The 60948-nt window shown below is 42.0% G+C and overlaps 5 protein-coding genes across 7 annotated transcripts; 4 read left to right on the top strand and 1 right to left on the bottom strand.

Moving 5' to 3' along the window:
- Positions 1 to 385: 385 nt before the first annotated feature.
- On the bottom strand, positions 386 to 3766 carry selenop (selenoprotein P). 3 transcript variants are annotated; one of them, XM_070904848.1, is made up of 5 exons: positions 3683 to 3766; positions 2924 to 3154; positions 2347 to 2559; positions 2149 to 2266; positions 386 to 2047 (listed from the first exon to the last, which is right to left on the bottom strand). In XM_070904848.1, exons 2-5 carry the CDS (start codon positions 3124 to 3126, stop codon positions 1370 to 1372), a joined length of 1212 nt encoding a protein of 403 aa, XP_070760949.1. In that variant the 5' UTR covers positions 3127 to 3154; positions 3683 to 3766; the 3' UTR covers positions 386 to 1369. The 3 variants fall into 3 exon arrangements, with proteins under 3 accessions (XP_070760949.1, XP_070760950.1, XP_070760951.1); XM_070904849.1 differs by having other exon boundaries at positions 2924 to 3157; positions 3683 to 3756; XM_070904850.1 differs by having other exon boundaries at positions 1394 to 2047.
- A 3416-nt stretch (positions 3767 to 7182) lies between these two features.
- On the top strand, positions 7183 to 11550 carry znf131 (zinc finger protein 131). The gene is made up of 8 exons (XM_070904636.1): positions 7183 to 7312; positions 7405 to 7506; positions 8215 to 8359; positions 8560 to 8668; positions 8877 to 9068; positions 9199 to 9574; positions 9672 to 9802; positions 10547 to 11550. The coding sequence occupies exons 1-8, from the start codon at positions 7183 to 7185 to the stop codon at positions 11072 to 11074; spliced, it is 1713 nt and encodes a 570-aa protein (XP_070760737.1). The 3' UTR covers positions 11075 to 11550.
- An 8667-nt stretch (positions 11551 to 20217) lies between these two features.
- On the top strand, positions 20218 to 24620 carry nim1ka (NIM1 serine/threonine protein kinase a). Its single transcript, XM_070904700.1, has 5 exons — positions 20218 to 20528; positions 20687 to 20799; positions 22087 to 22208; positions 22300 to 22446; positions 23862 to 24620. The coding sequence occupies exons 1-5, from the start codon at positions 20218 to 20220 to the stop codon at positions 24618 to 24620; spliced, it is 1452 nt and encodes a 483-aa protein (XP_070760801.1).
- Positions 24621 to 25942: 1322 nt separating this feature from the next.
- creb3l3l (cAMP responsive element binding protein 3-like 3 like) lies at positions 25943 to 32284 on the top strand. The gene is made up of 10 exons (XM_070904457.1): positions 25943 to 26048; positions 27256 to 27396; positions 27640 to 28033; positions 28256 to 28362; positions 28541 to 28633; positions 29052 to 29158; positions 30069 to 30137; positions 30240 to 30324; positions 30417 to 30510; positions 30655 to 32284. Exons 2-10 carry the CDS (start codon positions 27256 to 27258, stop codon positions 31062 to 31064), a joined length of 1500 nt encoding a protein of 499 aa, XP_070760558.1. The 5' UTR covers positions 25943 to 26048; the 3' UTR covers positions 31065 to 32284.
- Positions 32285 to 35049: 2765 nt separating this feature from the next.
- gadd45ga (growth arrest and DNA-damage-inducible, gamma a) lies at positions 35050 to 36683 on the top strand. The gene is made up of 4 exons (XM_070903877.1): positions 35050 to 35169; positions 35282 to 35383; positions 35495 to 35705; positions 35872 to 36683. Exons 1-4 carry the CDS (start codon positions 35117 to 35119, stop codon positions 35983 to 35985), a joined length of 480 nt encoding a protein of 159 aa, XP_070759978.1. The 5' UTR covers positions 35050 to 35116; the 3' UTR covers positions 35986 to 36683.
- The last annotated feature ends 24265 nt before the right edge of the window (positions 36684 to 60948 follow it).

Genomic DNA, 60948 nt, shown 5'->3' with positions numbered 1-60948 from the left:
AAACAGTTTAATAGCACCCTCCAAAATATTTTAGTGAAAACAGTTATATCTACTTAAGAGCATAAGGGACATAAATACTTAAAATCTGCGTATTATTGGACTTTAATGGCATGCTAGAGACTCTTATGAAGATCAGTAATGTAGCAGTATTGTGGGTAATATGATCCCTCTGCTTTGTAGAAGTCACATGCGTCCAACTTCTCAGGCACGTGCAGGATAGTAGCCAAATACCGCCAAGAGTCACTCCCCCTGGACACACAATCCATGGCAGACCCCACAATTCTTCTTACACAACAAATGTGACAGTCAGTGTGCTTAAATATGTACATTCACTGCCAACATGTATGTTTTAACTTTGACAAGAACACACACACAAACTCAAAGAGTAACTCAACCATCTTTATTCAACTCTCAGTTTCCATGTTTGACAATCTAACACAATACAGTTCTCTGTGCAAGCATCAGTTTTTCAGGGTGATTTTTATCTTCCCCCAGAAACCATCATTAAGTACAGAGTGTATTCCAACAGTCATTAATTGCTCCACTCTCATTTTCCCTCTGACCGTTTCTTAACAATAGAGCCTTGTTGTTGTTTTTTTTAAGCAAGCTTTGTATAAATGTGTGCAATTTGCAACCTACATCGCAATCCTAGAAAATGCAAAGACGACATAATGGAAGGAATGGCAAGTACTCAAAAAGAAAGTAATTCATGGTAGTTACTGCCTTTATATGTGCTCAAGAACAATGATCAATAGCATACAGGTTTGCTTTTAAAGGTTTTTTACCCAATAATGGGCCAGTGCTTTCAGGTTTCCCTTTAGGTAATTATCTAATTCATCGAATCTTATGTACTGTAATAGTATCTTCTATCTATTCTGTTTTTGTAGTATTTGCAGATTTCTGTTCCCTCAAATATCCTTTGATACTGAACTTGTAAAAAGTGTTTATCATGTTCCTGAAATACCCTCTCCGCTCTCTCCGGCCTGACTTCATACAGACGCCACTAGAACATAGTTTCTGCGCCTGGTTTCATAAAGGATGGAGAGAGCAAAATGGAGGAGGCAATTCACGAACATGACAATCACATACACTCCTGAGAGAGGATGAGAGCAATCCACTGACAGACAGGTGAAACAGGACGTGGACAACAAGATAAACATTTGGTTGGTGTGTTTATCTGCCTTCTTTTGTCTTTATCAGTGTGATGTTGGACTCCACCTATTCATTTATCCCACGTCTATGCTGCCAGGGGTTGCCCTGCCCTCTCCCGGGGTAATACTTGTTGGTAAAAAGAGCGCTTGGCCCTGGTGTTTCTGGCTGGTGTTAATATGAGGCTGATATCAGAGCCAGCTTACAGCTGCTCTCATCCTCAGCTCACACCTGCGGGTCAGGCTCATTGGGCTGGCTGAGGCTGCTGTCAGTCAGCAGGAGGCGGGCGTCACTGTCAGGTCTCCCTGACATTAGCTGCATCACTCAGTCCATGTCACTGTCAGGAGGCGGGAAGCGCCTCATCACAGTGTCAGAGACCGACCGGCTGCTCACTCCCTGCATCGCCAAACAGCCTGCGTCAGTGTCAGCATCAGCTGGCCTTAGGAGAGGCTTCATTGTCAGAGCCTGCTGTCCGCTGTCAGCTGTGCTTTGACTTTCACCTAGCTTTCTCTGGCACTCAAGGCCTCACAGGGGCTCCATGGGCCCCCTCTGTCATCTGGTGCATTTGCACTTCTTGCTGCATCTGGCCTAAATCTAGATGATGTTGCCTTTGAGATACTCCACCATCTTGCTCATGCCCCTGTTGTCTAACACCTTGCTGACCAGCATCATCATGATTTCCATGGTGATGACCATGGTTGTGATCACTGCCATGACCACGGGGGTGAAAACCATGATTATCCCCATGGTGGCCATGACCATGATGATGTCCATGATGGTGACCATGCCCATGATCATGATGGTGACCACGTCCAGTGTCTTCCTCTACAGGTGGGGTGCCGTCTGCGTCAGGCTGTACATCTGCTTTCACTTTGCACTCCTCTGGTGTCTCAGTGCTCTGTGGAAAACATGAAGAGAGGAGAAATTAGCCTATCTTTGATTAAATGTGTTACCAACACATTTATTAAATGTATTCTTGCAGTTATGTGCAGGCTATACCTCGTGTATGCAGTCCCCACATGTGCGTTTGCAGTAGGTATCTTTGATGGCACCCTCGACATGGCCTTGTCCGATGTGGGAGTATGGAAGTGAAATGTGGTGGGTGAGACGGCCACACCTGATGGCAAAGGGATATAAAAGCATGGTGAGGAGACGAAAACAACAAATATTTGCTACTATCCACTACAGGTAACAAACCTGTCATAAATGAGAAAGTCGTCTTTCTCTCCGCTCAGTGTCTGCCAGACATCAGGCTGTTGCTCCTCCTGCTTGTAGAGTGTGATGTTCTCTGAGAGTCTCTGTGCCAGCATGGCGTGCAGGCGCTGTGCTTGCTCCCCCTGGTGGTTAACGACCATGTAGACCACATTCTTCAGACCCTGACTCTCCAGCTTCTGGCGCAGGCCGTCCATTCTGCTCAGATGAGGGAAACCAGAGAACATGAGTTTAAAAATCAGTTGTTAATAGAGCTTCCCTGGATAGTCAGCTTAACAAACAGGTATGAACAGGATGCACTTCTTTGACAGTGAACTTTGTAACAGTTGCATAAGAAGGACCAGTTTGAGCCTCTCATACCTTGGCAAGCCTTGCAGAAACTGACACTGAAATATCTAATACCATTTCTGTAACACCAAGATAACATGACCTAAATTTCATGCTTTGATGCAGATTCAGGACGTCTGAGGTAATGCAATGCAGTGCAATGTGTTCTTTAATGTACAGAAGAGCATAACAAGAGGTGAAGGTGGACATTGGCTAACACGTGATAGGCACATACCTGGAAGCCTGCACCAAGCAGAACAATCAGCTGGCCTGAAAAAGGGCCACCACCGTCACCTGGCCCATCGCCCCCTTCATTGGCTCCACCTCCCCTATCATCCAGGCTGGCGGCAGCTGACAGTGAGGCCCACCCCCGTCACTCTCTGCCCCGCCCCCATGGAGCAGGCAGAGAGTGATGAGCAGGCTGAGGCACGCCCACATCCCTGCGGAGCCTCCTCACTGCCCCAGTCTGCTGAGCACAGAGAGGAAGGATAGGTGGTGGGGGGAGGGAGAATATGGGGAAGGGTGCAGCGAGAGGAGAAAGAGGGAGGAGAAAACGTCAGGGATTGGTCAAACTCAGCAGACAAAAGTGATAGGATTGTACAAAAGGTCAAAGAAGATTTATCATTTTTACAAGCTTTCACTCCCAAACTGTTACCTCTTCACTAAAGTGCTTGCTGGACTGGATATAGTCATGGAAGAGTACAGTGAACAAAGCAGTTTATTTGAAGTTCCCAAATCTGTGCTCATGTTGTTTATACACACAGTAAATTCAAAGAAACAGCATAGAATCGAACAGAAAGCATGCTCGAATGAGGCTGCTTAAATAGCTGCTTGAAGTGGGATTAATTGTATTGTGAAATGGTTCTGTCTCTTAGCATTGATCCTTTTTTTTAATCTTAGCTGTAAAAAGGAATACTTAAAAGTACATTTGACCTTCTGGGTGTTAACTGCATTTGAAGTAACTGGATAAAATGTAAAGAATTCTGTCACTTACCCTTTGTTAAAAAAAGTTTCCTTCTTTCTGCTCAGCTCTGCGTTGCTGCAGCTCCTTGAACAAAAACAAGTCTCTTCTTCCACTGCTCCCCCCTTTTATACTCTGCCTGTTGTTTTTCTATCTGGAGGGAGGACAAAGTTCAGTCCCAGCTGTATGCTGATGCCTACACTTTTCTCAAGTTAAAAAAGTCACAGTGCATGAAGTTCCCTTGTTGACAGGATACAAACACTTCATGGAAAATGTTTTATAGCAACTGGCAGTTTGACCAATTCCTTCAGGAGAATAGTGTGAGGAGAAAAAGTTGCCTCTTTATTATGGCTTGTTAAGATAGCCCTTGCATGTATTTGCCTTTTACATCAAATCGGATGCTTTTACATTGTGTAGAGTATATTATAGAAGTGAATTATGAGTCTCCAAGAACATTGTGCAATTCTGTTTTTACTTTCAGCGGAGAGAGGGGAAGTGAAAAAGGACAGAGGGTGGGACTCTGGTCCGTGTCCAGCATGTTTCTGCAAGGCCCACACAAACACAGCTAGACAGGACTCACTCAATATGCACAAGTGGCATAACTTAGTCTTAAGCATTCCTGAGAAGGTATCCTGCAGTTTAACACACAGAAAGTAAAAGTAGGAAAATATTAACTAATTAATTAATACAATTAATTCATTGTGTAGTACTGAACATGGATGATCAGAAGTGAGCAAATGATATTCTTATAGTTCTGGACAGGCCAAAAACAAATGTTGAGTACAATTAGTTAGCAACCCAAACAACAGATAAAAATGAACACTGCAGAGATTTAGGAGAGATGAAGAACCACAAAAGATAGTAGCTTCATGAAAAAATATAATTTAAAATTCGGCTGCTGAAGCTAATTTACAACTTCAGATGCTTCACCATTTTACTTTGGAGACACATTTTAATTATTGTATAACTTGTTATCCATTTGTAGGGAGCAAAGGGACAGTAAACTATTATTAGATGACATTAACAATTTCAGTTCATAAAAAGGTGTAAACAACCTCAAAGTCCAATCAGGCAGGTGTGTGGGGTGTCTGTCTGCAGATATAGGCCATGCAGAGCACTGTTATGAGATTACTAAGGTCAAAGGCCAGTTGTTACTAGGCCAGCAACTGTCTGCAACATTCTAATTTAACAAAGAATAAAATGCATTCAAGCACACAGATAGAAATGTGCTGTTTCTGCTGCTTGTCCTGATTTCAGGAGCTCTGTCAGGAACACTTGAGCCACACACTGTGTTAGTTAGTTGACTTGGTGGTATGCACCTTTCTGCCAGAATACATGAGCAGCATTACATACATGTCAACAAAGACGAAGCACTGCAAATAAAGTAGAAAGTAGAAACTAAGAATTGAAGATCTACAAGAGCACATAGAGAGGCTGTGGTGTAGCAGTTACATCAGACAACATGCAGGTATCAGTGTCTATAAACACCACCCGATCAGTGCAGTGAGATGTGACTGCGATGTGGCCGTCAGCTGATACAGCAGAGCATGACATTTGAGTGTCCTGCCAGGACTAGCTTATTCTATGACCCAGTGTTACTCATTTACAGCGTCTGACAATGTGGCATGTGCTCTTTATCAGGGCACACTGACCTCAATATAAGAACGCATATCAGTAACTTTCAAGAGATCTGAAGTGATAATATTCATCCACACTAAACTGAGCCAATAAACTATCACTAAAAGGTGATACAGGTGGCACAATATCTTATAAACCTTTGTCAGCATAAACCCTTTTAATGCATGCCGCCCACTTGGTCTGTGGTTATTAACTCATTTTATATTATTATTATTATTATTATATCACATCCACTACCACCCCTTCATACAATTCATACATGTTTTCCCATTCACACTATTTCTGCACTTGTGATTTGTAACAGATGCACAATTATGCATTTCTTTCTCCACTCTTTTGTAATTTGGAACATTGTAACCTGTGAATAAAGCTCTATCTTATCTTAATATCTTGTATTTTAATAGATCAATGGTATTGATCACTGTACTGGTAAAGATCTCAATATGTCCATTACCATATAGGCTACCAGTAACAGGGATACATAAACTGTTTTCTACAACTACATTGCATTATACATTACTTGAAATGAATGTAACGTTCAGCATTCTGGCACATTATGGACATTCTTGGGTTCATTTTCATAGGAGGAGGCATTGGCATTCTATTTTACTATCAAATAAATAGTTGCAGATGATAATGTCATGTAAACTAAATCTGAATACACCTTTATCCGTTTTGGTAAATGTTAGTTTGCCTGATCCATAGCAGTTGATGAGAATAACATGTAAACACTTGTCACGCACCGCTGTCACTAAGCAACGCTCCTCGGCGTCCTTGACTGCGCAAGGGTTTCTGGGAATCCGAGGCCCGAGGGTTGAACGACCGCCCTTTTCGGAGCAACGAGAGTAGAACAGCGATACATGCGTCGAGGGAAATATTATCGCAAAACAACTTTCTGAAGCAGCGTAGGCAAACTTTAGGTATGTATACCGATGGTTTGTAACGTGTATTTCGACCCACAGTTGTTATAATTAGAAAATCTGTCTGGGAAAAGTGTATTTTAATGCGCGGTTTGATGACGTAATGTTGATTGTCAAATGCGAAATGGCGAACGTGCTAAGAGGCCCGTTACCTGCAACACTCTGGGATTGTACCATGTTTATTTCCTTCATGTTCCAGTATCGAAATCGTTACATAGGTATATCTAGTCCCGGTAAGTTTGGCTTTGGTTACATATATTTGTCTGGTATGTAAAATGACTTATTTTGCTCGTCAGCGGAGGGCAAGATGTATGTTTGCTAGTTAAGCTAACATCGAGCTGGACTAGCAAAGTGTGTTAACGTTAGCCAAATGAACAACCATGTGTGGGATCATATGTTGTTATATGCCCGTGTGCCACGTCAGTATCCGTTCTTAAAACATAGCAGGGTGTCATTTATATGTCATATTTGAATAGTTTATGTCAGAGTTTCTGGCAAACGCAACGTTTAACCAGGTTTAGTAGTGGGTTCTCGTGAGCCTTCATCTTGACTTCCTCATTCTGTGCAATGTTCTTGCCCTGTAAATCCCCGTTCAGCTTTGAACCTTCAGATAATTTCACTTTGTTTCAACCAAAAACAATGTAATTACAGTCTTTCTTCATTGATCAGATGCAGGTATGTCTGCTATATTTAGTTAATTATTTAGTTTTTGTAGATCACCACTAATTGACTGCAGGAGTGAACTTATGTGTTGAAAAATAGTTAAACTATTCTCAAAACCGTATCTAATGTTTCTAACAATGCATCAGAACAATGGAGAATGTAACCAGGAGTACAGGTCAATCAAAGTGAAGTTGTGATGCTCACACTTGTGTGTGTTCGCTTCATGTGATGGCTTAGTTACTTTCCTCAAACAGAATTAAGATTTTTGTGTCCATCTTCCTCTGTTCCATGCAGAAAGGGATAAGGCCAATAATGGCGGCTGAGGTGGAGGTCGAGGTGAATGCAGGCAGTGAGTACCCAGCACATTACAAAGTCATGATGGACAAACTTAATGAGCAACGACAGCTGGATCAGTTCACAGACATCACCTTGATTGTGGATGGTAAGTAGGCATACATTATAGGTCCTATTTATGATGTCTTAGTGAAATTCCTAAGCAATGCCTCTCATTTCCATGTCTCTTATCTCTTACAGGACACCAGTTCAGGGCCCATAAAGCAGTGTTGGCAGCATGCAGTCAGTTTTTCCATAAGTTCTTCCAGGATTTTACCCAGGAGCCTCTGGTGGAGATAGAAGGTATTACTGTTCAATTTTTTTAGAACATATTAGTGTTCAATTTTGAAAAGAAAAGTTGTCAGACAGCTCTTCAGTTGGAGGAAGTAGTGGGAGACTGTAAACTTCTTATTTGCAAGAGAAATATGGTTTTGTGTTGTGTTTCAATGTGGACTTTAACAGTTGGTTGTCAGCATCCATTAGGGTAGTTCTTGGATCAATTTTCTAAGTACTGTAATGACTTTAAGTGTGTGCACATGGACTTTCCAAAGCCATTAATGATCATAACTGATCTTTTACTATAGTTTTTACCTCCTTATAAGTGATTTTAAGAAATTTGGATAAAACAATTGTTTTGTTTAGAGCATGTCTGATTGTCTGAACGCATGTGTTGCTTGCTCTTCTGGAATCTAATTGGAACAATGGCCAAAACTATGAAAATATGACCAATGTTGGGAAAAGTGTAAATGTTTTTTAATATATATTTGTAAAAGTAAAGTGTCATTAGAAACAGATTTTACATTATTCATCAGAAACATATTGTAAGTCCATTATTAAAAAATCATGACCAAATGTCTTCTGTGTACCAGTAATTGCTGCGCTAAATACTACATGTGATTTATGTTCCAAACATTTCCAGCTAAGAATTTGCAGTTACAGATTCCTGTGTTTGTTATTATGTTATGTTGAACAGCTTTTACTCACCACTGCTGCTCTGTTATACTCTGACAGGAGTGAGTAACACAGCCTTTCGCCAGCTGATGGAGTTCACTTACACAGCAACACTAGTTGTTGCTGGACAAGAGGAGGCCTATGATGTCTGGAAGGCTGCTGAATACCTCCAGATGCAGGAAGCTATCAAGGCACTTGACAATAAGTGAGACTTGCATACATTTGACCTGTCACATATCACTGCTCATAAAATGTCACTAGAATCCAGAATAGAACTCAGAATTAAAGTGATGTAATTTACTAATGTAGTGGTGAAGTGCTTTATTAGCTAGAAAGGATTATGTCTCTGGACCCCTTTAATAGAAACAGTGTGACCTCTAAACAAGAGCTCATCTTCTCTTGTAGAATAAACGAGAATCCCTCGCCGACGGCAAAGAGCAAAGGTAAAAAGAGGAAGATTGCTGAGACATCTAATGTAATCACAGAAACCCTACCTTCAGTGGAAGGGGAACAGGTCAGTATGTTCATGTCGCACTTGTAGAGATAGTTCCTTGCAAAACAGTGGACAATAAGATGAAATTTCAGTGACTGGCTCTATTTTTTTCTACCACTAAGATTCAGTCTTTGTGCTACAACTGCCTAATGTATGAAGTGAACACAAGTGACCCTTACTTTGTCCATGCATCCTATTGTTAGGACTGAATGTTTTCAATGTTCTCCAGGTGGAGATTGAGGTTATAGGGGAAGGGGACATTGAGGTGGAAGAGACTGGACTGGAGGAGGTGGTCGATGCAGCAAAGAATGCTCAGGCGGGGTCAGATGACTCTGCTTTGGCTCTTCTTGCTGACATAACCAGCAAGTATCAGCAAGGGGAACCTACGCTACAGGTCATAAAGAAGGGAGGAATAGAAGAGGTATATTTACTTTGTAGAAACCTTAATTTAAGCTGACTTTCATGTTCTTTTGGTTTCGTAATTTTATATACAGTAAGGGTTGTAGATGTGAAAGGATTAACCCTGCTTTGCCTGTGTTTGTGCTCGGCAGGAAGTGGTGTATCAGGAGGAAACGGTGATGGCCTCCAAGGTACTGGAGAATGTCGAGGTCGTAGAGGTCCAGATTTCCCAAGTGGACAACATGTTCCGCTGCAACAAGTGTGATCGTAGCTTCAAGTTGTATTATCACCTCAAACAGCACTTGAAAACACACCTGGGCTCGCTGGAAAAACCCCATGTCTGCAACCACTGCGGTAAAGCCTACACGCGGGAGGGCGCCTTGAAGCAGCACATCAGCACATTTCATTTTGATGCAGAAGAGCTGTCTCGAAACCAGAAACCCCAGAAGAAAGTCCATGTTTGTGAATACTGTAAAAAGCACTTTGACCACTTTGGCCACTTTAAGGAGCACTTGCGGAAGCACACTGGTGAGAACGAAAATAAAGCTGTATGTCTTATGTATCGTTGGCTTGTTGTTACACGTCTAACATTGAAATACATGCTTTGCTTTATGTCTCTTTGTAGGTGAAAAACCTTATGAGTGTCCAGATTGCCACGAGCGATTTGCAAGAAACAGCACACTGAAGTGCCATATGGCAGCCTGTCAGAATGGGGCCGGAGCCAAGAAAGGACGCAAGAAACTCTATGAATGCCAGGTACAGTTTGTCCAGAATCAAGGCCAATATGCCCTCCCGTACCAGTGCAGTATCAACAGTAGAATTTAGATTTTCATATTTCACATCATCACTTTTCATATTATATTTATATATTTATTTACTTAATGCAGAAAGTCATAATGCCCAGATATTCTGAAATATGCCTCCTTTTAGTGTGTAGACTAATGTTTTGAATTATGTGCTAATATTGAATGTACTGATGTCATACAGTTTCTTAGATTGTAGGTTTATTTTTGAGAAATGTAGTTTAACAGTTGTTAAATAGTATAAACTGTTGGTATCAAAGTGGTAACGGATGCTGTTTTCACTATATAATAACATCTGATTTAATGTCAGTTTTTTTCTGATAATTGTCCTATAGTAGGGATGCCTCAGTCAAGTGTTTGCTCCTAATTCAAGTCATTTAATATTGAATATCTACCTACACTATCCACCAGATAGGCTTCACAGATGAGTAATGTTTGCATTACAGCTTTCCATTAATGGTTACAATTAGAGCAGTAGAGCTGCAAGGGTTAGTTGATTAATCGATTATTCGATAGATGGAAAATGAATGGCCAAGTACTTACATAATTGATTAAACGCTTAAGGTAATAATAACAATAGATGGTTCCCGTTTTCTATCAGTTCACTTCCTGTGTTCCCAAAAGAAAGAAGGCTGATGGTCCTCTCTTTTCTTCTATGACTGTGACCTACTATTTTCTCCTCCACCTCCTCCATCAGGTCTGCAGCAGTGTATTCAACAGCTGGGACCAGTTTAAAGACCATCTTGTGAGCCACACAGGAGTCAAACCCAACCACTGCACCATGTGCGACATGTGGTTCACCCACCCAAAAGAACTAAAGGCCCACCTCAAACATGTCCATTCCATTGAGGACAACAAGTCAACGGAAGAAGTGGTCCTCACTGACTCTGCCGCCGCCGCCGCCCTCGCCATTGCAACACAGAGCATAGAGGGGGCCGAGACGGTCCTCCTGGATGATGGAATCCAGGTGGAACACGTCACAGTGGAGCCTGTGGACGTGATGGAGATGGAGGAGACTGCAACAGTTGTGGTGGAGGACGGAGGGGTGGCAGAGATGTGCGAGGAGGACGTGGAGAGATTAAAGCGTGCCGGGGTGCAAATCCAGGTGGTGCACGTGACCACGACTGAAGTTGACGGGCAGCAGGTGGTGAACTCTCAGGTGGAAGTAGAGATGGAGGGTGAAATGGTGAACGTTGAGGAGGCAGAACAAGCTGTGGTTGTATGAGAATTTGAGAAGGATTGTGTCTTAAATGACCTGCGGGACATTCTTTCAGTCCTGAGTGGTTGCATTATCCTGTAGCTGACATCTTAGTTTCCATAAAGAACACTGCATGTGGGATAAAGCATGTCACTTCTGTCTGCCATCACATCGAATGACTCGGTTCCCACAAACCTCACACTTTGAACTGAGTTATGGACTGAGTAAAGGAGATATATAGTTTCCTGCTAATGTTCCTGTATTTATTTTAAAGCTGCCATCATATCACATCAGTGACCCTTCCGTGCTTCGTCAATCCTTCATCAGTTGTCATGTGTTTTTTTTTGTTTGTTTGTTTTTTTTCATTTCCTGCGTCCTTATTTTACCTCAGATTTATATTGTGGTCTTTTAGTTTGGGTCACACGCCAAGACAATTTGACAATGAATGAAATGTTTCTGTTGCAGCTCATTAAAACAGCTGATGTTCCTCAGTGCTAATGCTACAGTTTTGTTCAAGTTCTTATTGACTTTTGGTGTTTTTTGTAGAAAAACTCAGATATGGAATAAAATTGGTTTCCAGTATGGGCTACAAGTCTTGCATCCATCTACTGAGATCTTGATCTTAAGAGTATAGACACCTTTGGGAGTGCTGTTGAGCCTATTATACCTTCAGAATTTGTTTTTCCTTTCTTAAAGCTGTTGTAATCAGTATTTTTATATTGGTAATGGATTAAATGACTGTGTATCGTAAAAGAAGTTGATAATAGTGATGAATCCACAGAAGATTATAACCCAACTCTACAATGCCCTTTAGCTCTACAGATTCTTCTTGTGTCTTCCAGCTGATTGTTTTGTTTTTTTACGGCTGCAACTTTACTGTTTTGATTCAGTCTCAATGCTCCTATCTGCATAATTTCCAGACACAGCAGTTAGCTGTGATCAACGATAAAGCTCTGATGAACCCAGTGTACGGTACCTACACAGCACCAAGCGATGAAGACTAAGTTCGCTACTAGCTGGTAAACCTAGTGGAGCCTTTAGCAGAAAAAGACACTGATATTTCCCTCAGGGGTTGGTGGAAACCAGATCAGAGCTGAAGGGAAAGTGAATAATGGACTTTTATTCACCAAGTGGCCAGAAACACAACTCCAAATAAATGCTAAAGTTGCCCAGTATCCACTGGATGTGTAAAACAACTGTTTGCCAGCAAGTTGACCCTTTTTATTTCATAAGATGACTGATTATATGTCAATGTTGTGTTATAAAAGTTTGTTTTTGACTGGGCTGTTGAACCAGTGAATGAGATGAATCTAGTAGTGATTGAAACATGAAAGTGATTGTTTTCACAGAATATTAAACACCTTAAATATTCCACCACCCATGGCAAACACAACAGGCAGTACTACCCTGAAGAAGCAGTCAAACTTCAGTTATATCAGCCAGCAGCTGTCTGGTCTGGCAGTATGTAGACCTACAGCACATGTGCACATAGTCCTAATCACGAGAAGTAGATGAAAGACCTGGAAAGGCTAGCAAGTGGATATTAAAACTGTTTTCACAACTGTATATTAAAAGAAAAAGTCACACACACGAGAATAGTGAAATTGAAGCATGTGCACCTCTTGGAATCCTGTTAAGGCCTCCTAGGGGTCCCCTGACCCCACCTTGAACCTCTGCTACGTTAACCGCGTGGCCTCAGACCATGGCGCGTGACATACACAGGTTAGATTACCTGGTGACCCGCCGCTTCCTACTCTGGACAGCTCCTGTGGTACTGAACTAAAGTAAAGCTGTAATTCTTGCTTCTCATTGGATAATAGACACACGTTGGACTCCTCAGTCCGCCGCCGATTGGTCGTTTCACCTGCCAGTCAGGCGGATTTACCTCACCACAGACTGAACCGGGGAGCAACTGCAGCAGAACCAGTGCGCTCAATGTCACCGGGCACCGGAGAAGATGATCTTACAGCGGGGCCGGTAAAGCTTGTCGCCAGGGGCCCATGAAGATATTCACCCAAGTAAGATTCACAAACTGGTCTTTTTCTGCCGATAGGCGTATGATGAGAAATGCGCTGGCTCATAGGGGATGGCCTGCCGGGAGGAGGTGTTAACTGTTGACTGTCATTGAACACCGATAGACAAGTCACCTCATTGATGCACTGCAAGATTTACTCACTCGAAAGCAGGTTTGTGTTTGGAAAGCTTGCAAACAATGTTTTTAAATGCTAACACATCACAGTAGACATATCCCGGCAGTATACCTTGAAAAATAATCTCTGAAGGTGGAAGAAAGAGCTCGTGTCATACGGACCGAGAATGAGGCTCATAATTTATCTTTCATAATCTTGTGGTCTCTTTTTTATTATATATTTTACTCTTGCTTTGCAATGATTGTAGTCGTTAAATTCAGTGCATCTCTTGTGAAAAGGATCACAATGCATCACTTGGCAGTTATGCACGCGCATGACGCACACACACGCGCTATTTAATGTATCAACTTCGGGGATGTGTCTCGCTGATTAACCTGCTGTATCTGTTTTGAGCACACAGTGTACATGAAATCGTGCAATGAATGGAAGAGTGAATCTGTAGCACCTGTTGCACTCTGATGGGGTCTTCATGCAGTATCCGTTATGACTGTTTAAGGATAGTTTGGCTGATAGTTTGATTACTGCCATCTTGCTCTGTAGTGAAGACTTGGCAGCAATTGCCTTTTGGGAGTACAGTAGTTTGATGAACACAGACTCAGCAAATATTTACACAGACAGATTACAAAAAGAAAAGCAATACTTTGTCACACTATTCTCAAACGTGCCTGTGGCTGTAAGGAAACACCCTGAAACTAGGACTGATTATTGTGGTTATACACGCTGACTGATGCATTTTATGCTTTCTGTGTTTGCTGATGGCAAAGAGAGAGTAGAGCTTTGAATGACTCAGCAGCCACATTTGGATGTCACAATTACCCTACATTACATGTCTTATCGACCTGAGCCATCAGAATGCCTCATATTGTGTCTTTAACTACACAATCTATGTGTCTATTAGCCTTTTTCAAGGAGTTACAAAAACTAAAGCTGAGCGATAAAGATCCTAATTGCAAAATTAAGCAGGTAATCTTGAAAATATTGCATAACGAAAGTAATCTATTCAAACCTATCATAATTCCTCTCAGTGTAGACCTGGATTAGAAGCTGAATATATTTCCATATTTTTGAAGCAAAAATAGCCCTTTTTGGTGGTCCTGTTTACTTCCGCCCAAATGAGATTTGTTCTTGATTTTTATTCTTTTGATGGTCAATCAGTCAGAGCACATGAAACATTGTGCTTTGTGTGTAGTTTCTTTGATGCAAACCTCTTTGAAGTGCTGACAGTGAATGAAATGCAAACTCAGATGGCTCTATAAAGCAGGAAGAAATAAAAAAAATGGACCAAATAGATTTTGAGTAGAACCACAAGATGCAGGACTTACAGTGTCTTCTACATTATGTTATTGAGCTCCCTGCATACAGTGTCATGGTAACTTTGTTAAGGCCTCAGAGACTCCCGCTCTCTCTTCAAGATGTACTGGGAGGTATACAGTAGAACATGTTCAGTATTGTCAGGCTAAGGGAATAGCAGTGTGTTCTGTACATTTGTTAGTAATAGGCTAGCATTGATGAATGAGAGGAAGTCATGCTACGTAAAAAGATAAGAGTAAAGCAGAATATATATAAAGTCAGTGTTGAAAATAGTAGCATAGTGTCTTACTCATTTGCAAAGCCAGGTATTGTGTCTAAATTATGTTAGTGCTTTAGTTTTAGTGCATCCATAGAGGCCTGTGCAGCTTTGATTTGGAAGTGTGTCAGAGGTAAGGGATTTAGAGGTCAGTCTGTTTTTTGGAAAATGTGAAATATTTGCCCCATAGATTCCAGAGAGGCCTGCCTCTCTGTTCCTAAGGCCCATAGTCTTCATTGTCGCAGCTCTTTCACTGTTGAGCTCTTTATTCTTGTCAGCCATGTGTCTCAATTAACACACTGGGGACCTTTGTGTGGAGAGAGCTCGCTGTCTGTGTGTATGTGCGCACTTGTGTGTACGTATTTACATGAGCGTGCTTGTGTGTCTGTCTGAGGGTGTGTGGATGTGTGTGTGCGTTGGCCCGTGCGTTGTCTTTGTGCCTGAATGCATAACGGCAGTGAAAAAGAGAGAATGGGATACAAGCACAGGCAGAAAGAGGGAATGGGCATAAAGTGAATGGGAGGCAGAGTAAGGAGCTTTTTAGAGGTAAAACACAGAGGAGGAACTCTTTGACAGATAGTCGTTTCATAGTTTGTGATGTGAGAAACAGCCCTTATGTTCTCTTAGCTTGTCTAACTACAGGCACAGGCAGGCGTTTAGGAAAGAGTGTCTTGATCCACAGCTGCTGGGGATGGGCTCCCGTGTTTTCCTTTGTCGGAGTGTGTGAAGAGGCTGCTGATGCTAGCAGTGTGATCAGCAGCAGAGCGCACCAGGCAAACCCTCCTCCTTCTCTTTAGGGATCCTCAGACAAATGACTGAGTGTCTGGTGAGTAAGGACCTGTACTTTGCAAAGCTGACAGTGTTTGCAGATGACTGGCTGGCTATTTGCAGATTTCTAAAGCTGTTTGTGGTAAGCAGTGTCCTGTGTTAATTGAGTGAGTTTCAGAATAGTACATCTGTCTGTAATTCTCACTTGAAACAGCAGAGTCGGTCGACTGGATCCATCCATCCGTCCGTCCATCCATCCATCCATTTTCTGCCGCTTATCTGGGGCCAGGTAGCCGTGACAGCAGGGCTAAGCAACGTAGTCCAGCTGGGATCCTGGGTGATCCCGAGGCGTTCTCAAACCAGATGAGATGTATAATCTCTCCAGTGTGTTCTGGGTCTGCACCCGGGTCTCCTACCAGTTGGACGTGCCCGGAAAACCTCCAAAGGGAGGCACCCAGGAGGCATCCTGATCAGATGCCCGAACCACCTAACCTGGCTCCCTTTGACGCAAAGAATCAGCGGCTCCCTGGATTATCTGAGCTACTTACTCTATCTCCAAGGGTGAGCCCAGCCGCAATCTCATTCTTTTGGTCACTACCCAATAGAGGCCTTTTTTGAACTTGCTTTTACTCCTGAAGAGTTTTGTATAGCTTTAAAACCGATAAAGATTGCTTACTTGGTCTGACCAATGATCAGATTAAAGATTAAAAAATCAGAGAAAAAAGCAAATAAAGCAATTTTACGAAGCTGTAATCAGTTAATCATCTGTAATTTTCATCTTTAATTCACAGTCAGATAGGTACGAGCAAGATGCTGTATGTTTGTAAGGTTTCTAATTCTCCCACTGTTGCTCTGTTGTTGTGCTCTGGCTTTGTGTGTGTGTATAAATCCATCAGTTTGCTCGCGCACATAATTAACATGGGTACTCTGAGGCTCAATGCAGCTCTGTATAACTGTAAACATGGCACTGTGTGCTCTCTTTCTTGACAGTGCCAGTTAATGTCTAATCCTCAGCATGAAAAAAAGACAAACAAACAGGCTCGGCCGGTGTCCATCACCAAGCAACCAGGTAGATCTGTTATCCAGTTGAAGCAAAGCACAAAGCAATCTGGGTAACTATTATATCTGTAGACCCTCTGTGGGGATACGCTTCACTTAAGGTAATTATCAATTGTTAGTTAGATTGCTATACTCAATATGGCAGGTGTCTCACTCTCTGTTAGAGCGATTTTAGGGATATAGTTATGAAAATTGGAAGTGTGATATTTTGAATGAAAAACAACAATTGCAGGATGTGAAACAGCAACCAGGTGTCTGATAAGCTGTTTGACATTGCACTGGGCATATTCCAATACATATTATCCAATCCTTATTCAGCATATAATACTATTACTACTAATGCTATGTAAGTACTCATCTATAATTGAAAAATACAATTTCGTGATGGTGTTTTTGTCCCAAAACTCTTATTGCTCTCCTCTCATTATTGATGTGTTTATCTCATGCATGGTTGTCCTTTCGTCTTTTTATTTACATACATAAAAGGCTGGTATTCAGGGCTCATTGCTTTGTGCTGTAAAGTGGAGGCCTCTCCTCTCTTGGCAAGTCCTTTTAGGCTGCCTGAGATCAATGCCTAGATATTCATGGCGCGAAGGTGTTTGAAGGCTGTTAGACTGTAGGCCTCACAAAAGAGAGTTGCTTTGATTTCCCAGCGAGGCTTTAACATAGATTCATTCATCTTAATATAGAGACGGATGAGTGAACACCTTCCAAAGCACCATGTTACACTAAGTTAAGCATTTCTCCTGCCTTACACACACACACACACACACACACACACACACACACACACACACACACACACACACACACCATGTTATGTCATGACAACTCAATTTATGATCTGTTCTCCACTAGATACCCTGTTGCAGCACTTTGCTGCAGAAGTTTGTGTGATAGTGAGGGAAAAAAGATTTTTGTTCCATCCCAACAAGATGAAACAACTTCACAAATGCAACACTGTGCCCTGTCATCTTTGCTATAAAAGGATTAATAAAAAATATAAAATAAATTAATATAAAAGGACTATTAAAGGATCTGGTCTTATTCTATATTTTTCTTATCATCAACAAATCCCATGAAAAGACCAAAATCATGCATTAGTCCGTCTCTGACTTACTCCAACTTCACTATCCTGTCAGTTTACCAAGCCCACTTGTTCCAACTGGAGATGTAAGTCTTTATGAGTGGGTCACAAATATATTGTTTAATTTTATGTAATACAGCACATTACTGTATTACTGGAGTAAACAGGAGTAATTAGTGCATTTGTTGGGAACTATTTTCAGCCTAATCCATATTCAGCGACAGGACTGTTGTGGGATTGAATACAGCGACCATGTTCATTATAATGTTTTGGACAACAGTGGAGGAGAATCTTTATCAGACTATGGCAACACAGGCAATTATTGTTGGTAGGATCAAATCATTTGTTGGTTTTGAGCTTTTCATTGGTTTTGTTGATGAAAAGAACAAAATATATTAAGCCGCCAGCGTTATCATTTAATGCAACATTAGACAGCTCAGTTGCTACATGTGTTCAAACTGTGAGTGTAGCTGTGTTTTCCAAGATAATGCAATTCAGGTGTCAGGTTGAATGTTGAACAATTGACTTGAGCTGGTTGAAAGTATTTAGTGTGCACATTATTACTCTGTTAAACACTGATACTAGGAGATGATGGAGAATCAGTTCACCTAAGACATGTTCAGGCCAATCCAGTTCTACTTCAGATCACAGGACACTATTATAAATCAGTGTCAGAGACAAAACCCTCAAATTAAAGTTATTTTGATTAATTAATCAATCTTAATTTGTTTATTATTACTATTGCCTGATTATAGTTGTCATTACAGAAAAAATATATTTCTGGGTTCACCTTGACCTCAGATTCACCTTGTCCTTCCCTGCTCATGGGACATTGTTAGAGCTTTGTTTTCTGAGCAGCAGGCAGTTATCACCTAATTGCAAACTTATACACCCACACATACTGTCCCACACAAACACACACACATACACACACACACACACACTGAATCAAAGAGGTTAGTTGTAAGTTGTAAGTATCTTCTTGTTGGTAGAGTGATGAGGATCTCTGATTTGTTTATTTTGGCTCTCATGGCAACCCCTGCCTGCATCGCCCTTGGAGCAGGACTCAAGCGCTAATTTAAGTAAGGATTACAATGCGCATTAACAGACACCCAAGCAGAAAAGACACAAGACACACTTTACATGTGCACACAAACTCTTTCACCTGGGGAGTGGAAAAACATGTTGGTAAAAAATCCATACAAAGAAAACTGATTAAAACACAAGAATTAGACAATAAAAAGGAAAGAGAAGTCTGCAACGAAATGAACATAAATGACATTTATTTTTGTCTGTCTCTTGTGCTATATTCCAGGTTGTCTCACTGAATGCCCTACGGCTGTACCCTGACACTATCATCTGTTCAACCTCTTTCCTCCAGCCCCCCCGTCCAGCTCCTCTTCCCTCCTCCTCAACCTGTGGCCTATTTATACCCTGGAGACTCAAAAGAGCCCTTTAAAGCTCCGCAGACCTCTTCGGCAAGAGACAACAGTGAGCATGAACCCGATAGCACATGGTCCGTCTGATCTCCAGCCTCATCACTTTTTCTTCGACAGCTACCAATAAGGAAAACTAAGGCTTCAACCACTGGATATTCTTGAAATACAACAAGGCTACAGCTGCGTCCAAGTTCAGATGACAAACTGCCCCTGATATTCCAGTTTGCAGCTTCAGCAGATTTGGGAAATTTTGGATGCAGCATACGCTTGGGTCCATGGACTGGAGGTTCTGTCCTAATTCAGTGAAATACAGGAAAACACTCAATCATAACATTTGTTTATTGACTCAGTTGACTAAATAGCTATGAGATTTGGGCAAGGACACTGAAAGAATTGACCTTCTAAATGGCTCACATATCTGAAGGTAAGTCAAGGTTTTTGTCCCATATGAATTTGCTCTGTATCACCTTTTACATTGAATCTGATATTGGATCTATGATAGTATAATGACTTATGGTAGTGTAACAATTGTTAATTTTCTGCATTAAAGTACCTACATGACTGGATAACGAATGTGTTGCTGCTAGCTATTTAACATTTGTGCGCTCTGTATGTGTGTGAGGCTAATCCTATAGCTGCTGTATACACATTGTAAAAATGGGGGCTAATTCTTTAGCTTATAACAGTCCCACAACAAAGATCTTGTGTTGCAAATCCATGTATTTTGTTAGTCTGATATGATTCGACAAGAAAAATAGAACATATACTGCAGTGGGATTAAAATACATTTATAACACCTTGCCATGCAGTTAAATAGAAGCAGCACCAAATATATTACTAAAGCATTTTTATTTCTTCTTATCATGCCTTTTAGTTTTAGTTTAAAGGGGTAGATTTTTAAAGGCACTGGCATAATGTAGTAGCACCAGTCAGGCATCTGAACAAAGCATACTTTTTACAGAATGCTGCCAAGAAATAATCTGTTTTAAAATGTGGCAAGAAATGAACCACAACAATATTTCTGTTCTTATTGTACATCCAGTCCTCCACCACTACCAGCCATGAGCTAAGCCCACGCCACCCTGGGCGTCCCTTGCAGGATGACTGCTGTCTGCCCCACCGAGAACAGCCCAGAAGGGGCTGAAGCTGGGGCAGGGACAGCAGGCTCTAGGGGGTCGGGGGCAGCAGGCACTGCTGGGAGCATCTCAGTTTCTGGGGCAGAGACCGGCGAGTCTAATGGAGACTCTGTCGGAGGTTCAATTGGAGGCACAGCTGTGGTCACTGGTGGCCAAAGGTACACCCGCTGGAGCCGCCAGGACAGCTCAGACATCAACACAGACGATGAGGGAGCCACCATCCGCCGCCTCACCCCGCTGGAAAGGCTGAACCTGGATATGTGCCAGGATGACAGGTAGGGGTCAAAAGATGAAGCGGTAAAAATCTTTTTCTAGATCCTTTGTGGCTGTAAGTTATTTTAGAATCATGATTTGTTGGATTGCTATTTGACTCCACTGTAGTATATCATAGAAGATTTAGCATCACATCTTCTGTTATGTAATCTGGTCACAGGGTGGTCCGTGAGTTAACAGTGGGCCGAAGAATCGGCTTCTACAAAATTCGAGGAGAGATTGGCTGTGGAAATTTCTCCCATGTCAAGCTAGGAATTCATGCCCTCACCAAAGGTAAGAAACTACATGGCATCAGTGAGATGCAACTGTTAAAATACCTACACTCGTGTGGCAATCACACCCTCCCGTTCGCTCTCTGCTCTGGCTTTTTTATTAGATTTAAGTGATAATTTGGCTGATGAACTGTCCTTATGTAGCATTTCACTAACAAGGCGATGTGTGCCTGGCCAGGGGGCTGATTCAGCCACAAAGAGACTGACTGTCTGCTGCCCTTGAACAGATGGATTGATTAGAGATCTCCAGTTTCCTTAGCGACGGCTAAAATTGCTGCATGCCTCATCAAAGGCTGAAGGGAGGGAGGAGAATGAGTGTGTAGCTCAGTGTGTGTGTGCTATTTGTTTTTAGGGTTAAATGTGCTTTACTATGCCATGCTGTGTGTGTGTGTGTGTGTGTGTGTGTGTGTGTGTGTGTGTGTGTGTGTGTGTGTGTGTGTGTGTGTGTGTGTGTAAGTGGTATCATTTAGTCCTCCAAAAACAATATGAGCTGCGATGCATTTTGAATGCTCCCATTGAAAGCTATGGCACAGCTGAAAGGGAGCCTAATACCAGCCTGAATAATGCATACTGACACACAATTAGATATCTCAACACCATTTTGCCACTTAAGAACTTTTCTGTATTGAGTTACCTGAGGTCTATTTTACTTCTCTTCATGAATATTTAACAGAATACAGTAAAGATATCAGTTGTTTGAATTTGATATCTAAAGTGTTTTGATCTTTATGAGCTATAAGATTCTGTACATTTTGAAATGTGCACTATATTTTTCCCTCAACACATTTTTAAGGGTGGTAAGTTAATTTTTATTCCTGGACAATGTAGCTAACTCAGCACTCTGTGTCCTTGACATATTTAATCTTGACCCTGACTTAACCCTCCATATGTGCTCAGACCTGAAGTCACGGCAGTATGACAGAAAAAGAGCAATTTTTCTTCATTTACAAAAGCAAATTTCCTTTTAAGACAGGGCTAAAAGTGCGAATTGACCCCCTGGGAGAACATAATCAAGAAAATTGGTTTCTGAGCACAGCTAATCCTCCATTAAATTATCTAGAGCAGAGCATCAGGCTTAGTCACTTCAGGAGCAATTCTGTGTTTGCTAAGTGGAACCAGGCTCCCATTTTCCATCCTCTAGCTACACAAGATTTATGTAACACATCTAATGCTAAAGCTTCTGTTGCAATGAAATGCCATGTTAAAGTATTTCTCTGCATGCTTGTACAGCTGACTCTTCTGTAGAAATGTGTAATTTGACCTTAATATTCTTCCTTTGCCTAACCAGACAAAGTGGCCATAAAGATCCTCGACAAAACCAAGCTGGATCAGAAGACCCAGAGGCTGCTGTCCAGAGAGATCTCTAGCATGGAGAAACTACACCATCCCAACATCATACGCCTCTATGAGGTTTGACTCCATCCGGCCGTCATCCGGCATTCTTCTTAGTAATGCACTCTGACACTCGGATCGCCCTTCTGTCCTCGCTTTTCTATTTTAGGTGGTGGAGACGTTGTCACGGTTACACCTGGTGATGGAGTACGCCGGAGGAGGGGAGCTCTACACCAAGATTTCTACAGAGGGGAAACTTTCTGACACTGAAAGCAAGATCGTCTTCGCTCAGATCCTCTCTGCTGTTAAACACATGGTCAGTACATGTAAGTTTATATTAAAGTGGTATGTTTTAGTAAAATAATAGAAAACAAATTCTCAATGTGAATGTAACCTATATAAAATGTAATTACAATCTTAATAGTCAAATTACTACAATATTGACCATTAAGATGACAACCTATACTGTCTGCTATAGCTTTGTAATTAAATGTATTTTCATATATAGTATAATTTATTCTCTGCTGCTACAATGACCTGGTTTAACCATGGGGGTCATTAAAATGTAATATTCTAATCTAATTGATATCATATAACAATTTCTGTTAGCGTAGACTGTTTACAGACTACTGGTTTTGATGAATCATATATGGAACGTTAAGCCAGCATTGTCACTCCTTACATCGTGTATACAACCTTTGTTTTCAGGCATTCACTCTTTATCAAGACCAACTCACAATAAGTACAATAGAAGAGTAAACTGAAACTCACCAACATTATAACAAACCAACTGTGAGGAGTTCAAGATCCTGAGCTATCAAAGCGGAGTGATGAATCAAAATATTCTTTTAATCCCTAGAATATTTATATATGGTGGACAGTATGACGTCGAGTATAAAAGAGCCGTCGTGGATTAGGAATGTAATGTTTATATATTTGTCCACGTAGCAGCTTTACTGGATCAGTAGGATTTCACTGGCAAAAGAAAGAAACTGCATGTCTCATTAATTTCTGTCTGGTTGGGATTCAGTTTGTTGACGTGGCAGTCACACGGTTGCGTCTCTAATCCTTAAAGATCCCCACCAGACATGTTTTAAGGCACATAAAAATACTTCTAATAATGATTTGTGTCTAATATGTTTTTGCCACAAAAAAGATAGATTACCAGGTTCTCCTCCTTCTCCCTCATTAAAAAAAATTGTTTAATAAGTAAAACTGCTGGACACAAGATGTTTCCTACTTCACTGAAAAGTCAATTCTCAGTGTGTGTGTGTGCACTGGTGAAGTTTCCACATCACACTTGCGTAAGTTGCATATAAAATCCTGCTCATACAAACACGTCTTAAACTCATATTTAAGGTGAGCACAGAGAAACTTTTCCCCCTTCAGCAGATGGAGGTGGAAACAGCCTTTTAGTGTCAAACTCTGTACATACATCATTCTGCACAGTGAAACTCAAACATCCAAATGAATTAACAATAAACGAAGCACATTTTTGAGTGGAGGGACACTTAACAAAATTAGTTTGTAAATGTTTTTTCTTTTTTCAGATTAATGGCAAAGTCCTATGTTTATTCTCATTAAACCTTGATGGATCAAGTATTTACATGCCATTGTTAGAGTTAATGGTCCCCTATTAATATAATCATGGTTTGGATCATCTTTCAGCAGTGAATTAACATGAAAGTAGGTGGCACTTACATAATGCAGTTTCTCCTTTTTCTCCCACAGCATGAAAACAACATCATCCACCGTGACCTGAAGGCAGAAAATGTCTTCTACACCAGCAGCTCTTGTGTCAAGGTCGGGGACTTTGGCTTTAGCACGCTGAGCCGCCGTAGTGAGACACTGAACACATTCTGCGGCTCGCCGCCTTACGCTGCGCCTGAGCTCTTTCGGGATGAGCATTATGTCGGCATCTTTGTAGACATCTGGGCCCTTGGGGTGATGCTGTTCTTCATGGTGACAGGCACCATGCCATTCAGGGCCGACACTGTGGCCAAACTGAAGCGATGTATCCTGGAGGGGGCCTACATCCTGCCCTCGTGGGTGCCAGAGGCATGCCAGAGGCTGATCAGGGGAATCCTCCAACCCATTCCATCTGACCGCTGTACAGTGGAGCAGATGATGGGCTGTGAGTGGCTGCTCCCTGTGGACTTCCCGCGTGCCATGGAGCCCTTTAAACTAGACCCATCCTACCTAGCAGAGAGCAATCCACCTGAACTTGGGAAGGAAGAGATGGAGGTAAAGGCAGCACTGGAGACACTAGGAATCACCTCAGAACACATCCTCAACAATCAGGGGAAAGACTGCAGGAGCTCCATCACAGGGGTCTATAGGATCCTGCTACACCGTGCTCACAAGAGACGAGCTGTTGAGAGCATGCCTGCGGTCACACAGGTAGTCGGACCAACTACAACGAGTAAAAAGGAACGACTAAAAGTGTACCGTAGTTTAAGGCACACATCTAAACTCTGTGTGATTCTGTGACAAAATGCTCTGCTTTGCTCTGGAAATCAATTGACTTTATAGTCTGGGATGAGATTGCATGGATTTCATTAGAAATTTAAAAAAGTGCTTTTCAGTCCAGCAGTTTAAATTGAAATTGTGGTATATAACCCCACTCAGCTCCTGAAATCTGGGATTTCTTACTTTAGTATCTTTCTTCTAGTAAGTAAAATTAGTCTCTGTGAGAATGCTGCTGCTGGTGAATCAACATTGTCTCCTTTTTTGACAGGGACAGGGACAGGGACCTGTAATCCTCATGAGATTTGGAAATGTTATACAAGTAAACATAATGACGATTAGATGGCATACATAACTTTTTATTTGGGTCATGCAGGCCGGATAGTTATAGCCCACAGGCATTCTATGCTCAGTTGTGCCAGAGCACCAATAACCCCTATGAGAAATCAATGTAGCATGAATCTTAAGGAAACGAGTTAAAAATCCACAACATTATGCCGAGGTGATAAAGAGGTGAAACATGCAGTCAATACATGACATGTGTCTTTAATGTTTAATTGCACTTTGATGCCTTAGTTTTCTATCATGTTATGGTTTCATTATACTCCTTAATGTTTGTGATGAAATGAATAGAGATTTCCCATCTTACCTTCTTATGTGATGTATCTCTATGAGATTGACCTGAATGACCTTTCTCTATTTTCCCTGTGGCATGAAAAAGCCAATAAATGTCATTAAGCTACAAACACCAACACACCAACCACCAAAATTATTAGTTGTTCATGTGGCAAAATCACAGTTCAGTTTTGACAATTTCTGTTTCAGAGTTTCAGTAATTAGGTTTTTTAATCATCTGATGCCATGTTCATGCTCATGTGTTGATTAAAATAAATTTAAAATTTAAATGCATTGGTCACTTTTTATGATATAATTTGTAAAGCGTATGATACTTTTGTCTGTCTGTTTCATGATTTTAACACTAAATACACAATATTTAGTGTTTAGCTAAACACTAAATAACAGCTAAATATTATCACATAATACAGATTCTAGTGTGGTGCAAGCTACATAACAGCACCCAAGACACTTCAGGGCTCTAAAGGTGCCTTCAGTCTCTATTTTATGGCAAAATGATATCACATAATAATAAAAGTAATAATTTAGGAAAATCTTCATCATGTATTACAATTTGCCATATTTTTCTGCTGCAATGTGTGCGAATGCAGAAAGCAGGACAATCATGAGTACACTGCACTTCCCAGAAGCACCCAAGACGAGCACGTACTCATTTCCGCCTTTACGCTATGACGCAATTTTTGCCTTGTTGGAAGGTGGTTTCGGGAGGAAGCGCTGTGACGGTAGACGGCTGCAGCAAAGAGACGCTGAGTGGAGAAACCAAAAGACACCCGGACGCACTCACTTGAATGGTATTTTTTCTGCTGTCATCGAACGGTAAGAAAATGAGTGTCAATATTAACTGTGTTTAATATTCTTCAGTAGCTTTAATGTCACGAGGGACCACGCCCTCTATGCAATAAAGATCCAGTACAGGATTATTAAGCTAACATGAACTAGCTGTCTCGTCGATATTGGCCTATTTCCTTCTGCCATTGGGAGTATTTAATATGAATGTTAAGGCAAAAGCTCATGCATCATATTGCATGTATTTGTTCACTGCCACGTTAAGTTAACTAGCGTTAGGTCATTTCGTTTGTGATATGAATGGCTAGGCTGCAAGACAGTACTCTTATTTTACAAGACAATAAAGACCCTGTATCCGGACTGCATTCATATTTTTTTCCTTTTTACCTCGGAAAGCAATGCAGCATAGAAATAGTCCTTTCCTGTAATCGATTAAAGGCTATAACGTTACATCTTATTTGTTTTGAAATTTGATGTTGTATTCAGATCTCGTGACAAAGACATGTGGGGGCGGGGCTCAGTATAAGATGAGGTCATGATGGGAGCGTGGCGATGATGCAATATGAAGCTGTTTACATGGCACTTTAGTATACGTGTTAGTAACCCGTTGACAGGGAAGTGTAATCTGTCATAGGTCATTAAACTCTTAAACGCACCTGCAGCCCCCACATGAAGGTTAGCTATATCTTTCTGTTGTCCTGTGACACAAGTATCACTGTAATAACATCTCAAATTCTATAGCAGGGTGATATTGAAAAAAGGAAATTCTACCATGGCAACATTTGACTTAATATTTTGACTTGATATCTAAAATGTTCAAATTTTGGGATATGACTTCTTGGACTTTTATACAACCTTTAGTCATAGCTGAGGTGTGGTAGGATCTCTGATAAGCAACCATATGATATTCAAGAATATAGTTAAGTTTATTTTATTTGACATGAACATAACGATAGCTTTGGAACTGCAACATACAATTATACAGAAGATATTTCTGTAAATGTACAATGGTATCAAATTGAGAAAAGCATCAGCAACCAGATATTTTTGCCAGATAAATGTCTTAAAAAACAATAAATTTAATTTAAGCTATATCACAAAGTTGTGAAACCCAACAACCCAGACAATGTCCAGTCTGAAATCCATGATAATATTACTTTATTATTAAGAACATAGATGCCATTGTTAACAAATATTAAACAAATGCGGTGGTCTACATACTGCTGTGTTGCTACAGATGTCAGTCATTGAGGACCTTCCAGACATGGATGGGACAGACCTGTTAGGGTTGCTGTTCCACAATGGAGAGGACGGGTCTACCGAGCCCCTCTTTCCTGATGGGAACGGGCTCATCGAATCTTGGCTGTCTGAACAAGACGTAAGACTTCATTCACAGAAATTAAATATAAATGTAGATTGAAGTTGGTTAGATTGCTAAGACAATATTTAACTATATTGTTCCTGTTTATTTATGGATGACTCAGATGCTACTATTACTACTGTGCATTTTGATGATATTTATGTGGTAATATCAACACAATAGAGCAGCTAAAAGCGCATGAGCCTGATTACTTCCCAAATGTGTGTATTTTGGAGTTTAATACAGTTTTCTTTCTTCCAGATGTTGACAGGGATGGATACTGAAGACTTCCTGTCCAGCTTGTTAGAGGGAGAGGACAACATTGGGGCCATCTGTCCCTCTCATTCTCCCTTGGGCAGCGATAGCGGTATTTCTGACGACAGCAGCTCTGGGGTGGGAAACAACAACCTCCTGGGATGCCCGAGTCCCCAGAGCAGTGAGAGTGACGTTGTGCCCAGTCCCAGCTACTCCCAGGCCAGCCCGGTGCACTCAGACCCTGCCCTGGCCCCTGGAGAGCTGCAGACAGAAAGCCTGGAGGCCCTCACAGTCCAGGCGGATCACAGCTACTCTCTGCTGCAGAGCGGAGGCAGGGACATGGATGTCCTGCAGAGTGTGAGGGCAGAGAAGCCAGATACAGATGTCTTCATTGATCTGGGTATGTGTAGTCCAAGAACTCTCTGATTATGATTATCATTTGTGAGGTCTAGAGGATTAGGTACTTGAATATTTTATAACTTATCTGCTCAACCCCTTCAAAACACATGGATTCAGTGCACATTTTGTGGTATGTGTACATCATTACCGAAATAAAAACACACGTACTTGCAGATTAGAATAGCAGATTAACTTTGTTTAAAATGTGTTTTTCTTGTGTCAGATGACTTGGTGAGTGATGTGATGGAGGAGGACATCACCAGCGAGCTGCCCTGCACTTTGGCCATAGAGGATTCGCAGGATTCAACTGAACCCGACAACACAGACCAGGTCAGTTTTTGCCACTCATTTCTGTGCTGTTGGTTTACTTGAATGTTTGGTTATGCGTCATTTATGTTTGCGACGTGATTGCAGAGCTGATTCTTTGCATGTTGCATGTTGCATGCTGCAACTGCGGTACCATCAAATGTCACAGGTGATCAAAAATCTTTGTCTTTTCTCCGTCCAGTTTCAGTTTAAAGAGATTGTGCTCACTGAGGAGGAGAAGCGGCTTTTGTCAAAAGAGGGAGCAACTATTCCCACACACATGCCTCTCACAAAGGTAATTGATGCTGAAAAATGTTTATTTACTTGAGCTGATGGTCGTGTCGTAATACTGAGCAGCATTGTGAACTGCCAAATGTTGTAAATGTTTATATAATAATGACCATAATCAGACAACATGCTGCTGCTACATCAGAATTATTGCTGTTCAATTTTGTAGCAATCATTGTACAATAATCCTGAACATTGTAATCTTTTTTTATTGTTTGGCCATGTGTGAATGATTTTGTCTCATATTTCGGTATGATAGCTATTAACTTTCTTTTTTCCCCCTCAAACCCTTTTGCTCGATGAACGTTCAAATTGATTTTTTTGTTTTTGTCGTTCTGCGGCACAGCTGCTGAGGGCTGTTATTATATACTCGTCGACATCTGTCATGTCAACATTCTGGTGAAAGCCTCCTCTCTGTGTAACAGGCAGAGGAGAGGACCTTGAAGAGGGTCAGGAGGAAGATCCGCAACAAGCAGTCTGCTCAGGAGAGCCGCAAGAAGAAGAAGGTGTATGTTGATGGACTGGAAAACAGGTGAGAGGAAGAGGCAACATTTCTACAAATGAGAAGTGAATAATATATAATACATTATATATATATTATATATGTTATAAATTATATAACAAAGATACAGACTTTTCTACATATGTTGTTAGGATAGCAGTTAGACGCTCCGCAGAGCTTTCTCTGCAGCACTCTGTACAGTCACTCACTCCAGGGGCCAGTTCGTTGTACATTCAGAGTATCTTCATTTTCGAAATAGCTTGATAGTGTTCCTCAAGCTCCACCTCCAATTCCTTGAAAAAGAAAGAACTGATCAGCATTCAGATGAATTCATGATTGGATAGCATGGCATCATGGATAACTGTAGATAATAAGATAAAAACGATTTCCATGTCTGAAAAGTTTAAAGAACTTAAAGGACAAAATGCACCAAAGAACAGAAAAGTTTGACTTGCATAAAACAACTATGGCTGCAAATACGGTTTATTTTCATTATTGATTAATCTGCTGACTATTTTCTCAATTTAATTCAAATGTCTTGTTTCGTGTGGCCAAAACCCAAAGATATTCAGTTTACTATCATGTGTGACAAAGAAAAGCAAAAGTTTGGCGTTTTTGCTTAGAAAATTACTAAATTACTAAAACGATTATTCGATTATCAAAATAGATGCTAATTAATTTCCGGTCGATCAACTAATTGATGAATCGACTAATTTTTACAGCTCTATAATCAACAGACTTTTTCTTGGTAATGCAGTTATTCATATATGAGGATTAGCTACCCTATCAAGCTCAAGAACACACACTGCCGGGAGAACTAGCTATGCTAGCAGTGATTAATTGTATGTCTTTTTTATTATTGATGACTTTTTATGGTTGGTCAAATACTCTTTGTACATTTGGATAAATATACTAATCACTGAATTAATGTCTACCACAGGGTCGCCATCTGTACTGCACACAACCTGGAACTACAGAAGAAAGTCCAAATGCTTCACAAACAGAACATGTAAGATCTCAGAGATATTAATATCCAATAACATGTTTCTAGAAAGTGTTTCTGAATCTGTTGACATCGGTTACAGTAGATTTGTCCTCTTGGTTCTGACAGTTCCCTGATAGAGCAACTGAGGAAACTACAGGCTATGGTGAAGATGTCGACTATGAAGGCCAGCACGACCAGCACTTGTGTTATGGTACATTTGTTGACCATATTAACTTCCTTTTCTCTTTGTCATGCTGCAGTGTTTTTCCCCCTCCTCACTCTGTCCTTGGCTTTGCCCTCCAGGTGTTCCTGCTCTCTTTCTGTCTCATCATCTTCCCGTCAGTCAATCCATTTGGCAGAAACAAAGAACAGAAGGAACTCTACACACCCTCCTCCAGTAAGTTACCAGTAAAGTCTGTCCTTTGTCATATTTACTGCTTGTCTTGTAGTGTTGTGTTTTTTGAGATTTCATGAATTTTTTTCAACAACATGGCTTTGTTGGCTCAGCTTTGGTAACCACTTTTTCTGTTCATTATTGCAGTCATCTCCCGGACCTTGCGCTCACTGCCAGCAGAAAGCACAGATGCCATATCCTACCTTGAGGCTGAAGAGGAGGAGATTTTCTTAATGCCCCAAGCAGAGGTGGAGAACAGTAAAGCCATCTTCGCCGGCGGGCAGAAGAATCACACCCCCGACTACCAGAGGGTGGAGCAGCCAGACTCGGAAACAGGAGTCAACAGCAACTCGTCAGCAGACTTCTCCAGTCCCACTCAGGCTACAGAGATGACGGCGGGGCCGGCTGGCGGAGTTGGAGGGGCCTTACAGGAAGGATCCATTGATGCTGCAGTGGCATCTGCTGTGGCGTATGAGGTCACAGGATCCAAGGATAACTGGATAGACCGGAACCCCCCCTCTGTCATATTACAGCAGCACCGCTCAGATGAGATGTAGTAGGGAGATGTTGATCAATACAACCAGCAGAGGGAGCCATATTTCTAATGTTTAAGGTGACAGAGGGAAGCTTAAACTTAAAAAAAGGAGGTGGGAAAATACTACTAATTATGAAGATATCTGATCTGTCTGTCCTTATTTTTCCCCCCTAACAGCCCTCTGATGTGTTACTGTTACTTTGCACTTTGTTCTAATTCCCTCGTTCCAGTGGACAAGAAGAACTGGAGAGAGATTTCCATATTTCAGCAGTATAAACTACCTAAAGAATGGGACATTGCAGCAATAATATACATGCTTGCGTTGCTGGAGGCCACATGCTACTTAGGTAGCACTGAGGGCTCTCACCTTATTGTACAAAGTGGTGCTGATTACCAAAATGTGTCAGTTTGTTGGCACCACCACAGGATAAATTAGAATGCACCAGCAGATTACTTCAAGAGAAGTAAGCTGCTCATGAATGACTCTCCCATAAGTAAATTATTGTGAAAATAAGTAGTCCAACAGTTTGCACAGCAAACTAGCCAGAAACATCCATTGCTTAGTAGAAAATATGCTGCTTGATTCTCATAAAGCTTGATCAAAGTGGTTGACCACCGTAATGCTTAAGCCATTGCAGGACATTTGGCCATTTAGAAGACTTGTAAAGTTTGTTAGTATTTCCCTTGTAACAAGGGTATCCATGCTCCGTTTAATTTTGGAATGCTTTGTTTTTATGGTGTACAGTAAAGCAAGAACAAATGTCTGCAAAATATAGATCACGACACTGTACCCTTGACTTTGTCATTGTTAGCCAACCCCAGTCTACCCCGGCAATCTCTTCTTTTTCAACTTCATGGGACAGTTCTTACCTTTTATAAACATGTCTGAAATACCTTAGCACCTGTGTGCACAGAATAAGGGGTTTGATATATTTGCTCAGTAAACCGTGTTGCAGTAAAATATACTAAAAAAATGTAATGATCTGTTAGTCAGTGAGGCATTTTTGTTATTTTTTGTGTATTATGTTACTGTCAGTAATAAATGGAATCTAAATGATACTGGAACTGCTTTTCATTATAATCGACAGTCAGTGAGATTTTAAATGTTGATCATGTTGAACAAATGCACTGACATTTGATATAGTCCAAGAAGGGAATGTAAATATGCTTAAATGATTGTAGCTCTTCTGTATATTTGAACTCTTTATGTGTAAGACATGTCTGGACATCTATAATAATAAACTTTTTATAAATCAGAATGACTCCATCTCTGTTCCATCTTTTTTCAACTTGAGGAGGGGCAGACAGCATGGAGAACATTTGAACTGTTTCCAGGATTTACCTGAGAAGTTACCGCTATACAGCTATGGAAGTTTGTTTAAAATGCCCTTTTTGTTTTTCATAATATATCTTTATCCAAGAAATTCTTCTGTAACAGTCCTACAGTGCCATTGTAGTGTCATTTTCACACACAAATTAGCGCTCCAGCTACCAGCTACCAGCTACCAGTCCAACCACAGTCTGGAACTGTTAACCACACCATAATAGTTTCTGGGAGTTAGGTGTCTCACTCAAGGTCTTGTAGGGAGACTGTTTCTAAAGTATCCTCCACCGGGATTTTCACAGCCAGCCTGGGATTTCCCCTATCCTCTTGGCCAAACTGCTTACTGCCTTCACAACTGTAAAAGCCACAAAAATCCCAACAGCTTCCAGATACAAAAAGATTCATGTAATGTTGTTTGTCTGACTCGCTGGTCACAGGGTGCATTGGATGTCTTTGTGTAAATAACGTGAATTTCCTGTGTGGCTAATACAGGGACATTCTGAGGATTTTCTTGGGAGGGCAGGGATTTTCATCTAGTTTATACTTAAAATTCAGTTCAAATTGTAGATGTCTTGTTTTTTGTACTCACACATTGTTGTATTCCCCTGTTCACATTCCTGCTCCATGGTCAACAAACAACATTTATCTGACTTCACAAGTAACCTCAGCTGTCGGGGAATAACAACAAATACGGAACGGTTGGTGACTCACAAATGTGTGGTTGGAGTCATGAGTCATGGGGCTTATTCAACATGTTGAGACAAGTTGTGTAGAAGGAGAAAGGTCCATCTCTGAATCACCAGCAGGTGGCGCTGTCAGTACAGATTTTTGACAATGAGCGATGGGTTGAGTACCAGCTCACTAGATGGTGTAGATTAGGTTAAAGGTCATCCAACTATCACGTATGCACCTTAATTTGCATTCAAACAAATGTCAGAGTGATTTATCATTTGAGTCATCATTTAACAAAAAGTCTTTGAAGATAACAACCTTTAAGAGAGTGCAATATTCTTGTAATTAGGCCCACTTTGTGGTACTTGTACCCCGTTGTGTGGTATTAATGTCTGTTAGGGGTGCACATTTTCTTCATGATTACTTTTGAGGTTTTATTATTTATCAAGTCTTAATTACTCGTACGTACTCTACATTATTGCTTATTCTAGTAAAGATAATTCATAAAAAGTGAAGACAAGACCAGCCAACCGGTGTGTAAACATGCACAGCCTTCTGCATGTGTCTGAAAAGCGAATGATGTTGAATGTAAACACATGCAGCCTCATGCTGATAAGAGAAACTGGCCTGAAAAGACTACTGGCCGCGGCACGTGGCGCTTTCGGGAGGGGCCCACGCGCATCTGTCGGGCATCTGCCGCAGGGCGCTGAATGGAGTAATTAAGAGTGTGGGGCGCACGCACACATACACAGGCTACTCACGTCCTCCAGCCCCCACCACAGGACCGGGGGCAGGTGGAGGACGTGAGTATTGTTGTGACTCAAAGTCGCCTTTCTTTCTCCGAGGAGAGACGACACGCGCCGAGTCAGACTGGCAATTAAACCTCCTCTTCAATGGGCGAACAAAAAGTGGCGTGTGCCGGCCACAAGCTGTTTTCGGTCACCCCTCTAAAACACGTCGCCATCCCGACATCTCACACTATTTGGGTCAGGACAGGCTCGCTCTCGGGAAAGCTCTGTAACTCCCGGGAAGACTATAAACACAGCGGCACGTTGAGTAACAGGTTGATAGGAAACACGCGCATGCAGGTGTACGATCAACAAGCTGTTTATTAAGGGCAGTTTATGCAAGGCAGACTACAGGGAAAGTTTCTATGGGCTATATATAACACACCAGTGATTCCCCACCGCAGGGGAAGTCCACTCCTTAAAACATGTTCCAGAGTTTATCATGGAATAGATTCATTTCACTGCTGATTAACCTGATTTCCTTTGCCCGATTTGCATATTCAATTACACTGTCGCCTGTGTGATGGTCTGAGAGGTTGCGGTCCGCTAAAGTCCCCTGGCTTTTAGAACTGCCATGAGAAAACACGGCTTGGTGCATAACAATTATATAACCTACAAACACAAGGCAGGGTTCCTGGAATTAAGAGGCGAAGTGGCAAATAGCACCGTGAATAACCTATGACCCCCATCTGTGATCAGCAGAATGTAAACAATCACATTATTAAAGAAATGAATTAAGATGCTAAAAATTGTTTTCAAATGCTTTCTGTTTATTATTCAAAAACGTGTAATATCACGTGATTAGTGTGTATGCATTATAAATTTAGGTCATAAACACGCCAGAATATTATTTACTACGTGGTGATCAGGTGGAAGCCACAGTGGGTTCAGGCTTTACTGTCTCTGACTGTTTGCAGTCTGAAAGTCCATCGTAAGCAGGACTTTTAGTTTTTGCTCATTGCGGTGATGTTGGATGTTGACAAGGCAAGGAGGAATTGGGTGGTGGGTGGGTGGGGGGGTTCTTGAAAGGTTGTAATCTTGCCCCACGTGGGGTTGTCAACATGCTCCGCGTAACTGCCCGGGGACTTTTGCTTTCCTCACCCCGGCTGCTCTGAGCCAATGGCATGAGGCAGGAGCGGAAAAGACCGCCCCTTGCCGAGAAACTACGCTGACCTGCTATAAATCCACCCACAGGCTGATCCGAGCTCAGAATAACGCAACAGACTACACTGAGAACTACACAGCCGTCTCTGTTCACTGCAAAATCCCGATCGCGCTTGGATTATAACTATGACTCTGGAAGAGATCCGCGGACAAGAGAACACAATGGAAAACGTAGATAGGTGAATATTTAACACTCATTTGCGACATTATTTAAGCTTTTGGTTTAATGTTTCATATCTGTTCATCAAAAAGTGCCCAGTGTCCTGATGATGTGTGTTTTTCTTTGTGAAGGGTGCAAAGTGCAGGCGCAGCCCTGGAAGAGCTGCTGGTCGCTGCTAAGAAGCAGGACTACCTGACAGTTGGAGTTTATGAATCTGCTAAAGTCATGAATGTGTAAGTATTGCAATTCGTGAAATGTTTAACTACACTTGCCATATTTTTTTTAATTTAAGCATAAGCATGAGAGAATCTTTTTTGACCACATTTCTTGTCTTGTCCCCACAGTGACCCAGACAGCGTGGCATTCTGCGTCCTAGCCACAGATGAGGAGTACGAGTGTGACATCGCTCTTCAGATCCACTTCACCCTCATCCAGGCTTTCTGCTTCGACAACGACATCAACGTGGTGCGCGTCAACGACATCGAGCGCCTGGCCGACCTCGTGGGTGTAGACGAGACCGGCGAGCCCAAGGACGCGCACTGCATTCTCGTCACGGTACGTCTCGTCCTCAGTCAGGAGCCGGCAGCCAGTGAATCATGCATGCATCACTACTCTCTGTCTGAAATGTCTGCACAAGCTGCCAAGTTACTGCATGTCTGCATATTCTATATCTGCGGCATGGGGATCGGACTCTAAATATGTCATTCTTTTTTTATTTCAGAGCCCCAGTGCAAACCCGTGGAAAGACCCCGCTCTGGACAAGCTGAGTCTGTTCTGTGAGGAGAGCCGCAGTGTGTACGACTGGGTGCCCACCATCACACTCCCAGAGCGCTGAACATTCCACTAACAACGCTTCACATGATGATGATGAAGATGATGAAAAGAAAGTCAAGGAGCTGAGCTTCAGCTGAGGGTGTTTCTGCCTCACATGCCTGGATTAAGAGGCTGTGGCTGTGTAACCCCCCTGCAAGAGCACACCCTTCCAGTGCATTCTGGGTCAGCACTGTTGGTTCTGGATTACCCTGAGGGAAGGGTTCAAGTTCAGAGGTCAAGTGTGGACGTGGGTCAGGCGTATGTGGAGTGGACAGAGAGCCTGATGGACACTGAGAAGGATTTGGAGTGTGCTGCATAATGCATGAAAAGATGATAAGTTTTGACCCAGTTACTGCCCTTGATAAAAGGCAATGGGGAACTGAGCAGAGAAGGTCACAGAGACAGACTGTGCAAGAAATGGACATATGAAAGTGCGGAGGACTGAATCTCATCAGAGGGGAACAAGGAAGATGCTGGTGCAGATGAGGGTGTCTGAAAGTGTCTAAATGGACTTTATTTTTCTTTTCCAGTGCAGCCATCAGGAGTTTCTTGGAAAAAGCAGAGACTTTGCTTGCGAATCCTGATCTGAGCTGTGTCTGTACCTGTGACACTTTTTTATGGACTATTATTTTTACTTTCAAACATGCAGACGAAAACAATGCAATATTCATTTGAATTGTAACTCACTTTTAATGTTTTGTGAATAAACATTTGAAATCAAACTCATCCTCTCTTGTCAGAAAATGTTATTTCACCTTTGCACGAAGCTTCACAGACCACTGGCACTCGCCAAACCTTAGGTCAGCTAAGGTTCGGCAGAGTGTAGGAAGACACAGCAGATTGCACAGATATAGAATCATGGTAACAGGAAGTGTTGCACGACGTCAGCTGCTCAGTAAAAGAGTGAGGAGTGAAATGTGGGTGGCAGACGGAAAGTTGCATGGTGGTAAGAGAGATTAAAGGGAGAGAGAGAGAGAGAGAGTAGAGTAGTTACAAAATAATGATGCTTGTGACGTGCTCTTTTCCGGCACTGACCTTTTACTGCTCATAGACCAGCTGCTTTATGCGACAGCTTGCACAATCGCTGCAGCCAGAATCGAGGCCGAGGCTGGGGGTCTTGCAGGAGAGAGCTTTCTTTTGTTTTCTGTGCACCAGCAGCTGAGGCTAGAGAGGTCGGTGTGTCAGCTGGTAGAGTGCTTAGTTGTAGTTTTGAGCATCCAAGTGGAAATGGGAGGCTGGATGGTATCAATAACCCAATTTTGCTCTTCTGTAGAGCGCTGGGGTTAAACTTTATATCAGAGATGCGCTGTTTGGAAATCAGTATCAGTACAGTATTGCATATACTTGGTTTTGATGCATGAAAGTTCAGTTTAATAAATCTTGCAATTGCTTACAAAATTCATGCAAACCATTTGGCAATGCACATGGGGGAAAGTGATGAAAAGTTATACATATTGTACACACGTGCACACACAGCCACGTGCAATACCACCATAGAAAATGGACTGGAATTGGAGCTGGGCTGTAGCAGAATGAGGGTCAGCAAGATCATCAGTGGCAGGTAAGGGGAAGTGTGTGAGTGCTGCGGTCGGCTCTGAGCTGAGGCTGACAGTAAAAGGCGGCCCACATCAAAGAGATAGCAGACTTCAGAGGAACTCATCTCGCTTTTCTCCGCAGCTCCTCTGCCTCCAGCCAACCGCTGGTCATACCCTGCATGTGCACACGCCTGAACACACAGGTGCACACAAGCATGAACAGACACGCGCTTGTATGATCACACTCTCACACACACACACATCATACTCACAACCACATGCACACACACAGCACACACAAACAAGCAAAGTAGGCAGTCCTTCTCTGCTGGGACTGATCTCAGGTAATTGCTCAGTGTTCTAAGAACAGAGGAAGCTTTACTCAGACAGAATTTGTAGTTGTAGAGATGCAATAGAGGGACTTTCCATGGACATTAATATCTGCACTGGTAGGCATATGGAAGACTACATGATCATAAATTCTGACAAAACTAGTCATTTTCTTACATGCACTGTCAATACTGATGTGACTTTTGATGACTATTTGTCTGCGATTGCTGCACTCTGGACCCTGCTATGAACAAAAACATGAAGCCTGTGTCTGAATAAAAGTTGAAATACATCATCTTATGAAAATTACGTATAAAAGTCCCAGCCAACTCTCAGGGTAGATTGGGGCACATTTAAAATGTTCATAATGTAAACCAAAAACCGTTTTGAAAACAGAAAGTTATTTTATTTAGCACATGGTTCCGAAAGCACCCAAAATATTCAAGGATTTGTGTCCATGCAGGTCAGTGTTCTTCAGGCAGCCTTTTCTGTTTTCTGCCATGAAAAAAAGAAGACTACCAGCAACAATAGCAGAAGCAATTGTGCCTAATCTTGACCGTTTCTTTGGCAAAAAGCTATATTTAATGTCCTAGATAAGACCCATTTCCTCAAGAATATAAATGTTGACTGTTTTATTATGTGCTGCGAGTAAACAAAGTGTGTTGTAGTTACAATTAAGTAGTAAGTGTATTGTTGACTAAATCCATGACCTTCTTTGGATAAAAGTTACATTGACAGCCTTTGTGATGGATCAGATTCTTCTTTGTGCTCTCTAAAACCTCATTTCTCCACGTCTGCATCACTCAGGTCTTCATTATCTGTTATCTCAACCCTAAGTTCTGTAGCAGCAACTCATACAAGCCCTATGCAACGACAACCTGCTTGCTTTTTACGCTACGTTCCTTTTGGCTACAGGTTTATGTGGGCCGGCAGAGAACAAGAAAGGCTTGCCTCTGCCCCTGCTGCGATTTGTATGGAGTTAACAAACATCTTCCCCAAGTGTGGTGCCAAAGCCTGGAGCAACAGTTCAGACTTTCGAGGCAGGCGGCTGTCTGCGCGAGGTCTGAGCCAGAGATCTAAAGCTACGATAGACTGAAAGGGAGGGCGCAAGACCAGATAGATGTGTGCTCTGACTTGGAAACATTAGTGTTTTCAACTGTGGCACAGAAAGATGGTAAACATCAAGCAGTTGTTTACTCCAGAGTGCTATCCAGACTGTTTCCTTTTCTTCCTATATATGAAGTGCTGATAATGAGTTATCTTCTATTTCACATATTCAGTTTCTACCCTGACGGATCTACTACAGACACAACATTCACTTAGATGATTAAAGGGTATCAACTGATAACTTACCTTCATAAAGGAAATGTTTCGACAATTTGGGAAATATGATTATTCACCCTTTTGCCGAGAGTTGAAAGGATTGATAACACACATCTGTCAATACAGAGCTGGAGCCTGCAGCTGGTTAGCTTATCTTTGTATAAAGACTGTGAACAAAGGGAAAGTTGCCAGCAACTTTAAAGCTAACCAATGAACACATTATATGTCTGTTTAATCCTACAAAAAACAAAATGTAAATATAACAAGTTGAAGTTTTACAGGGGATTATGTGCAGGACTATTGATTGGCTGGGGGTAGTGACTTCCTGGAGTCTGACAACAACACAACAGGTACTCGCTCCAGCTTCATATTAAATGGACAGATATGAGAGTGGTATCGAGATTCATCAATGTTTTTTTCCCAAAATGTTGAACCCTTCCTTCGACAATTCCTAAGCAAGAGCAGAATTAGTCAGAGATTGAAACAAAAAGTCCCAAAAATGAATCTCATAATCACCAAGGACCACTGTTTTCAACTGAGCAATGCTCAGTCAACTGAAGCTGCAGCCCTTTTACACTATGCTGACTAAATCTGAAAACTCCCCCAAAAGTCAAACCTCCTTCTAAAAACCTTCTTCAAGCCTGCCAAAGAAAACAAAGTGAGGCAAAAGAAAATTCAGGGTCTGTTGTAGTAATAGCCTTTGATGCACAGTTAAACTTGAGGATCTCTGAGGTATATGATATGCTTTGCTTACACCATATTGGGAGGAAAGAAACGCACAATGTTAATATTTTAAATGTTTGTTTTAAGCTACAAAATGTGTCCTGTGGTGTTACAGTAACACATAGTGTTTGCTGTTTGACTATTTTAACCCTGGTGAAATGTTACAGTATGTGTTTCCATATTGGGATATGATTCCCAGACTTGGTTCAACTGTAAATGCTAAAGGCCTCAGAGGGACTTTGGTAGAGTGATATTCCGCCCTTCCCAGAGCCATTACTTTCATGGGGAACTGTGGTCCCTTTTTCCCATTCCCTTCTACATCTCACTTACAGTAACCACAGCAAGATGAGATTACACCATGAGCTGGCAGGCAGCATCCCCTCTCACCCCACCCAGCTCTGAGTCTAGTTCTCTCTGTCTCTTTCTCTCTATCGTGGCCAGATTGGTACCATGAGCTCAGGGCCCAGCTGGCTCTGGCAGGCTGCAGAGAGAGATAGATAGATGGATGGCTGGTGTTGGGTGTCTCTAATCTAAGTATGTGTCACTCACTGGAGAAATGAGCTGCACCCTAGCTGCTTCTGCTCCTGCTGTTGCTCATCTTACAGTGAGCTCACTCCTCAGAGGCCGTGTGGTGAGCCAGCACAATCTGCAACTTTCAGAAGTTCTTAGAGTCACAGTGCAGGGAATTTCTCAGTGCTGCGGTGGCCAAGATGATTCCAGTACAACAACATGTACACACACTGAGACTGCTGTTTGTGAGAAGTCACTGTCAGTCTGACATTATGACCTGATGTGGGTGGTTTTTGAGTTTTGTGGTTGCGGTTAGGTTGAGGTAGCTGTACATTTCGAAGCATACTCACACACACACACAAACACACACACCTGGGCACCTGGGATGACCGCACCACACTGGGAGTGATGAGATCACATGATCCAAACCTCTCAGTTCAGAAGTAATGGTCGCGGTTGTCTTTCTACAGAACCTGTAATCAGACTGAGTAAAACAGCTGTGTGTGTGAGCCAAGGGGAGGGTGACCAAGTTACAAACACACGTGCACACACACACACACACACACACACACACACACCTGACCTACACACAGATCCACTGTGTCCCACTGGGGAGTAGAGTGACACACACATAGAGCAGGTCATTGCAGATGAGGTCATGACACACACTTAACTGCTGTTAATGTGAAATACTACTCTTGGTTCTCTGGTTAATGCCAATGAGACAATTGTCTTAAATATGATAATAATAACAGCTGGGCAGAGAGAATGGCTTTAAATTTGGAAAATATTTGTGCTGGATAAAATCACTTGGATGTTTGTTTTCCAATTGGTGCATCTGCAAAAATTGCCCTGGGATTGCATCAGGGTGTTTATTCAGTAGCAACTGAATGGATTGACTGGATGAAATGTGTGATTTCTGAGTGCAATGTCTATATTATTAGCATAAACAGGATTATGTGTGTGTGTGGCCTCATTGCCTTTTTGCCATGAAGCTCTGGTCACAGGGTTTATGAAAAATATTATATGAGCCATGGCAGCAGTGACCTTACATACAACTCAGCAGCTAAACTTAGATCACATGTCCCAAGTGCCAGATTTCTAATTTGATCCCGCCTCGTGGTATTTCCCATGAAGTGAACACCATCACATCAAACCTTAAAATGCACAATACTTAAAAACAAAAATGTAAAATCAAGAAGGTGACTCAAGTCCACACAGGGTGACATGAGGCCAAATGCACTGATCAAATGAGACTGGGCCTTTGGGTTTGCCTCTTTACATAAGATGCAATGAGATAAGTGTAAAAGGCAAAGGATATTTCAGGACAACTGAAACAGCTCAGAGTCTTATAGTCTCACCTGGTTTGTTCTGGCACAGTAGAGGACAGAGGAGGGAAGCCAAATATAGTGTAAAATGCTTTAAAATTAAGCCTCCAAGTGTGTTATCGTTCACTAAAGACTATGGCATTTCATGAATGTAAGAATCCATCTTGTTTCTCACTCATGCTTTTTCCCTTATCGCCTGTCTGCCTCTGGATTGTATTCATACTTTCTGGTTTACTGTGGCTGCCAGTCTGGCTGAGGTGGGGCAACGCTAAGTGATTTGCCAAATATGGGGAGCAGCCTGTAACCTCGGCAGGGCTGACACATTACTGACATAGCTGAGCTTATCCTTTCAGGAGCACATGTACTCAAAGCCGTGCCAGGAATCCCCTCTCATAGCCTGCAATCCGTAAGTAGAGCAGCAGGCCGGAAGGCATGGCCATAGAAGTGCAGGCCGGAGAAGAGGGGCGGTGAACACTGCCGTCTACACAGATACAGACAGACATACAGACATGCAAATAAAATGCGGGGAAGTTGCAAGCTATTTGCTCATCTGATGATAGAGTCTCAGATCCGTCCTGCCATGCAGACAGACAAGGCAGACTGGATGACTGGGTTGATTCAAGGATTGATTGAAACAGCGTGTAAAGAAAGAGATAAACACATTGCATGGATGGTGTAAATTCCACATTCCATCACGATGATGTGTAAAACTATTTCAGGCTAAACAAAGTAGAATCTGAAATAGCATCGCTCATTCTTACTCATGGAGATTGCTTAATTCAAGAGCAGTGTTGTAGCGTGCACACATGTGCCACAAACACACACAGGAAAAAAAAAGGGAGAGAAACAGGAAGACATTGTCCACTAAGTATTCATTGTTCGGTTCTGTGCAAGCATGAAACAAACTGGCAATAAGAAGAAAATTTAAAAAAAATGGAGATACACGTAACAAGCTCTTACTTTAAGGAAGTTCATGGTGCTTAGGTACAGCCAGTGGAAAGGTGTCAAGGCAGCATGACATTTTTTTAGAGAGAGAGAGAGAGAGAGAGAGAGAGAGAGAGCACCGAGAGTAAACAATGTGACTGCCAGGCTGCCTCTCTGCTTTCAGTGCACATGCTAATTAGAAACCTCGAGAGTGGTTGTGCAGCCAGGGACACAGGGAGAAAAGAGAGAAAGAGTGGGAAAGTGGGAGAGAGAGGAGAGGAGAGATATCGGGGGAGGAAGGGAACAGAAGAGATAGAGCAGATAGGGAAGTAAAGGAAAGGGCAGAGGAGGATCCCTGGTTGAGGCCTTGTTTGCATGTGCTGTGTCGTCACTCGATTACAGGTCAGGGTTATTAGGGGAACGATGATGCAGCGGCTCATCATGACAGCCTCCTGCTCATGCACAAACAAGTTGACTTTCTTTGAAAGAGTGTGTGTGTAATTGTGTATTAGTAGATTATGAATACTCTCAAACTGTGCACATACACACACACACACACACTATATACATAACAAAGTCATGTGATAACCTTGGTGGTAGGGTTAAATATTAAAATTGACCACAACATGTTTTCAGCGTTCCTATAGGCATGTGGGGCTTACATGTTTTCTTAGGAGTTAAAACATGCTCCTTGAACCACTAAGGTATTGCGTAATAACGTCAGATCTGGACTGACCATGTTCTTGGCAACATATCTTATCTAATGGAGCCTCTGAACGCTCACCGACAGATCAAAACAAATAGCAGCTGGCTGCGTGTTCGTACTCTTTGCCTTCGCTGCCAGCAGCAAATAAGGAACAACAAGACTTAGTACAGCTGATAAACATAGATCATGCTTTTTTTTTTTTTTACAATAACAATGAGCCAGAGTCATGAGCAAAAATACTGAGAAGAGTTTAAGTTGGAGTCTCTTTCATGCATGAGAGAACATTTAGAAGTTTGCACACTGAGGCACCATGTGCAGCATTTCAATTTGAAAGTCCTCCCAGAGGATGATTTGAAAGTGCAATTAGAATTTTGCACAGGGTACAAAGGAGAGAGACATGTTTTCAAGGACTTTTCAAGGGAATGATGCAATTGCCCCTCTTCCTTGCACTTGGGTTTTTTTTCATAGCAACATACCATACTTAACCTAGTAACACACTGAGGGTGCATGGCAACAGTGGTTCAGTTTATCCCGCCTCCTCTCCCACCATGCTGTCTCTGTACCTCTACACGTTTCTCTGCCATCATAAAGCAGATACCTTTACATATAAACAAGCCCCCTGTTTGTGTGGGTGCACTGTCATTGATGAAAAACAAAAATAAGCTCTTTTTGTTTTGCCGGTGTTACTTAATCTGTAGGGATGGAGGGATAGGCAGAGGGAGAGCGGGGAGAGGGGGGAAGGGGCTGTGCTCCAAGGCTCGGGTACCAGCCAATCGGAGGGCAGGATTAGCTAGAGGGAGGCATAAACACGAGTTGTTGCTGTTGGTAACAGAAATTTGATTGGTTGTTGGGAGGTCTTGCTCAATGGGATAGGTGTCTCAGTGTATGGGTATTTTGATCACTGTTATGAATGTGTTTATCTGCTGTTATGTTCTTTAATAACCTTGTTATTCTTCCCCCCTTCTGTTTTCTCTCACAGAGGAGAACTTAATGGTCCAGCCACTGAGGGCATACCATAGTAAAATGTCTGAGCTGTCATGTGCCGCTCAGTGCTAAATCTCCTGAACTTTGGTTACCTTTAGCTGCTGGCCTGCAGAGGAAAGGCCATGTTGCGCTAACTAGACTGCAGAAGTAAACACACACAGCAGCACAAAAGGCTGGACATCCCATATGACATGGGAAGGTGAAAGACGTGACGCTGGAGGACAGGTCACTGACATTATACTGTTGTGCATGTGCACCTGCTTTCCCACACTGATGTAAGACTGTTGTTGACTTGCAGCACACCTTTTGGGTACCTAACATACATATAAATACACAGTTAAATACACAGTTAAACACACATTTTCATAGCCTCTTTTCTTTATCTGTAAATCTTAGCTCAGATTTGATGATTCCATGTCATGAGGTCACACACAAACAACATCTCCAGGCAGCAGAACAACATGTAATCCTATAGGTCAGCCTCAGTCTGCCTGCACCCAGAGTCACACTCTGTTTACCACAGAGTCAGACGGAGCACACAATGCTGCACATGCCGGGTTTGTTTACATGCAGTTCCTTCCTGAAATGGGCGGTGCCACACACCCGGCATTCCAATGTTGCTTTGGAAACAAGGCTTCCACAGTAGCCAATGGGAGGGCGGGGATTATGACATGTGTGTTTTTGTGTGTGAATTAATCAAACAGTGGTATCTATCTGGCAGTGTGTTGACGGGGGAGATTTTTTAATCAGCTCACTCAAGGAAGAAAACACACTGGGCTATAATACCAGGATCAAACAAACACACGCTGATAAACCAATTAAAAATCAACAGTCTAATCTCCAATGAAGGGTTATGAGGAGTGTATGTGTGTGCATCTGCCTGTGGGTTTGTGCGCGCGCATGGTTTGTTTGTGATGAATGCTGAACACACTCCTTAAGGTTGATCTTACTTTTGTTGTTAAGACATGAAAAGTTTCTTGACCTCTGGGTCGTGTAGAGGCTGTGTGTGTGTTCGTGCATGAGCAACTGTCTGACATTGAAAGTAGTATCCTGAGTGTGTGTTTTTGTGTTTGTGCACATGCACGAGTGTACACATGTGCTCACGTGTATGTTTTCTTTATACAGCTGTTATTGTTATGACAGAAGTTGATTGCTGGTTCTGTCACCTGTTTTAGGTTCCTTTACCGTCAGGATCTTGTTGTCTTCCAGTTAACACTCTATCACTTAACACTTTATCACTGTGGACACACACAAAACACAGAAGCTCTGCTATCTACCCAATTATGAAATACGGTAAACTCGTGCTAGAACACAAACAAAACTCAAGCCAAATCTAGACAAAGATGGCAATAGCACATAGATGTTACAATTATCTCTTATGTTTTGTGATAATAAGTCGTGAATTCTGATCCATTTTTATGTCAATTGTATTTTAGTATCTTATTTTGTATAATAAAACAAAATAGGCTGACGTCTTTTTTGTGATTGTTTACCAGTACCAGTGATCTGAAAACATTTTCGTATATTCGCAGCGAAAAAAGAATGTGTCTATGTTTTTGTGTGTGTTTTCATGTTGTGTGAGTGCATGTGTGTGTGTGAGTGTGAACCGACATACAGTAGGAGCCATGTGTTACCTGCCACACAGGATGCAGCTGCAGCACGTAAACAGTAGCTTCATGACAGTGAGCGTGTACGTCTGTATGCGAGTGTGTGTGTTTTACTGTTTATTTCCTTAAAACAGGAGCTTCTTTGTCATCTCTGTCTCTCTATCCTTCCCCCCCCCCTCTGTCTTAAATCCACCATCAGCTCCTCAGCTGAATGTGCCCTCAGGGCAGGGGAGAGGTAATCTAATCAGTAATCCGCATTTTTTTTTTTCTGTCCCCGGAAAACCCACAAAGCATGTGGGTGCAATCACGTTTGCCTAATCACTGGAAAACTGGGATATGGTAATTGAGTGACAGTTCGTCCATAGCCACAATATGGACAAGCAAATGTAATACTGGATTGATCTCTGTTGGAAAAGTTGCTTTCCACCTCCACTGGGATGTGAAATGAGATTGACAACACAACCCCTGGAGCTGGAGATTCAGAGTCTTGCTTAAGGCCACTTAAGAAACGTGAGTAGTGGCTGACAGAAAGACTGAAACCAGGTCCAGTTTGTTTTGGCATAATAAAATGGAAGAAAAGCATTATAATACAAGGCAGGCACTTTAAAATAGTTAATAGTCTTTTTCCTCAGACAAACTTCTTCTTTCTTGAGGCCAATATTGCGCTAAAGTGGCTCCTTTGTCCTGGTCTAACAGCAGAGTGCCAGACAGACAGTTTATGAAACAAAGAAAGAGGTTGGCCAACCACAACATCCTCCGCAGACTCCTCAACTCTACCCAGCAACTACTGTACACTGACACTGAACCAATCTGTTTCTGTTGCGAACAAACACTAGCATGCATGTGTCCTCACAGACATGGACACAGGCCACAGACAAAAGACTTCACTTGATTTGTGAGTCAAAGAGGATCTGTAGGTTTGTCAGTTTGCATGAATGTGTGCGGCTGTTTGTGTAGATCCTGTGTATCAGAGCGTGCGCCTGCCCTTTGCACGCATGCCTGCATGTACTGTATGTATGTAAGGAGGAGGAATTAGGAAGTTCTGCATCTGCTGTTTGTCTTTATGAGATAATCATTTCTTGTACAGTATCTTCTACTTTGTGCAGTGTGTGTGTGTGTGGGTGGTCACTAATATGTAGATACATATGGGGGCTCCGCGTGGGCAAGCTTTATCCACAGCCCCAGAGCAAGGCAAACTCTCACTGACGTCTGACTTGGAAAGTAACAAAGACAGACTTTATTGCCTTTGTGGGCGAACCGAAAGAAGACAGTCTTTGAGCGTCTCGCTTTGATTGCGTATGTGTGCATTTGTGTGTAGGTTGGTAGGTGGGTGTGTATATGAGCGTGAGGGAACTTTAATTCCTACGGCAAAGGGTATCTCCGGCCATATTAATGAGGTCATAATGCTAAAATCCTGATTGCTTGATTTAAGATAATGATAAGCCTTAATTATTTCTTTCTTTTTCTTCAGTTCAGCGGATGGTTCATGTTCACACTTCCTCCAACACACTTTAAACGAACAATACCCACACACAACTTACTGTGCAGCTTGCAATTTCACTCCCATACTGCTACCCTCCTCCCATCCCTGTCAAGGTAAGTGCGCTATATAACTCTATGTCTAAGGTGTTGTGTGTGTGTGCAGTCTGCAGCACAGAGCATTTGTGCCATACTATGCCCTTTGAGCTCTTCCAGCTCTTTCTTAGCAAAGCCAGACATGAGTCGTCTCTCATTCAAATACAAATCCTCTTTGTTGGCATAGATTCAGAAGCAGTGAATGTCTCTTCAAACACACATACGCAAACGCACACAAATGCACGCACACACAAGTCCCCGAGGGCTTGTTTCCTTTGATCTAGATCTTACTCAACCATAGACAGTACAGCAGGTGTGGGGCAGCGTCAGGTGTGTGTGTATATGTGTCATCAGCCATATGGCCTTTTAGTTGCTAACTACACACCGAACCCACCTCATGCACCCACTCAAGCAAATCAGCCTCCATACAAACACACACCCGTGTTCACCCTGTCTCCAAAGCAGCTGCAGTATTCAGAAAACACTCTGACTGGTGAACACACAACCAAGGGCAAATCACAGCCATTTCTAGGCTGATACTCCACCAATCCGACGGCTGAGGCTGAATGCAACCAGCGGCTGAGCCAATCAGGGAAAGTGAGAGGGATAACCAATAGCAGCAGGAGCCAGAAACTGAAGCAGTTAGAGATAGAGATAAACCAATCAGAACCTGAAGATTGAATCCATTGATGTGTTGTTTTTGAAGCTCTGCTTCGAACTTTTCCTTTATAGTCAAACAAGCAAGATCTAAATGCCCTTGCTTTGTAATCCTTACTTTATAACTATTAATACACAGGGAAATCCAAACTCACACAAGATTGGTGTGTTACAGAACAAATCCTTACATGTTTTTTTCAACTGAACTAAACTGAAAACAGGTCTGTTGCAGATGTTGCAAGATGCTGAAATCACAGAAATAGGCCGAGCAAACAATATGTCTGTTTTTTTTTGCTTGTGGCAGGTTGTGTTACTGTCCATCATAACTGTCCATCTACACATGCTCCTTTGTTTGTATGTGCACATCTCTTTATGTTTCTGTAAGTGTGTCAGTGTGTTTGTCCCAGGTCACCCTAAACCCTCTGACTGCATGGACAATAAAGCAGAGAGGCGTGTCATTGACACACGTGCTGCCAACTGTTGCTGAGACACAAAGCGGACATAAAAACCACTTTACTGACTGTGAAGGCCCCCCTCCCCATGACCACGGCACACTCCAAAAATCATGAGCCACACACACCCCTATCCTGGCTCCATTGTCCCAAATGAATGACTGGAGGGGTGCGTGTGTATGTGTGTGTGAGTGAGTGTGTATGTGTGTGAGGACAGCTGGCTCTCTGGCTCCATCAGTAGCAGCTGCCCCAGCCTCAGGCCCTCAGGGTGAAACAGTGCAGATTAGAGGGTGGCTGGGGTGGGGTGGAGTGTGTATGTGTGTGTGTGTGGCAAGGGGACGTGTGGCCCAGACTGTAGCCTTACTCTCAATGAATGGAGGACAGAACCTCTCCCCTTCTTTGTCCCACCCCCAGTGTTTTCTTTTTCATAGCCTCTCCATTTCGTTTCTTGTAAACCCCCCAAAAAACAAAAGGAAGCACATCTTTTCTACATGAAAAATTAGGATGCCATGTAATTAGAAGGGAAGACGGAACTTAGAGAGAGAAGGGGAGACAGGGAGATAAAGAGGAAGAGACAGACAGACAGACAGTGAAAGTAGCCAGCGACAGCCAGTCCAAAGACCAGACAGTGGGATGGAGACAGCGACAGACATGAAGAGTTTTGGGTCCCCACTGGGTGCTGAGTGGGGGCCAGCTATGGTGGCTTAGCGACAGCTGTTACTCCTGCCTATAGGATATCTGAGCCAGGCCCTTTCAAAAATACAAGGCTGTGATGAAGAATGGAGGGGCCACTTTCCTGCAGTGTGTGTGTGCGTGCAGATGGAAAAATAAAGAGCTTTTTGAAATAGATGGGCGTGGATTTTTGCCAAGACATAAAGAGTGGCACACTTCACCCAAATGTCTCTGCAAATAAAAAGCGCATTCTGGGTGAAGTGATAGGAGGGAGGGCGGACAGACTTTCACCACCTAAAGAGCCGTTTATAGCCCTGTTTTCATCCACGTCAATTTATTAAGACACAATGGCATCCCCAGGACAGAGCCACTGTTTGTTGACACAGAGGAGTCATTCAGAGCTCCACAACAACATGCTATTTACACAGCAACGAGGGCTTGTGAGACTCATGCAAATCTGTTAATAAAAAGCCCCATTCTGGTGTTATTTAGCCTTTACCTTGAAACACCATGAAAGGTACACAGAACTGAAGGTTAAAAGCCTTAAAGAGCATTGAGTCATATGTTTGCAAAATCCAGGTAATGGAGATAAATTATGGAAAAAGGATAAATGAGGTGGAGTCTGACCTGAGAGATAGTATATGACACATTGTAAATCGCATTTTGAGACATCCCTAATGCAACGCTGACCTTCAGAGAGAATTGAGCAAAGTCTGTCTCCATGCTTTGTTTAACTGCTTTGATCAAATGCTAATGCGAGACTGACTCCCAGCTGATTCTTGTATCTAGATTCTCTTTACACCCTCCACACTTCTGTCCTCCTCCTCCTCCTTCTCCTCCTCCACCCATCTTACATCCTCCACACGCACTGCAAACCCACTGACCCTTGTTGCCAAGGCAACACGTCAGTCTGATCCAGAGTGACAGCTCTATTCAGGTTGTCATTGTCTCCAATGGCAACCAACGAGCGGTGCTTAATTAGGATGAGAGATGCCCCAGAAATTAGAATGACGGTTGATTCAATTACGGATCCTTTGTCTGCTCTTTGTTTATTACACACATTGTTATTAGCCGTAACGAAAAAAGTCGTTTGTCTCAGTTTTCTGTTTGCCAGGAAAAGCAAACAGAAAACAATACGTCTTTTTTGAATTTTGAAAATGTGTTACATGAGGGTATTTGATCCCACATGGGATAGTGAGATCAGGATAATGACCGCCTGTGAATGGCTCATTCAGAGGATGCCAGAGAATGTGTTCAAAGTTATATTAACAGCAGCAACTGCCTGGGGTGTCTGAGAAGATCTGGAGTCTCCCCAGTGAGCCAATCAGCTGAAAGGAAACTTCCAGCAGTGTAGAAACAAGATGACTGTATTTACAAGGAGTGACACTTAAAATTCCCAAATCCAAATCTAATTTTGATTTATCCATCATATAATCTTGACAGGGATTAGACATATATCCTGGGAATATTATTATCATGTATTATTCTTATATAGTAACATATTGTAGTGCATTACACAACAATATACACATTTTCTCAAACGCCTGGTTGATATCCAGGTCACAAGCCTGTTTGTGGTGAGTCTTCACTAAACAATTTACCGTGGGTTTATGTTTTAAAAAGTTTGGATCTTGAATAGAGAAAGATTTGGGATTCTTGGCTCTTATTATTCAGCTGCATCCGCTGCCGTTAATCTCAGAAAACACATTTGTAAGTAGAGTTTAATTCCACGCTCAGCTGTCAGGGAAGCTTTGCGGGGCCTTCTGCATATTTGGCAGATATAGTCGGAAACTGTTCAGCAGGTAATTACAAAGTAAACAGGACACAGCATGTATTACTGCGTTTATTTGTAGTTTTATGCACTTAGCTGGATTTGAAAGAAAGTACACTATTTGAAACAACTAGAGAAATAAAAAAGATGTTTAGATATGGCAGCTTCAGTCACATGGACCTGGACCTGAATGAAACGTTACAGTAAGTATGAGTGACTGTTTACTGGGGCAGCATGATTAATGGCATTAAAATCGAAACTTGGATTCATACCTCTCTGCAATCTTATTCTATACGACAGTTCTGTTGTATTTACATCAGCAGGACGATTCATGAGATCAAATCAAAGACAAAGGGGGCAGAAATGAAAACAAATCTAATGTATCCAAAGTAATCTACACTGTCAGTAAATTTCCATCAGCCATACTGATGAAAAGCATCCCACTGCAGCCACCAGTGATGCCCTTATTTACCACAGAATGATTATTAACAAGCAGAAAGAAACCATGTCAGCTGATTGTGATGGCCTTTGACACAGAGGAACTTGGGCACCTGGTCTGTTTTTCCTGACACACTCCTATGTCTGTTTCTACTACACTTTGTCAGATTGGTATCTGACTCGGATGACAGATTGGAAAAATACTGCAAAAGACACACACACACACGCACACACACACACACACACACACACACACACACACACACACACACACCTGTTCACATCAAATAAAAGACATGCTTCTGCTGTTGTGTATGTAAACAAACACATATGGATGCAGAGTCCTGCACGTGCGTAAACACAAGCAGAATATACTTTCAGGAGTGTAATTGTCATTTTCTCCCCTATCTTGACTGTTTGCACTTACAACAACACACGTTGCTGCATGGCTGATAACAATCTGTCTAGCTCGCTATCTAACATCGTACCTGCATCTACCTGTCGAACCCCCTGGTTGACTGCTGACCCATCATCAGCCTACTTTTCTGCAAATCCTAAAGCCCTGATTTAACCAGAAAAGCATTTTAAGACCACGTCCTTATATTTACAGCAACACACTGGGTAATTGCTGTTGGGGGGGGAGAACCTGTCTTTCCTGTATACCACCGTCTCTGTAGCCATCAATCCTAGCATCAGCTCTTTATGTACATAGTTGTATGCTGACTGGCTGATCTAATCTGCACGGTCCAACTGTCTAACTTCTGAGGATGTAATTCATGACTTCATGGGTTGAGAAGCACTTTCCAAAATGGATGAGGTTATGAATTTTTACAAAGGTGTGCATGAGTTTGTGACGGATTTGTTTCTCCATCATACGTGAAAATGTCACATGTACTATGGAAAATTCTGAGCACTTATGGACTGCATTGTTCTGGCACTTTGACTGAAGAAATAAATGGATAATTTCATCATGACTTACTTTCTAAAACACATAAAGATAACATTTATAATTTATTAAATCAATTATCATATCTCCCTGCAGTTGGGTGTCTTCATGTTATGTGTTTGTGTGCACAAAATCCAAAAAAAGAAAAAAAACTACAACAAAATCGTACACTTTTCACTTGTTTTTACCCTTCATTTCACTAGATAGCATCAAGTTGTAATTGGCAGCTTTACATATTGAACTTTGGAAAATAATCTTAATGTGTCCAGCTGTTTTCTTAAGTTTGTAGGCATCACAAAAGGAGGAGTTGACAGACAGCATGAAGCACACAAAGATGCACAAAGCTGACGTGCTAGCTAGTTTATAGTCGCTCGAGGCAGCAATTGAGTCTTGTCATAAAACTCTTTACCGTAAGATTGCTGCAGCAAAGACAGGTGCATGTTTGTGTGTGTGTGTGTGTGTGTGTGTGTCATGGGTGTATGAATGTTTGGTGCAAACACTGAACAACATACCCAGCTGTACATATGAACCTTTGTCTAAAATCAATACAGTGCGACATTTTATATACACTGTGTAAATAAGGAGTAAGGTGGGCAGTGGCTCAGTTCACTGAAGCACTGAATACACAGTAGACAATAGACGAAAAACAAAATATTGATCACGAGGACTGCTTCACCTACATTCTGAGTGCAGGTTGGCTCCACCAGCATGAACGCTTTGAGACGTGAGTGTACATACAATATGTGTGTGCTTACATGGCCACAGAAAGGTACTTCATTATGAAACATACTTGAGCAATAACTTGAATGTAGCAAGTAGCAATCACATCAGACCTGGTTAGCACATCTGCACAATCAGAGATGGTCAAATACTAAATACTCTGCATTCCTGCAGAGGTTTTTGGAGGCTTGTAAAAGGAAATAAATGGTCTCTGGAAAGATCAAAATACGTTCTGCATGGAATGCAAGAGCAGTTGTCTTTAAGGTATGATGATCTAAACAAAACCTTCGTCAGAATGGCCTTGCTTTTTGTTTCTTGTGCTTTCAAGTGTGATGTGAACTGCTTCCTCTTCTTTAATCTGCCTGTGCACTTGTTCCTAGCATGTGGTCACCACAGTACCACATGCACATGTGACAGGCACGTTACTGCATCAAAGGATTCAGCACCATCTCCTTAACCCCAAGAGCTGGCTTCTAGCAGCTCAGGTACACTGCGTTTTGTTTACTCTGCCATATCTAAGAAACACTCAGTATTTCTCATATACGGTTCAGGTTAGGGTGTGAAACTGGACTCCGCATTGGCACACTCTCACACCCATGTAACAGTACACTCCAGCCTGTGCACGCTAGACCCTGAGCCCCATGGCAGAAACTGAGACAGGGGAGAGAAAAGGTGAAAGATCAGCCTCACACTCCTCTGTGACATGAGGCTGTTTGGGAGGCGCCCTAATCCTCAACCCAGGGGAGATTCCAGTGGTCTTTACCCTTCAGACGGGTTAGTAGCCCCTGCTTCAGGGAAGAAGTCGAGTATTGAAGAGAAGAGAGAAGGTGAGATGTTAAATACCTGTGTGAAATGTGTCTTTCACAGAAAAGAGAGAAAGGGTTGAATGTTGAAGAGTGTGTATGTGTGTATGTGTGTTTGCAGCAGATGCCAGGAAAGGCATTGAGAGGTGAGTTCCAGAGAGATCTGAGGAGCGAGGCTGGAAAGTCCAAGCTGACTCACCGTGCAGTCACCTTCACAGAATGCAGAGACTCAGCCGGAGAGACAGAAAGGGAAAGAGAAAGACGGACAGACAGGAAGAAGCAGACAGCCTGCAAGCGCGCCGCCTGACAATCCAGCTGAGGTATTATTAGTTGTGTTCATGTTTGCTGCCAGCTTTCACCATTCTGCCTCCTGATTGGAGCAGCCACGCAGCAAGCGGGGTTTTTTTTTCGCTCCTTTTTCTTTGTTAAGCAGAAGAGTGTAAGATGTTTGAGGGCTTTGAAGTCTGAAAAACAGAGAGAAAAAAGGAACTTAAGATGAACAAGTCCTTTGATCATGTGTCAGGGAGTTTTGGTCTTTGTTAAAGAGATGAGTGAGTTAAAATAACTACCACACCGGTAGCATACAGTGCTTTTGTCTGGACTCAGCTCTGTCATTGAATCACTTTTGGATATAGATTAGTTGATGCATTTGAGCTTTGGAAGATCTTCTCTGAGTGAAAAGACAACAAAGAGATAGAGAGTAATCCTTTATCAAATGATACATTTACTGGAGGATTAATCACATTAGAAGGGCAGATAAGCTTAACCTCCCTAACCACCCTCCCACAGCACAAAGCAAAATAATCTTGAGGCACTGTTGCTGGAACATCATCACACATTAAGGCCCTCCTTTGAAAGTATAAGTATATATTATTATTTCATGATATTTTTTCTGTGTTTCCTCAGTTTTAATGTAAAAAACTCAACGTCCTAATATAAACACATGAAAACCAGACAAGTCACTGAAGTGGGATTTTTATTGCTCTGGCTAATGCAAAATCACTTTGATGTGATCGTCAGCAGTGTACACATTGAACTCAAACACCCCGTTTCTCAGCAGAGCAGAACTTACCTACATCCTGTTCTCCTCCACTGGCCAGCTCTATGAAGAGAGGGGGAATGGGTTGCTGCAGCCAGTGACAAAATGATGGATTTACAGCATGGAAACATGGTTGTATGGCGCTCTAAAACTGTAAGGCATATCTAACATTAGCCACGTGTATCTGTTGGGTTTACGTTAGTTTGGACTAAACTGTAGGGCTTGGTCCCACCAACACTTTGTCACTGTGATGAAAACCTTGTCTTGTTTTCAGCTTTGTGCATTTTTATATGTACAAAGCTATAAATATATGGTTTAATTAGCTTAATTTCAGACCAAAAACACCATCTATTTTGAGAGGATGTGCAACACAATTTTCACATTTTCTGGTGTGAAAGGGCAGTCTAGGCTGAATGGCAGCATGTAAATCTTCCATGGGAGGCTTGAAAGTTAACCAAAAAAACAAAAAACAAATGCAAAAGAAAATATCCAAGGGATCGCTTAAGATTTCTTATCAAAACTTCTGTAAGGAGACAAAAAGCTAGCCCTGATCCAGAACCATTGAACTATACATCACAATCCTGGAGTGCTATGTGAGTGGCCCAGTCATTTCAGACATTCATTGCTCATTATGTTTCTTAATGGAGTAATGTGATGTAAAGCTATCAGAATTCAAAATGTCAATGACAGATTGGTGCAAAGTAATGAAAACGTTACTTACCCTGAAGGAGTGCATTTGATTTCCATTAAAGTCAACACAAATAGTATAAAATCCAAGATGCCACACAATTTCTTTCTGAGCAGCATTTCGCTCAGTGCACTGGTAGCTGGAAGCCATACTGCAACAAGCTAGGAGCGTAGACTTTAGTGGTGCTGCAAGAGTCAACATAAATTCGAAGTCAATGACCAGTGGACAGCTGAAGAGAGACCAAGAAGGCCATTCACATGCAACAGCGAGTTACAACCCAAACCCACCCAAATTTATGACAATTGAGCTGTCTCCATGACAACTGAGGAAAACTCCTGATGAAAATGAGATGCGGTAGAAAGCTCTATAAAAATCTAGTAAGTAAGTAAGTCAAACTATACTGAGAGTTTCTGTTCAGAGACACTGCAGAGAAAAACATTTGGCTGAATAGTTTATCATAAATAGGTGCCTTTTTAGTTACCTGACGCACATCCTTAACCTGGATTTCACATTTGGATCTCATTTGGGACAAAAATATTAAAATCTTATCGGGTTTATAAAAGGAGGACAAGGGAGAATCAGGTTGATCAACAGAAATTGAATATGAGTAGTTTGTTGAAGTGAAAGGTCAGAAAGTGCAGGGCCTTTCGAGCCTCTTGAACAAAGGTGACACAGTGAAACCAGATTTCTGTGACCACAGGCAAAGAGCCCGTTAAAGAGTGAAGCCTGTGTGAGATAAAACTGCATCAAACATCTTTTTTCTCAGTCACCTGCATTTACCTCCTCACTGGCACATGGGCAGGCATGCTTGTTTGAAGTGGCTGCCAGACCTGGCCGTAAACTGGGCTAAGAAAAAGGAGGACAGGGGAAGTTGGGTCCAGCTGAGTACATACAGTGAAGCCTACAACCAGCTGCAGAGTGAGTAATCTGAAGAGAAAAAGAGGTCGGAAGTAAAAAACTGCACAGTAATTCCATAAATTTGCAGTCTCACTGCATCTAAACCTACCTTCTCATATAAACATTATATGCTCCCTAACAAATGCAAGATAAGTATCCTATTGTTTCTGCCCTCCCACACGGGATAATTACATTGAGGAAGTAGAGGTGGTAAGAGCTAAGAGGAGATGAATTCAATGTTAATGTTTCTGAGAAAACTCTCCAGTGCAGCAGTGTTATCCTCCTCATTCCTGTAAACAGAGGGGAACTTTGGATACGGTTACTTTCATTTTAGTACACAGTGTCTCCTGCTTTCCAAATAGTGCTCCATGTCTCCCTCTTCCAGCGGTGCAGACACCAAAGAAACAATATGTTCAGTTCCTTTTTATTTTACTGTTTACACAGCTATTTACTGCTGAGTATTGCTGACAAAAATCCAACTTTCCTCACTTTCTGCACGAGACATTACATACTAACTAGTACTAACAAAATCTAATGAATGCACATCTGGCACCTCCGAGACCACCTTTTTTTTTTCTCAACGATTTATATGTGTATCATTCACATGCATAATGCAAATACAGGCTGTACATAAATAATCGAGTAGTCACACTGAGCAATATATTCTCTTACCAGTACTTTTTTAGTTATCTCCAGCTTCGTGATATCCCTCCTCCCTGTCCCCCTCCCCCCACATCCATCAGCTCACTAAGCCCTCTGTGCAGCGTCTCTAGAGGACCTACTGTGTGGCAAGCCGTCAGTGGTAACGTTTCATAAACACAGACACACTTGGGGTGACAGATTTCCACTTAACTTATGCTCTCTTTTCCTGACATGTCCAGACACATGTGGCTAATCACCAGAAATGGATGGGGGGATAACTGAATGGTTGAATGGCCACAGTATATGAATGGAGATATAAGTTAAAGATCTAAGAAGGGCAACTTTCACAGTCTCTCCCTCCTTTCTTCCTCTCCTTATCAAGTCTTACAAGCCACAGCAGCTGCCCCACGCGCATAAAATCTTGAAATCCACACAGGACAGGTAGTGCCACATGTGTGGAATTAAAAGCCTCTTGGAGAGCCCAGTCTCGGGTTACCAGCTGCACGCGACAGCTGCCTGAAAAAGGATCTGGTTTCTGGTGGTTTTTGTACAGTTGGTGATAGATGTGCAGCAAAAAGCAGGGATTGTTAACCCCCTCCACAGCCCTCCTAGTGAGTAAAGGACAGTTTGACTGTCAGGGACAGGAGGAGCATTATCTAACCTCTATGAACTCAATAACACGCTCTTTAGAGAGGTTTGCACGTCACAGTATCACAGTTAGTTGAAAAAGGACAAAAAGAGTGCAGCATATTTGCAATATTTCATATATATATTACACATATTCATATATTTTTCTCTGCACATTAGACTCAGAAAATAGCTGTCGGACATATATATATATACGGATATTGTTTATAAACACCATAGGGAAGGTGAGTGGTCCTGATGATGCCGACAAAATACCAAGTACAAGAGCTCTTTGCTGTGCTGCAGTCACTCATCTGATATGAAAACAATACACAAACACACACAGCTTAATCTCCTCTCCTCCACAGGACAGCCAGAGTGTCTGTACAGACTGTGAGTGCCTGGCCTTTTCTTTAACAATAAGCAAGCTATAAGATACATGGAGAATAGACTCTTGTCTGCTAACACTGTGCTGGTTGTGAGATAATGGTTGATTCATATGGGGAGATGACGAGCGCTGAGGGTTTATGTAAAGAGCACTCTGATTTGTAATGCTGTGTCTGACTGCTGTACTGTGCTACCTATCTCCTAAGAAAGACATCTCCCTGTGTTTCATTTCTCCTGTTTACTGTTCAGGGAGATTACAGATACTGCCAACGGAAGATGATGTCATGTTTCCCTGTTTTTCCTCCACTTCCAGTTGTGAATTGGATATTATTCTCTGAGATTTATCTGAGGGGTTGAACATTGTCAAGGGAAGCGTAATGCTTGTATCTGGGATAGTCTCTTAGATAAAGAGTGATACACAACAGTGTATTGCTGTGTATTGTATTGTATTGTTTAGCCATGTGTCACACACACAGGCTTGTGTATCAAATGAAAATTAACATCTGAAGATCCTCAAGATGTATGTGAGAGAAATCCTTTTAATTTTATGAATCAGAGGAAAAGCTACAGGTTGACTTTATTCTCTGAATGTGTTGCATGTTCATCATACAGGATTGTGTTATCAGCCTGCTGATGACATAAGGTGTAAAACATACATAGTGCTCCCACTATCTCTTACTTATCTTAGCATTAACAAAGCACCAAAATAAGAATGTATATTGTACATAAAGATACAAAAACGATATCATCAAATGTTTGTTAGGTTACTTTTATTCTACCACTACCGTAAGATGAATTGTTCCAATCAGATTCACTTTACTTTTGCCTGAAAGAAAGACTATGAAACTTCAGCCAAACAGCAGCAATTGTGGCCACGAGTGGCATTTGCAGGATAATGGCACACTGAGTTTACATTTCACTTTAAAGACAAATTGTTAGGTGACCTTGCCGAAAATGAGAGCAGAGGAGAGGAGTAGCCGACTACAAAAAAAGAAAATTCCCTGCATGCCAGAAAGCATTTTCCCTTAGGTAACCATTAAGGCTCAGTCACACCAGCATTCAAAATGGCAAAACTTGACAACAAAATCTATTAATTTCAATTTGCTTGTGGGGGTGGAGTAAATCCATGTGAATCTTTCCTGTCAAGCTCAACTTTGGTGAACTTTGACAGATAGATTTGCACCGTTGATAGCAAACCCTCTCACAGTGCTGATCTTTGAGGGAACGGAAAGCCAGAGAGCTCCAAAAAACAGGAGAGACTATCATGGCTCATTAACTGTGTTACACCATCAACTTTTATCTAACCCTCCAAAATGTAGAGTGAGTCATAAAGATGGCGAAATGATTCAGTAATGTCAGTTACGTATGGAAGATTGTTTTATTTCTTCCTTCAGAAGTTACACAGTCTCACTTTAAGGTTCAACGTTGGCAGCTACAAACCCAAGATTTTTTCATAGTCATGGCAGACAGGTTGCACATGTGACTACAGTTTAAGCAAGACAGTCAGATGATATGCTCTGAAACTAATGAGGCACCTGTATGTGGTTTTGGGGTGGCTTTTTATGTGAGTCTGAGAGAGAGAGAGAGAGAGAGAGAGAGAGAGAGAATATAAATGTGCATGCATGTGTGGATACATGCGTGCACCTTTTAGGACATTGTATCTAAAGAGCAGTGGACCAAATGCTTCCATAACATGTAAGTGCATGTTAACCCTTACGTAACATTACGAGCGCCATCCCTCAGTTTGTCACAATAAAACACCATAAACCCTGCTTTGTTTGTGCATTAGAGCTGGGCTATCTTGTATGTCAGCCGTCTAATCGCGTACTGATTTACACCTGGAAAGGCAGGTGAATGCAATTTACTAACTTCTTGGATAAGAAAAGCACCGGTCCTACAGCTCTGGTGACCACAACATTAACGTAGAGCACATGTTTTCTTGTTGCCTGTTCACAGTGTACCGTTCTACGGTGTGATCCAGGGTTGTGTAACTTTATGGGAGCACGGGGACACATCATGCTGTTTGTTTGGCAGGGTGCTGCTGTTTCTGTCTGTGCATGCTCGCATGTAGAGGCACAGGAGAGGAAATCTGAACTGTCACATGGTGTATGCACTGGGCAACACTGCTCCATTGTTACACGTAACAACTTCCCTGATGTGCACACTCTCACATCAACTGCAGGAAAGAAAGAGGGAGAAATACAGAGTGGGCATAAGTAGAGTTTACATGCACATGCTTTTGTTTTAATTTAGGCTTAATGTTTGTGTGTTTTTGATATTATCATCTGAAACAATAACCAGTCATATGGTCAGGATGAATTTCACAGGTTTGGAAATTCTAGAAAGAAGGTCATAAAGTCATCTAAGTTAAACAGTGCAAATGATGTGCAAAAGTCCCTGTGCTGCCTCTGACTCTCCTGTCTGCAACATGTGCAGAAAAATCCCCTGCTGATGTGGATCTGCATCAGCTGTTCACAGACTGAGCAGCAGTTTTTCTTTATGATGGTCAAACAGTGACCCTGTCACACTGTATATACATATGTTTAATATATGCCTTTGACTAAAGTGTTAGATGTCACACAGAATTGTTGGCTTTGTGTTGCAGTTCTCCTTATATGTCCCTTTTTTTTTTTTTTTTTTTTTTACAAAGAATGTTCTTGTAGAAACAGTCATACTTCACATTTATGCATCAAAAGTCCAT

The sequence above is a fragment of the Enoplosus armatus genome, chromosome 4 (genome assembly GCF_043641665.1).
Source record: "Enoplosus armatus isolate fEnoArm2 chromosome 4, fEnoArm2.hap1, whole genome shotgun sequence".
Taxonomy (NCBI): domain Eukaryota; kingdom Metazoa; phylum Chordata; class Actinopteri; order Centrarchiformes; family Enoplosidae; genus Enoplosus; species Enoplosus armatus.
This window is presented reverse-complemented; position numbering and strand designations above follow the sequence as displayed.

Coding starts and splice junctions, on each gene's coding strand:
- nim1ka (XM_070904700.1), top strand. CDS start 20,218: ATGACTGCTGTCTGCCCCACCGAGAACAGCCCAGAAGGGGCTGAAGCT. Junction 20,529..20,686: donor GATATGTGCCAGGATGACAG/GTAGGGGTCAAA, acceptor ATCTGGTCACAG/GGTGGTCCGTGAGTTAACAG. Junction 20,800..22,086: donor AATTCATGCCCTCACCAAAG/GTAAGAAACTAC, acceptor TTGCCTAACCAG/ACAAAGTGGCCATAAAGATC.
- gadd45ga (XM_070903877.1), top strand. CDS start 35,117: ATGACTCTGGAAGAGATCCGCGGACAAGAGAACACAATGGAAAACGTA. Junction 35,384..35,494: donor TCTGCTAAAGTCATGAATGT/GTAAGTATTGCA, acceptor TTGTCCCCACAG/TGACCCAGACAGCGTGGCAT. Junction 35,706..35,871: donor CGCACTGCATTCTCGTCACG/GTACGTCTCGTC, acceptor TTTTTATTTCAG/AGCCCCAGTGCAAACCCGTG.
- creb3l3l (XM_070904457.1), top strand. CDS start 27,256: ATGTCAGTCATTGAGGACCTTCCAGACATGGATGGGACAGACCTGTTA. Junction 29,159..30,068: donor GTTGATGGACTGGAAAACAG/GTGAGAGGAAGA, acceptor TGTCTACCACAG/GGTCGCCATCTGTACTGCAC. Junction 30,138..30,239: donor ATGCTTCACAAACAGAACAT/GTAAGATCTCAG, acceptor TGGTTCTGACAG/TTCCCTGATAGAGCAACTGA.
- znf131 (XM_070904636.1), top strand. CDS start 7,183: ATGGCGGCTGAGGTGGAGGTCGAGGTGAATGCAGGCAGTGAGTACCCA. Junction 7,507..8,214: donor GCCTCTGGTGGAGATAGAAG/GTATTACTGTTC, acceptor ATACTCTGACAG/GAGTGAGTAACACAGCCTTT. Junction 9,575..9,671: donor GCACTTGCGGAAGCACACTG/GTGAGAACGAAA, acceptor GTCTCTTTGTAG/GTGAAAAACCTTATGAGTGT.